We start from the raw sequence: 72089 nt of genomic DNA on the forward strand, positions 1-72089 counted from the left end.
CTCCACCAAAGGGGTGCTAACTGTGCATTCTTTATGCCGCCGAGCATCATCGTCAATTTGGACACGCTGTTACCGACGTGAGTCAGGACGTCCGCGGACGCACCTTGTGGGTCGATGCCTCCCAAGGTTCCAAGTGCCTTCAAGTGCCTTCTCTTAGGGGTTCAGTCCATTCCGAGGGGGAGGAGGGCTTTTACATAATCCATCTCAGATAATGAGGAGGCTTGAAAACGGACTCCACCATTTATCCGAATGAGTCATAATTGTTTGTTTGCAGCGGGCAAAGAGGAAGCAGGGTGTGCAGAAGTTTCCTGCATCTCTGCAGGGACCTCTTTTTTTTTTTTTTTTTGAGGGACAGAGAGGGCCTGGGATTAGGGGGGAGAGAGGCAGACAGAGAGAGAGAGAGAATCGGAAGCAGGCTCCGTGCCGGGATTCCATCCCATGACCCTGGGATCATGAGCTGAGGGGAAATGAAGAGTCCGATGCTCGACTGACCCAGCCACCCAGGTGCCCATCTGCATGGAGCTTTTGTGAAGGGGTTTCTGTTTTCTGTGCCTCGGTTATTTCCTGAGAGCCGAAAACAGAAAAGCGGGGGAGGTATTATAAAAAGAAACTGACATGAAAACTCCCCCAGAAAACACCTGTTTTTGTAAGATAAGAACTCTATTCTTGCTCTGGAAACACAATCATACCCTTCATTATCCTCATTTAAATAGAGCTGGCGAGGCAGCCCGTTCTTATTGAAATTCCTGACGTCTTCATTCCTCCTTGGTGTTTGGTTGAAAACAGGCAAAGTTTATCTCCTGCTTCTCCCGGAGGATAGCCCGGGATTAAGAGCCTGGATCCGTAGCGTGCATGCATAACGAGGGCCTCTCATTCCTGGCGGGAACGTCCTGCAGTCTGACTTGATGTCATTATTTGCTGCACGTGCAGCGGACGAAGCAGACCCGGGGGCTTCCAAAGTGGAACCCGAACCGTGGTCTCAGGTGGCCAGGGCATCAAACACCTAACTGCACCCCTGTTTAAGGCTTTGCTGCGTCTTCAATTGCTCAAGGAGTTCCACTCTTCCCAAGCTCCCCCCTCCTCCTGCCCCAATTCCGCTGGCACAGACCAGAGACCTCATTTTACAAGGCTGGGTGCTGGGTGCACAGTCCTCCCGGAGTACTGATCTGAACACAAGTATGTACCTGCCATTAGGCTCTCCTGGCACCAGGAGGCGCCCTGTGCCCTTTGGGGTTCACCTGCCAGGAACAGGTGTACTTAGGGCTGAGAACTGAGCATGATTTCCCGAATGGAAAGTTCCTGGAAACCCGCTCAACGTGTGCAGCAGCATTCTTAAATGGGACGCACGGTGTTTGATGCTCGGTGGCTCCGAGGCACATTGACTCAGGGGGTTAGGGCTCAGTTTATTTGTAAATTATGGTAAAATACACATAACGTAGCATTTACTCGGTGATATTTGGAACATTCGCAATGCTGTGGAACCAGCAGCTACTTGCAAACTGTTTCCATCAGCCCAGATGGAAAGCCCGTGCCCATTAAGCAATCATTTCCACTTCTCTGCCCTGCCGGCCGCTGTCAGCCCTAATGTGCTGTCTGTATGATTTTACAGATTTATTAGATTCTATATAGCTTTTTACAGATTTAATTAGATTTTATTACATTTTATAGGTTTTCATAGACTTTTATAGGCTCGATTAGGTTACGTAGATTTTTATACATTTTATTAGATTGTATACATTTTTCTAGATTTTATTACATTTTATACATTTTTCTACATTTTATTTTTATATTTTATTAGAGTTTATAGATTGGATTACATTTTACTAGAATTTATAGATTTTTATAATTTTATTAGGTTTTATAGATTTTATTAGACTTTATATAGCTTTTTATAGATTTTATTACATTTCATTAGATTGTATAGGTTTTTATAGATTTTATTAGATTTTATAGATTTTTATAGATTTTGTTGGATTTTATAGATTTTTATGGATTTTATTAGTGTTTAAGATTTTATCAGGTTTTTATATTTTTTAGATTTTATAGATTTTATGCATTTATCAGATTTATTATTTATTAGATTTTCTGTAGATTTTTATAGATTTTTTTAGATTTTATAGACTTTTATACATTTTATTAGAGTTTAGAGATTTTAGTAGATTTTTATATTGTATTATATTTTACAGATTTTTATGCATTTTATTAGATTTTATGTAGCTTCTTATAGATTTTATTAGATTGTATAGATTTTTATAGATTTCATTAGATTTTATAGACTTTTATAGATTTTGTAGATTATTTTACATTTTGTAGATTTTTATAGATTTTATTAGATTTTATCAGATTTCATAGATTTTTATAGATTTTATTCTGGAGGCTTTCTATAAATGCGGTCACACAATATGTGACCTTTCCCGACTGCCCCATGTCGCTGGACACCATCTGGCGGGAGGTGCTGGCACCTCGTCCCTGTTACAGAACGCTTCTGGGGCGAGATTCCCTTCAATTGCACGCAGCGCCAGAGGCCCCGGGGCCTTGGCATCCCCAGGACTGGACGGTGATTTGCGTCTTTGCCGACCTGGGCAACCCTGGCTTCCTAACGGAATTGGTGGGTGCCTGGACCCCGTCCGCTGCCCATTTCCGAGGGTCTGAATCTCCAGGGCCTGACCTGAGTCTGGGGCTCCCTCCCCCAGCATCCACACTCTGTTTCTGGAAGAGTCTCTCGGTGTCTGTGTTCAGGGGCACGAACGGCTTTTCTTCCCATGTGTGTTCTAAACTGAATGTGAGGTCTCACGGTGGATGGTGTGTGTGTGTGTGTGTGTGTGTGTGTGGAGGGTTATATATACACACACCTGTAGTGACACGGAAATAAGTGGAAATTTCTGCTTCTAGTCTAATTATTCAGCGTCGATACTTTTTTCTAAGTGAAACCAGAGTTGTCCCCCAGTGACAAAGGGCTTCCTCTGTGACTCTAACCGTATCTTAGACAATGTGCAAAATGCAGCCACAGGACTGCATTTCCTCATTTGCACGGATACCCATAAACAGTGATAATGTCTCCAACGTCTGGGAATCCTGGGAACTTATGTGTACTGGGCTTGTACCCAGTGTGGGCTGTGACTACATCGTCCCCGCTGGAAGCCGGGCCTCCTGACTTTGCAATAGAAACCATCGGTGTGAGTTCAAGCCCCACATCGGGCTCTATGCTGATGGTGTTCAGCCTGCTTGGGATTCTGTCTCTCCTTCTCTCTGCCCCTCCCCTGCTTGTGCTGTCTCTCTCTGCCTCCTTCAAAATAAAGAAACATACTTAAAACAACAGACATAAAAAGCAGAAGTCAAAAAAGAAAACAGTACAACACTATATATGTATGTTATATATATTATGCAGATCAATATATATGGGTTCAGAATTTTAAATACATAAATAATATACAATACATATAGAGATTCAGAATTTTAGATATATATATATAATATATAAATGCATGTAGGGGTTCAGAATTTTAAGCATATATAATATATAAATACATACAGGAGTTCAGAATTAAAAATTTTTTTTTAATGTTTTATTATTTTTGAGAGAGAGAGAGAGACAGAGAGCAAGGAGGGAAGGGGCAGAGAAACACAGAGACACAGAATCAGAAGCAACTCCAGGCTCTGAGCTGTCAGCACAGAGCCCAATGCAGGGCTCGAACTCACAGACCACCGGATCATGACCTGAGCTGTAGTCAGCCGTCCAACTGACTGAGCCACCCAGGTGCCCCCAGAATTTTAAATATTTATAATATAAATGCATATAAGGGTTCAGAATTTTAAATATACATGTAATATGAAAATACATACGTAGATTCAGAATTTTAAATATACATATAGTATACAAATGCATATGGGGGTTCAGAATTTCAGGTATACATATAATATAAAAATACGTACATAGATTCAGAATTTTAAATATACATATAATATACAAATGCATATAGGGGTTCAGAATTTTAAGTATATATATAATATAAAAATACGTACATAGATTCAGAATTTTAAATATACATATACAAATGCATATGGGGTTTCAGATTTTCAGGTATACATATAATATAAAAATACATATGTAGATTCAGAATTGTAAATATATATGATATATAAATGCATATGGGGGTTCAGAACTTTAAGTATACATATAATATAAAAATATGTATGTAGATTCAGAATTTTAAATATACATGTAATATACAAATGCATATAGGGGTTCAGAATTTTAAGTATATATATAATATAAAAATACGTACATAGATTCAGAATTTTAAATATGCATATACAAATGCATATGGGGTTTCAGATTTTCAAGTATACATATAATATAAAAATACATAGATTCAGAATTGTAAATATATATGATATACAAATGCATATAAGGGTTCAGAATTTTAAATATACATATAATATAAAAATACGTATGAAGATTCAGAATTGTAAATATATATAATATGTCAATGCATACGGGGGTTCAGAATTTTAAGGATACATGTAATATAAAAACACGTACGTCGATTCAGAATTCTAAATATATGTGATCCACATACATACTCCCCACGGAGGGGCTCGTCCACAGCATCACCAGTGGCCCAGATGTTGCAGCTACAACGTTTACCTGGGCAAGAAACAGAAACGTAGGGTGAAAGCCCTTTCACGGTCGTAAACACCTGACTCATTCACATGGGGGCATGATTCCCGTTCTTTCCCAGGTATGGAAGGTTCTGGTTTGGAGGCATGACTCTTCTCGCCGAGCGTCATTGCAAAGCTGGTTCCGGAAACCTTTTCATCCACAGATGCAACAGGCACTTCCCTTTGCCCTGCATGCTCTCAGAGACGTTGGTCGCGGGCACATTTCGACCCTTTTAGCCGTAGTTTGGGGGTGAATCATGGAGCCACCTGGTGCATTTGGTTTGCGACGCGTTGGGACTCCGTCTTCCGAAAAGCTCCGGGGAGTTCAAGACACCTGCTCCTCCTGTGGCCACGGCCAGGTCGTCCCGCAGCCGGCCGGCCGCCCAACTCCCCAAAAATGTCTGTGTGTTGAAAACGTCCCCTTTTCTGGGTCGTCTCTGGGTTTCTACTTTTTCTTAAGCTGGGTTGATGGAAGGTTAGTAAAGTGCCCTTTTTAGGGACATGCTTGTGGGCCTTTGGACCACAGATGTCTACAGCTGTGCGCCTGGGGGGGGGCTCAGTCGGTTAAGCATCTGACTCTTGGTTTTGGCTCGGGTCATGATCTCATGGCTCGTGGGCTCGAGCCCCGCGTTGGGCTCTGTGCTGATGGCTCAGAATTTTCCTGTCTCCCCTCTCTCTCTGCCCCTCCCCCATTCACACTCCTTCTCTCTCTCAACAATTAATAAACATTAAAAAAAGAAACACAAAGAAATACAGACTGTTTCCCCTCCGTGGAAAAAAAAAAAAAATATATATATATATATATATATATATAAACATATTTTTTTTCCACTTTCTCTGCTAAGCATGTGGCTGGGCGGCCCTGTCCTATGTTGCAGAAATGGGCATGAGAGTCTGGGCTTTCTTTCCTGGATCCGTATGCTACGAGGAACGTGCCCAGTCTTTCCCCGTTAAGTATTACAGCTGACCGTTTTTGCAGATGCTCTCTGTGAGGTCGAACGAGTTTTCTCTATGCCTAGTTTGATAAAAACTATGCAGCCACCCTGGAAAGCAGTGTGGAGGTTCCTCAAAAAATTAAAAATAGACCTACCCTATGACCCAGCAATAGCACTGCTAGGAATTGACCCAAGGGATACAGGAGGGCTGATGCATAGGGGCACTTGTACCCCAATGTTTATAGCAGCACTCTCAACAAGAGCCAAATTATGGAAAGAGCCTAAATGTCCATCAACTGATGAATGGATAAAGAAGTTGTGGTTTATATACACAATGGAGTACTACGTGGCAATGAGAAAGAATGAAATATGGCCTTTTGTAGCAACATGGATGGAACTGGAGAGTGTTATGCTAAGTGAAATAAGTCCTACAGAGAAAGACAGATACCGTATGTTTTCACTCTTATGTGGATCCTGAGAAACTTAACAGAAGACCTCCCTCTGCCCCTTTCCCCCTGCCCCAGATTCCAGGGACATTTAGGAGGTCCAGACATTTAGGACATTTAGGACATCCAGAGGTTTAAACCGAGAGAGGAAAGTGTGAAATTTCTTCCATCCTCTTGGAAGATAAAGGCATTTCCCATGATTTTTACACCAAACTTACCTAGTGATATTCCCCAACTGCCTCGTGAGGACTGGGCTGGCCGCGAGGCACAGCCCTTTGTTGGGGGGTCAGTCGCCGTGGGAAACAGTGTTCAAGATGGCCCGTAGAGCACAGAATGAGGCAGTCCCAAATGTCACTTGTGTGGGGGACCAGAAACTGAGTGAGGCTGTGCACGGTTTACTCAGGCTGTCCACAGGCCTTGTGGGGATTTTTCTTTTTGGGATTTGTATCAGTCTGGGGTCTACCAAAGAAAGAGAACCTATACATATTCTCTATGGAGTTATATATATACATAGTTATATACTATATATATATGTAGTGTATATATATGTGTATATATATATAGTTACATATATAGTTGTAGTATATATATAGTTATATATACATATATAATACATATAGTATATATAGTTATATACACACATATACTACATATAGTTATGTATATATAGTTTCATAGTTTTATAGGCACATATACAACATATAGTTGTATATATAGTTGTGTAGATACATCTAGTTATATATGTTACATATGGTTATATATAGTTACAGTTAAATATATGTTATATAGTTATATATAATTATATATTTATATATAGTTACATAGTTATATATATATGTTATATGGCTATATACATATACCTGTATATACTTAGATGGTTATATATAGTTATGCATTTATATATAGTTTTTTTTTTAATTTTTTAAAATGCTTATTTATTTTTGAGAGAGAGACAGAGCATGAGTCGGGGAGGGGCAGACAGAGAAGGAGACACAGAATCGGAAGCAGGCTCCAGGCTCTGAGCTGTCGGCACAGAGCCCCATGCGGGGCTTGAACCCACGAACCGTGAGATCATGACCTGGGCCAAAGTTGGGCTCTCGGCCAACTGAGCCACCCAGGCGCCCCTGTATTTATATATAGTTATATAGGGTTATATAGTTATATATATAGTTATATACTTAGGTATATACAAAGCAATATATATAGCTACATATAGTTCTATATGGTTATATATAGTTCTACACGTAGTTACATATGTTGTATATGGTTATATACAGTTGTAGTTAAATATATGTTACATATAGTGCTCTATTGTTACATGTATATGCTATATACAGTGACGGTCATTTGCTACAGCAGCAGCAGCAGCAGAATATAACACACGCCCCTCCTGGACCTCACACTTCTGGTCCCCAGAGCCGGGAGAGAATAATCTCCTTTGGCCTAAGCCATCGGTTCCCGGTCACTGCTATGGCTGTTCCAGGACACTGATACAAGCCCCAAGCCCTTCCCTGAGCAGAATCAGCAGTGGGAATGAATCTCAGCTTCGGGTGTCTGCTGGGGTGGGCCCATCTCTCGGGGTCGCCAACCATCATCTTCCCCATCCTCCCTGCTGCTCCCTGAACCTCGAGGAAGAATTTCTTATCCCTCAGGCCACGGTCGCTTCCCAGGTCTACTGCACAAGCAGGGGAGGGGCAGAGAGAGAGGAGGGAAAGGCTGGGGGTGGGGGGCTGATGCATAGCTTGCTGCTCAGTTTTAAAGGGAAACGTTTTCTGTATCAGGGTTTCTCAGCCTCAGGACCATGGGCGTCTGGGATTGGGGCGTGCTGTGCACTGTAGGGTGATGATCAACATCTCTGGTCTCCACCCACCAGAGGCCAGAAGCCTGCCTTACCCTGGTTCCCAGTTGCATCAATGTCTCCAGGTATGACCAAAAGTCCTTTAGGGAATAAAATCTCCAACGTCCGAGACGTTCTGGTCTGTAGCAAGGCCCCGGAGCCAGCTGCCTGCTACGACACTCAGACCAGATTGTCTGAATCAAACAGAGCAGATGCCTCGGGGCCCAGGCAGTAACCCTCTCTTGCCTGGAAATCTGGTGCAGCTCCCGGGTATGAGCCACGGCCTTAGAACATTCCCGAGTAAGGTTACATTGTTTCATTACACCCACTAACTTCACCCTCAGGGCTTGGAAAAGGCTTTGTGTGATTGTTTTATAGCTGATACATTTAAACCTAGAGATGTTTCCAGGTTAATGGGAGCCCCGCGGAGGTTTTGACACATTTTTGTTTCTCTGTAGACGCCGCTCTCTGGGTTATGTGGGCTCTTAGCGTTCGTGACCACATCTCAGTCAGGAGGTCTTGTGTGCACATTAGGGCAGAGGTTCCCGAAGTCCTTGGTACCCTTTCTGCCTTGGTCATTCTTTCACGGCCTCCAGAGCCCAAGAGAAACACCCCAATTTCTGTGGATGAGTTTCAAAGGCCCCACACGGCATACGAGTGCTTGACAGATTTTGGTCTGTTTGTCTTGGAAATTAAAACTTTTTCATTTTCGATTTTTTTAATTAATTTTTTTAACTCTTACTTATTTTTGAGAGACAGAGAGAGAGCAGGGGAGGGACAGCGAGAGAGGGAGACACAGAATCGGAAGCAGGCTCCAGCCTCCAAGCTGTCAGCACAGAGCCCGACGCGGGGCTCAGACTCACAAACTGTGAGATCATGACCTGAGCTGAAGTCATACGCTTAACCGACTGAGCTACCCAGGCGCCCCTGTCTTGGAAATTTAAAACAACGTGAGGCAGCCTTATGGGTTCACCTGGCACCTGACTTTACGTTGGTGCAGGGTTTGAGGACAGCAGGATTTGGACTCTGCTGTTTGTTTCACGACAGGGCGTGTGGACAGCTGTGATGTATTTTCCACCCTCGTTTGTGATGGGCCTGCTGGGCCTGGTTGGGACCCCACATGAACTGAAAGGTGTGGTTGACCGGGCATCTGATTTACATGAGGACAGACTCGTCCCTGTCTGAGAACTGTGCCCCAAGATCTTGGGACCCATCCCGGTGCTGGTGCTGAAGGGTCTTTACTTCAAAGTTTGCCAGGTTCCCGAGTCAGGCGTGTTGGGGGGAGCGATGCCCACCGCGGAGGGCGGTGCTTCTGGCGGAGAGAGCCATCTGGGTGCACAGCTGGGGATTGTTCCAGAAGCACAGGGACTCCAATCTCTCATACATGCACTGATGTTTGCTGTTTGCCATTAGGGAACTAAAACAGTGCTGCGAACGGGAGCCTGGGTGGCCCTGTCGGTTTAGCGACCGATTTCGGCTCACGTCATGATCTCACGGTTCGTGGATTTGAGCCCCACATCAGGATCTGCACTGACGGCCTGGAACCTACTTGGGATTCTCTCTCTGTGTCTCTGTCTGCCCCTACGCTTCTCTCTCTCTCTCTGTCTTGCAAAATAAACATTAAAAACAAACAAAGAGTGCAGTGAAAATGCCACAGAAACAGATTGTGGGGTCCAAGGAGGCCAGCTTTCAGCATGCAGCCTGACCACCCCTTTCTCACCCTGTGCAGACATTACTAATCAATCACAGAAGTGCCCTCCTCTGGAGCCCAGACGCGGCTTTAAACTCTCCCCCACTTGTGGATGCAGGTGTATTTCCTCCGTGGACCAGGCTGGCCAGGCAGTGGGAACCGATTTAAGATTTGGGGTCCAGATGGAAACGCTGCAAATCGGCAGTGTGTGAGTGCCGTGGGCATCCTGGGGAGGAGAGGTCTGGGATTTGACGGTGGGAGTCTTCCTGGGGTGCACCGTGAGGGAGGCTGGGCAGACCCACGGGGACCCGGGAATCCTTGGGGCTGGCCGCCCCCCTCCCAGAGCCACATGCCTCTGAGCCCCTTGAAACTGATCACTTCCCATAGAGCTCCAGCCAGCACCACCTCCGAATGGTCCCGTTCCAACAAGCCAAGGGGGCAGGTGGATGGAGGCTGCACAGATGAGAGAGAGAGAGAGAGAGAGAGAGAGAGAGAGAGACAGCACTCTTTCTGAGCAACAGTGGTGAGCCCCTGAGCCTGGCATTTGCCGTCAGGCTCATTTGCATTTTTTCAATTATGGGGAAACCCATCAGGGAAACCCAAAGGGATTTAAATAATTAACAATCCGAGACTCAGGCAGAGCCAGGCCTGGCAGGAATCATAATGCTTGGATGGATTGTACAATTAATACATTTCTCATCGGGCTGCGGTGTGCCAGGGAAAGACAATGTCACTTGTCTGTCCCGGGCTTGGCCAAAATGGCTGATTTGCATATCAGATGGCATTGCTGGAAAATTAAATTAGGGAAGTTCGTCCTGACTTTGGGTGATGAAACAGCCCTTGTGGATGGCCCCATATTGATGAACACAGGTTAAAAAAAAAGTAAGATGGAAATAATTGAAAGCAGGGACTTGAACAGATACTTGCACTCCTGGGTTCAAAACAGCTAAGAGGTGGAAGCATGTGCGTGTCTGTGGATGGACGGATGGATGGATGGATGGGTGGATGGGTGGGTGGATGGGTGGAGGGACAGACGGATGGGTGGGTGCATGGATGGGTTGATGGAAGATATAGATGGAAAGATGGATGGGTAATTGAATAGGTAGGTGGATGGATGGATGGATGTATAAATGGGTGGGCTGCTGGACAGATGGATGGATACCTGAATGTGTAGATGAAAGAAATGATGGATGGATGGATGGATGGATGGATGGACAGGTGGATGGGTGGGTGCATGGATGGGTCGATGGAAGATATAGATGGAAAGATGGATGGATAATTGGATAGGTAGGTGGATGGATGGATGGATGGATGGATGGATAAATGGATGAATAGATGGATGGATGGACAGATGGATGGGTGGGTGCATGGATGGGTCGATGGAAGATATAGATGGAAAGATGGATGGATAATTGGATAGGTAGGTGGATGGATGGATGGATGGATGGATGGACAGGTGGGTGGGTGGGTGTATAAATGGGTAGGCTGTTGGACAGATGGATGGATACATGAATCTGTAGACGAAAGAAATGATGGATGGATGGATGCATGGATGGATGGATGGATGGAAGGATGGATGGATGGGTTGATGGAAGGTATAGATGGAAGGATGGATAGATAATTGGATAGGTAGGTGGACTGATGGATGGGTGGGTGCATGGACGGACAGATGGATGGATAGATGGACTGATGGATGGATGGGTGCATGGATGGGTTGATGGAAGATATAGATGGAAAGACGGATGGATAATTGAATAGGTAGGTGGACTGATGGATGGATGGATGGATAAATGGGTGGGCTGCTGGACAGATGGATGCATACCTGAATGTGTAGATGAAAGAAATGATGGATGGGTGGATGGGTGGATGGATGGATGGATGGACAGGTGGGTGGGTGGATGGATGGATGGATGGGTGAGTGGGTGGGTGTATAAATGGGTAGGCTGTTGGACAGATGGATGGACACATGAATGTGTAGATGAAAGAAATGACGGATGGATGGACGGATGGATGGATGGATGGATGGTTGAGTGGATGGATGGATGGTTGCACAGCTGGGTGGGTGAGTGGATGGATGGATGGATGAATGAATAGCTAAATAGCATGTGGTCCATGCACACAGTATAATATGGCTCAGCCTTGAAAAGGAAGGATGTTCTGCACCTGCTACAATGTGAATGGACTTTGAGGACGTGATGCTCAGTGGCATAAACCAGCCACAGAAGGACGGATCCTGTGTGATTCCATGTATATGGGGTCCCTAAAGGAGTCACATCCATTTGGACAGAGAGTAGATGGTGGAGCCACAGGTTGGAGATGGGGACAGCGAGTCAGTGTTTCATGGGGACACAGCTTTCAGAAGATGGAAAGTTCTACAGGGGATGGTGGGGATGGCCACCCCACAATGTGAATGGTCCCTGGGAGGATGTGCTTGGCCATCTAAATAAAACTTCCATGGGGTGGTGGGCATAAGCAGGCTCTGTGCCCGGTCCCCGTGATAAGGAGGTTATTCACTTATGGGACTTTATCTGCAGGAGCAGTGTAGACAGGTTTGAGGCAGTGGGGACCTCCCGACATTACCAGATGTCAGGAAGTGCGTGATACTGGGTCTGAATTTTGTGTCTCCTGCACCAACACGCCAGCGGCCCCCAATCACAGCCTGGGATTTGGGGGGCCGTGGATGACGTGGAAACTGGAAACTATACGAGCGACAGTGCATCCGTCACTTGCGGCCTGAACGCACCGTCCGCTATTCTCGATCGAATGGCTTTCAGACGTGAGGGCTGGTCAGCTGGCAGCTGGTATGTTTGCCGAGACACTTTCTTGCTGATTCATCGCACATGAATCTGTCAGCTCATCCTGGTGGCTCCTTGTTGCTGTGGCACAGAATGCTCCACGTTCTCCTAGACTCGCGCCCACTGTGGATTCTCTCCTGGAGAGCCGACAGCTTGGAAAAGAGCACGGGTGCCAATGTTCATGGAAGCCAGGGGAGGTAATGGACGGAGAAGTCTGTGCAGACATTTCTGTTTTCGATGGGTGAAGTATGAGATGTTTAAGAGACATCCAGACTGGACGGTCTGCTAGGTCAGCCCCTGGGACATTGCATTTAATTGTTTTTAATGTTTATTTATTTATTTTTGAGAGAGAGAGAGAGCACGTGAGCAGGGGAGGGGCAGAGAGAAAGGCAGACACAGAATCGGAAGCAGGCTCCGGGCTCTGAGCTGTCAGCGCAGAGCCTGATGCAGGGGTTCAAGTCACGAACCGTGAGATCGTGACTGGAACCGAAGTGGGACGCTGAACCGACTGAGCCACCCAAGCGCCCCTGCATTCAAAAGCGGTTGCTAAACTGAGGGTTGAATCAGAGATTTTCATGGGGATCTCCCATGAACAGCATACGGAGGGAGAAACATTTTAATGGAGAAATGAAATCCATACGATGGAAAACACAGCCGAAAGCTCGGGCAAAGGGAAAGGAAGCAAAATTCAATATTTTTAAAGCTAAAAATGGCAGCTAACAGTCCCAAGGCATCTAGGAGTTCTACTGGAACGAGTACATTTCCCAGGGGCACGGTGGATAAAACGAGTCCCCCCTTTCTTGTGACTTACCGCACCCAGGGCAACAGCCAGTTATTTGCCTACGTTACAGACAGAATCAGCTCAAAAGTGACTCGTCATTTGTGCTCATAACCCGTTGAGGATGTGTGCCATGACTCTGTCCAATGGGTGGGGGCGGACAATCCTTCTGCACGCCCAGATGAAGGGACAGCATGTGTCTTCCCCAAGCGCCATTACACCAACAAGATGAGATGAAAACTATCTGTGCCTGCCCCACGGGAACTATTTATAATAGCTGCGATCAATGCCGTCGTGATCACTGTTTCATTTGTTTGTTTTTGAACCAGGGACCGATGTCGACTACCTTGAATCATTAAAAATTCTAGTAAGCCAGGGGCGCCTGCGTGGCTCAGTCGCTTAAACATCCAACTCTTAATCTCAGCTCACGGTGTGTGAGTTCAGGCCCCGCGTCGGGCTCTGCACTGACAGATTCTCACTCTCTCTCTCCCTTTCTCCCTGCCCCGCGCTTTCTCTCTCCCTCAAAACAACTACATAAACTTAAAACGGTTACAGGAAGCCGAAGGTGTTAGCTATTTGAGAAAGATTTCTGCCAGAAAGCCCTGTGGTTAAAATATGTGATCGGGATTGGGCGATCTCCGAAAGATTAATCTCACAACGTTGAAATAGTCCGTTTTATCCAAAGGTTGGGGACAGTCACCCCGTATACTCTAAATACTTTTCTAGAATTATCTTCCGTGTGGGCGTCCTCTAATTCCTCCACAGATTGAGTTGCTTAGGGTCTTACACACAAGCTCTTAAAATACCTGTAAACCCTCATTATCCACAAGTGTAATGACATCACCAGGCCCGGGGTTGGCTCCTTGCCGAGCGGGCGCGAGAATCTGTGGTTATTAAATGGATGGGTTGGGGACAAAAAAACAAAAACCAAAAAACAAAACCTTATGAAACACCCTCAGCCCTGTGAGTGGCCGCCGTGGATCTGTGCTATTTTGAGGCGTTTTGGGCAGTGCGGTGGGTCTGTCCACAAGTTTCAGTGCACGCACTGAGTTAACCGGGGGGTTTTCCATTTAAGAGACAGAGGCCCTGGGCTGCCCTGAGGTTTCTCTATAGGAGGACGGGAGGAAAACAGAGACCCTCCCAGAGAGACGGCCATGACTGGACACGGGAAGAGGACGGTCTCCAGGGCAAAGGACAGAGACCTCAGGAAAAACGGGCCTCAGCCTCTCCTGGATCTCAGACCCCCAGCCTCGGCCCTGCTTGGATTTCAGACTCCCAACCTCGGCCCTGCCTGGATCTCAGACTCCCAGCCTCAGCCCTGCCTGGATCTCAGCTACCCAGCCTCAGCCCTGCCGGGATCTCAGCCTCCCAGCCTCGGCCCTTCCTGGATCTCACAGTCCCAGCCTCGGCCCTGCCTGTGTCTCAGACCCCCAGCCTCGGCCCTGCCTGGATCTCAGACCCCCAGCCTCGGCCCTGCCTGGATCTCACAGTCCCAGCCTCGGCCCTGCCTGTGTCTCAGATCCCCAGCCTCGGCCCTGCCTGCATGTCAGGCCCCCAGCCTCAGCCCTGCCTGGACCTCAGACTCCCAGCCTCAGCCCTGCCTGGATCTCAGACTCCCAGCCTCAGCCCTGCCTGGATCTCAGCTACCCAGCCTCAGCCCTGCCTGTATGTCAGACCCCCAGCCTCAGCCCTGCCTGGATCTCAGCTACCCAGCCTCAGCCCTGCCTGTATGTCAGACCCCCAGCCTCAGCCCTGCCTGGATCTCAGATTCCCAGACTCAGACCTCCCTGGATCTCAGACCCCCAGACTCGGCCCCGCCTGGATCTCAGACCCCCAGCCTCAGCTCTGCTTGGATCTCAGACCCCCAGCCTCAGCCCTGCCTGGATGTCAGACCCCCAGCTTCAGCCCTTCCTGGACCTCAGACTCCTAGCCTCAGCCCCTCCTGGATCTCAGCCTCCCAGCCTCAGCCCTGCCTGAATCTCAGACCCCCATCCTCAGCCCTGCCTGGACCTCAGACTCCCAGCGTCCACCCTGCCTGGACCTCAGACTCCCAGCTTCAGCCGCTTCTTGTTTTCTGACTCCCAGCCTCCAGGAGGGAGATAAGAAATGTCTGTTGTTGAAGCCACCGGGTCTCAGGTGTTTTGTTACAGCAGCCTTAACACAAGGAGCTCCGGAAAGCAGTTGACGGGGACTCTTCTCTCCCCTCCCGTTTGGGGTCTGTTCCCTGTTGGAGCACAGCACACGTTGGCCACCTGCTACGGGCTTCCTGTCAAATCCGCACTCTCCGACCCAGCAGGTGCTGAGGGAGCTGTGGCCTCACCTTTCCAGCCCGGTGTGTATCTCAAAGCTGGATAAACCTCTAATTAGAAGAGCCCCAGGCTGTGCTCCCTGGGCCCCAGAGCTGGGGGAACCTAATGACATTTAGACGCTGTGCTGCACTGAACACACTGAGCTTATTTATTGGCCTGGACACACTGTGTGGATCTTTGCCATATCGTGACATACGGCCACGCCGAGGTCCACGCCGAGGTCCACGCCGAAGCCGGCCGTCCACAGGAGGCAGGCAGGAGCTGCATGGCACATCCTGGGGGGCTCCCCGTGCATCTCGGACAAAACGAGCCAGGCTCACGGCGGGCAGAGGTGTGATTGCTCTTTGTCAAGTGGATCCGGGTCCTTTCCAGAAGTCTCCACATTTCCCACATCCCTCCAGGAGTTGGCCTCCGCAGGTGTTTGTATCAGTGCCTTTGCAAAGGGCTGGATTGTGCACATTACCTCCTTTCCCTTGGGGCTTACCCGTCGCGGGTTCTCGGCCTTGTGTGTGCAGGAGCTCCGGGCTGCCTCCAGGAACCCCCAGAAGTACGAGGCTCTGTTGCCCCGAGTGTTACTGGAGAGGCTGTGGGAGGGGGGATGGGCTAAACGGGTAAGGGGCACGACGGAATCTACTGCTGAAATCCTTGTTGCACTAGATGCTAACTAACTTGGATGCAAGTTAAAAAAAAAATAGCACCCAGGTCTGGGGTCTCTGCATCGAGCTGCGCTGGGCACGGGGCGCGGGCCGGGGGGTGGAACGCGGGCACACGATCGGTGGGGGACTCTGGTCCCCACCAGTGACTCTCCGAACGCACAGGGACGTGTGGCCATCAACACAAAGTGTGAACGACTCCCGGGAGGATTTTCTCCAAGTATCAGAGAGGTTTCTACGCGGGGAACAGAGGGAGGGACCATGTGGATGAGGCAGCCTGGCCCCGATGTATTTTCAAACGAGATTAGGACGCCGGCTGGGCACGGAAATGGAAAAACCCGGGAAAGAAATACGGTAACGCCAAGCAGGAAAATCGAGCCTCTGTTGTGTAAATACGTGCTCGGTTCAGCACAAGTTTCCGGGGGCCGTTGTAACCCAAAGCCACAAACCACGTGGCTGCAACCCCCACAGATTTATTCTCCCAGCTTCCGGGGCCGCTGGCGATCCTTGGGGCCACCTGCCTTGTAGAGACACCGCCCTCTCTCTGCCTCTCGTCATGTGGTCTTGTCCCCGTGTCTCTGTACCTCAATTTCCCTCTTCTTGGAACGACACCTGTCTGGTGATTTAGGACCCAGCCTAATGCAATATGACCTCATCTTAATTAATGAATTAATGTCCTCTGCAAAGACCCTGTTTGCAAATCAGGTCCCATCCTTACTGTTTGGATCAGTTCCGCGTGCAAGGGACACCATCGGACCCCTCTGCACGTATCTGAACATCATATTTCTGGGTGACTTTAACACAAACGGGAAGTCTCATTGTCAGAAGACGCCTCGACGTTCAGTGTCACAAAGCTGGGGTGATAGAGGCCATGAGATCATGACCTGAGCCGAAGTTGGACGCTCAACCGACTGAGCCACCCAGGTGCCCTACAGTGTTACTTTTAGTTCCTTCCTTTTGGGATTCAGGGCTTGAGAGAGAGAGAGAGAGACAGACAGACAGACTCAGGATCCTGGAAACATCTGGAGCTGGATAAGTGAGCTGGATGGTGAAGCTCAAATGGTCACGGGCATGATCCTCCTGAGGCAAGAGATCCCACAGGTGTGTCTCCCAGTTTAATTCCAGTATCACTGGTGGGCTGAGATCCAGGCAGGTCTGAGGATGAAAGTCTGAGATCCAGGCAGGGTCAAGGCTTGGAGTCTCAGATCCAGGTAGGGCTGAGGCTGGGGGTCTGAGATCCAGGCAGGGCTGAGGATGAAAGTCTGAGATCCAGGCAGGGTCGAGGCTTGGAGTCTCAGATCCAGGTAGGGCTGAGGCTGGGGGTCTGAGGTCCAGGCAGGGCTGAGGATGAAAGTCTGAGATCCAGGCAGGGTCGAGGCTTGGAGTCTGAGATCCAGGCAGGGCTGAGGCTGGGGGTCTGAGGTCCAGGCAGGGCTGAGGATGAAAGCCTGAGATCCAGGCAGGGTCGAGGCTTGGAGTCTCAGATCCAGGTAGGGCTGAGGCTGGGGGTCTGAGATCCAGGCAGGGCTGAGGATGAAAGTCTGAGATCCAGGCAGGGTCGAGGCTTGGAGTCTCAGATCCAGGTAGGGCTGAGGCTGGGGGTCTGAGATCCAGGCAGGGCTGAGGAGGAAAGTCTGAGATCCAGGCAGGGTCGAGGCTTGGAGTCTGAGATCCAGGTAGGGCTGAGGCTGCGGGTCTGAGATCCAGGCAGGGCTGAGGCTGGCATACTGAGATCCAGGCAGGGTGAGGTGGGATGGGGAAGGAACCACCTGCCTGCATCACTTAGGTGCTAATATGCGATGCTATTCATCTTGTACCTTGCAAAGTTGCTGGGAATGTGCCGTTTTCCTCATGCGGTACAAACGGAGGTGACGGGCAAAGAAATTCACCAAACGACGGACTCTTCGAACTTTTGCCGACGCTTTCAAAGTCAGGAATGAACTGCCTTCACATATGGATTTTCTTTTCTTTTTTTTTTTTTTCCCCAATTACAACCATTTCTGTGAGAGGCTGCACAGGATGGAGAAGATCGCAGAAATGCACTCGTGAAAACAAAAGTCAGCACACGCAAATCATGCAATCACAAGGGGCAGATGTGGATCTAAGCTGAGACACTGGGTCCAGCCTAGCCTGCAGGGCCCAGCCTACATCAGCCCAACACACCCACAGACCCACAGGTGTGAAAAATCCGCATTTATTATTGCAGAGAACTAAGATTGAGAATTGTTTGTTACACAGCCTGATTTATAGCTGACTGATACAGAAAACAAGCATCTTCTAGTGTGCCGGAAGGTCCTCAGCACAATCTGTATGGCTCAAGAAAATTTCCAAAACTTTGTGTAGATTTTTTTGTGTTTTCAAAAAGGGATATGTGTGGCAGGGGGTGTGTGGGAAAAATCAGGGAACTGGTTGCTATCTTTTAATTGTCTTTGTAAATTTGCAAATGGTGATATATTATGTCACCCCGAAATTTCTAACCTACTGTATCATGGTGCCTCCTGGATAATTAAATTTTTAATTTTTTTTTTGATGTTTATGTGACAGAGAGAGACAGGCAGGGGGAGGGGCAGAGAGAGAGAGGGAGACACAGAATCTGAAGCAGGCTCCAGGCTCTGAGCTGTCCACACAGAGCCCAACACGGGCTCGAACCCACAAACCATGAGATCATGACCTGAGCCAAAGTCGGACGCTCCGCCCACTGAGCCCTCCAGGGGCCCCGTGGATAATTAAATTTTAACATTCGGTGATGAAAGATATTTTGATGGATGGGATGGGGGTTGGGGCATGTGTATTTAGAGCTCCGAACCACTCTTACCCGACTTGTCACCAGACATCATTACTGTAAAGTTGGGGTGCATCCCTTGTCATTCACACATGAGCTATTTGTGTATATATGTGTGTGTGTACCTATAAACACAATCTAAAATACATTTCACAGGGAATCCACCCATACGGCAATCCGTTCTTGTATCTATCGACTTGTTGTCACAAATAATAATTCTTGCCTTCCGTGAACCTCTGCCTGCGATCCCCACACTCTCTAAAATGCGTACTTGATAAATTACGTTTTTATCTGCTGAAAGAAAACGTAGACTAAATTTACCATAACATCCATTTTCATGTGGCAGATTTGGAGGCACTTATTTCTGCGCAACGGATGACAATTTTCCAGCCCTAGAACTAACTTCTTTTTCCAAAATGATGTTTTTCCTACGAAAGCCAAACTTGCACTAATTAAAACCAAACAAGCGGCTTGATTTAGATGCTGTGTTGATACCACTGGCTGGATATCTGGACGGGCTGGGGGGGGGGGAGAAAAATGAGGTGCTTCAAGTGTAAATCCTGTCGTAATTAGGCTCTGAAGAAATGCTTTTGTAAATCAGATTCATACGTAAATGCCTCGAAAGGATCCAATTAGATGGGCATTTGGAAACAGTTTAGTATATCCAGACGTCTGTGTTTTGCGGTGGATGGGTAAGGGGAAAACAGCTTCCCCATGGGGCATTATTACGGTGTCACTATTTGCTTTATGCATGAATAAGTACTTTCTCCAAAGAGGGGGCATTGATGGTTGTGTTTTAAAGCTACCGCGGTGTCCACAGGTCATACTTAAGGTTTGACTTCCTCTCCCACCCTTTGTAAGCAGAAAGCTTCCTTTTTTAAAAAATTATTTTTTTAAGGCTTATTTAGTTATTTTGAGAGAGAGAGAGAGAGAGAGAGAGAGAGAGAAAGTTCATGGATGAGTAGGGAAGGGGCAAAGAGAGAGGGAGAGAGAGAATCCCAAGCAGGCTCTGAGTTGTCGGCACAGAGCCCGAGGCGGGACTCAAACTCACAGACCACGAGATCATGACCTGAGCAGAAGTCGGATGCTTAACCGACTGAGCCACCCAGGCGCCCCTACAGTGGCATACTTCTAAATAACGATGGGCCAGAAATACATTCTCAAAGGAAATTAGAAAATATTTTCAACTCACTAGGAAAAAGAATAAACATTTTTTTTGGGGGGGGGGGTTCTGGGGAGGCTAAAGCAGAACTTTGAGAGAAATGGTCAGGACTAAATGCTTCTATTAGAAGAAAAACAAAGGTTTCAAGATTCTACCTTAAGTAATCAGAAAAAGGAGGGTCCCTCCCTCCCTCCCTCCCTCCCTCCCTTTCTTCCTTCCCTCCCCCCTCCCTTTCCCTTCCCTGTTCCTTCCTTCCTTCCTTCCTTCCTTCCTTCCTTCCTTCCTTCCTTCCTTCCTTCCTTCTCTTCCTTTCCATCTTTCCCTTATTCCTTCCTTCCCTCCTTGTCTCCCTCCCTCCCTCTCTTCCTTCCTTCCTTCTCTTCTCCTCCCTCCCTCCCTCCCTCGCTCCCTCCCTCCCTCCCTTCTCTCCCTCCCTCCTTCCCTCTCTTCCTTCATTCCTTCTCTTCTGCTACCTTCCTTCCATCCTTCCTTTCTTCTTTCCTTCCTTCCTCCCTCTTTCCTTCCTTCCAATAACTGACATTTAAGACATACAGACCAACACAGCTTTTCTGCCCAAAGCAAACCAAACCTTCACAATGTCGTCACGGTGGGCAGATTCTGGAAACACAGAGCTGTCATTGGTGGTCGCCATGGAGAAAAAGTCTGCAAGGATGATACCAGGGATTTAAAAAGTCCCAGGGATTTAAAAAATACAATCCACTGTCTCCTAGCTCCTGCCGCGCCCCATCCCTACACGTCTTGACCGGTTTCCGTCGGTCACAAGGTCAGCCAGTACCCTGTTCAGCAGTGCACAACTCTGTCAACAGCCAATGTCGGCTGCCTGATGGGTTTTGCCCATGAGTAATGCCGGCCTCAGACATGTCCGACAGAGCGTGTGCACAGAACAGTGGCTCCCCGCCCCCCACATCTGAACTGTATTATCCAAGAGTCCTTGAAAATTCATCGTGTTGTTAGCACACATAAACCAACAGGAAAACGCGTGGCCTTCAGTTTGTCTGGAGGGTGATCGGCTTGTCAGGCAGAGCCCCTGCCCAGTGAGTACTGCTTGTGGTGCAAGTGCATTCAGTTTGTTCCGAATGTTTTCCGTCAAATACAGGGTCGTGCTCACCCCACAGCACCTCCCATCCGCCTGTATTCTCATAGAAAATTATCGATCGGGGGCATGAGCCCTCTCCTTTACGACGAGCCCAGGGATGCAATTAGGAGATTTTACGAGCGGGGCATAAAGCGATCTGTGCATTTGTCCGATTCATTACAACCTTCACGGGGTTTGGGAAAAGCAGACTGGATGCTTCCAGAGGCAATAAAAAAGAGAGAGTAATTCGTGTTTCTTTTTTATATCCACACCCGTAGTATCTTCCTGGGGGTGGTCAGCGTGGCAACAGACATCACTTTCTGTGTCCAGCACTGAGAATCAGATCACACGGTGCATGCGAAAGAGAGGAAATGGGAACGGGCCGCCATCAACGCATGGCCCCAGAAACCATTAAAGTACCTTAGCGCTGAGTTGAGCCTTGAGCACAGGACTCACCTGCCCCCGACGCGGTGCTCTGGGCTCCCTCTTTGACGCACACGCTGCGAGGCCCTATTTCTTCCCCGATGGGCAGACTCCCCTGTGCACACACCTGTTGGGGCTGGAGGGGCGGCCACACCCCTGCAAAGCGATCCTGGTTGCGACGGGCTGACTGATGGGGATGTCCGGGGCAGGTGCGGGGCCTCGGAACCTGAATTTGGAACCGCAGGAAGGCTTTTCCGCACAAAGTAGGGTCTGTGAAATAACCCAGAAGCCAGAGCCCAGGGGTTTTGCTGCAGAGCAGGATGTGGTTTTGAGGTCTCTGGGCTCCAAGCGTAATGACAGAGGGGAGAAGCTTGGGGGGGGGTTTGGAGGCAGACATGGGCACTGTGTCTAGAAGCCAGGGGGCACCAAGGGTGTCTGGAAGCCTCTGGAGCTGGGAGAAAACACACTTCTGTCGCCCTGAGCCCCCCAGCTCGTTGTCATTTGCTGTGGCCACCCCAGGCACCCGAACAGGTGCAATGCACTGAGGTGTCACCATCACCCAGCACAGCCTGGCCTCGTCTGTGATCAGGGCAGCCTGATCCACGAAGAAATATCCAACGCTCTAGAGGTGCCATGGAATGGCCTTGGATCCCTCCGGACACTGAGCTCCATGACTCTATGGCCTCGCGGATGCCTCGCCAGCACTGTGGGGCCATGTCCAGCCGGAGGGCAGCCAGAGGAATCGGGGTGCCTGTGTTCTCTGCAGGGGAGTCACTGCCAGGGTCTCCCAGACACGGGCGTGTGATATGTGATGGCCCCTGTTGAGACGGCGCTGCACACAGACTAGTTGCATGAGCCGTGAGGCCCACAGTCCATCTTGGGGCTGCCCGCACGGGCTGAGTCCCCCCACGATGATGCGTGCACATCGGTTCGCACACCGTGAGCCCACCTGGCTGGACCAGAGACCGCAGGATGACGAGTTTTCATCACGCCGTTGTGCGAGCTCCTGGGTCATCAATGGGACGCTATGCAAAGCATGTGTTGGGATTTGGATGCTCAGCCGGGATTTTCCGCCGAGTTCTTCCACGCCCACATTCCACGCCTCTCAGCCTCTTGGAGGAAAAGGATGCATTCGTGTTGTGCAGTTCAAATAGGGTCACCTGGGGAAAAAGAGACCGCAGTGAGTACCACACTCATAGTTGTGCCTGATTCTTGCCTAAATTGCATATGGCGCCCAGCTAGACAGAAGGCGGAAATCGGGCCCTCCTGGACCCACCCTGCCCTGTCCTTTTATCCACGTCCAGGCTGCTGTCACTCACGGACTTGGTTACAAGGAGTAAATAGGCTGGATTCCTAATCGATTGCACAGTAATCGTCCAACCAATGTGGGGAATTCGTGCCATGTATTGTCTAGAGATTAAGGCAGAGGGTCTCATTACTGGAATCATATGTCTTCCAACCTCTAGGTGACAGGGCAATCCATGACTTTTTAGCTCAGTCACTGGCCCAATTCTCTTGTTTTGGAATTCATTTTATTATTATTATTTTTATTTTTAGGGAGACAGAGACAGCAGGGTAGAGGGCCAGAGGGAGAGACAAGAGAGAGAATTAAACAGGCCCCACACCCAACACAGAGGCCCATGTGGGGCTCAATCCCACGACCCTGGGATCATGACCCAAGCCAAAACCGACAAATGGACTGAGATGAGCCACCCACGTACCCAGGGAATAAATTATCTTAAAAAAAAAGGAGTGTATATTCCCAACAGAGTAGTTGGAATTCATAGTTCTCTGTGTGTACATAATCTCTGTGTGTTACACATTTTTAGACCAATGGTTCCCCCCCCCACCCCGCCCTTCCTGGCTTCCCCCTTGGAAAAACATTCTGGTTGATTGCCCAGGTAACGAGGGTGGAAGGCACAGACTCCCTTTCTCCTCTGTGACTTAAACTCTTTTTATTTTATTTCATTTTAGTTTAGTTTATGTTATTTTATTATTTCTTAAGTTTACTTATTTATTTGGAGAGAGAGAGAGAGAGAGCACAAGTGGGGGGCAGGGGGCAGAGAGAGAGAGAATGTCCTCATACTCCAGAGGCGTCTCTGGAGAGATGGTTTCCTGCTGCTGAGCTCCCCAAGCCCGCCCGCCATCTTGTTTTTCCTGTTTCACCAATACTAACCTGGAGTCTCCATTCCATTGCTCGTTTTGCCTGTTGCCACTTTAGCCCCTGGATCCGCCCTTGGCTCCTTAGCTCAGCGACATTCTTCCCCGATGGCAGGGTCTCGGATCTCCCTGGTTCCCATTTGCATTTGTGCTGTGTTGGGTGCAACTCTCAAGGTTTGGATCAGCTGCCCCCTCCTCTGTGTTCAGGTCTCTTCGGTCCTCGATATCCTTTTCCTCGGCAGGTTGGCCTTGCAGAGAAGGAAGCGTGTGGTACGGGATAAGGGAGCTAAACCATGGCACACAGGGCTTCGTGAGGCTTGACCGCCTTTTACATCTCGTTTTATAACCAATGTAACTGGTGAGAAGGAAAGGGGAGGAAAAAACTCGTCATCATGATGCTGATGGACGTCTGGGCTGTTTACCACTAATCTGCAATGGAAATAAGGCACGCAAAACCTCAATGAACATATTCCTACAGTTTTTCTAAAGATTCTTTTTTTTTTTTTTAAATAGGCTTCACGGCCAGGACGGAGCCCAACATGGGACTTGAACTCATGACGTCAAGACTTGGGCGGAGATGAAAAGTTGGATGCTTAACCAACTGAGCCACCCAGGCACCCCTCTTTTTTTTTTTTTTTTTTTTTTTAAGCAGGCTTCATGTCAAGGATGGAACGCAACATGAGGCTTGAACTCACAACAGTGAGATCAAGACTTGGGCTGAGATGCACTTGGATGCTTTACCAACGGAGCCACCCAGGCGCCCCAACTTTTACTAAAGATTCGGATTCAACCTTTTTCTTACAACTTGGGCAGCAAAGCGGGAGCTGGCGATACTCCTGACCTCTGGCCACGCGTACAGACAAGCGGGTGACTGGAATTTGCACAATTTGGGGAAGGTGGCTTTGTCACCAGGGCCCCTTGGGTCCTGTGTCCAGTCGGTTACCAATGCTGCTGTGGTTAATCTCACCTTTTGGCTGTAGACCAGCAGCTGGCTTCACTTCACCATTAGGCCTTTACTTTGCTACGTGGTATCTGGTCAGCCGTGTTCAAACTTGTGCATATTGGTATTGGCATTTTTGGGTCAAAGGATATAAATGCTTTTCCACTCGAATACATCTCACAAACATGTGACCTTCCCGTAGGATTTCCTTGCAGGGGGTATACTTGTCCAAACGCATTACGGTGTATCTGATGCTATGCTGCATTCAACTTTTCATCACACGAATTCAACTTTTCAAAACTTAAATATCGTTTTGATGTCTATTGGCCATACACTGAGATTTACTGGTAACTTACACACATGGCTATTCAGGCCCTGTGGTTTAGTGATTGTTATAATTTGTGAACCCGTTTCCTTGTAACACTGTAATGGATTAGTTGGCTTGGGCGGCCATGATACAGCACCAAGACTAGGTGGCTGAAACAATAGATACTTATGGTCTTGTGGCTCTGAAGGCTGGGGTCTGAGATCCAGGCAGGGCTGAGGCTGGGGGTCTGAGATCCAGGCAGGGCCGAGGTGGGGGTCTGAGATCCATGCAGGGGTGAGGTTAGGAGTCTGAGATCCAGGCAGGGCTGAGCTTGGGGGTCTGAGATCCAGGCAGGGCTGAGGCTGGGGGTCTGAGATCCATGCAGGGGTGAGGCTAGGAGTCTGAGGTCCAGGCAGGGCTGAGGCTGGGAGTCTGAGATCCAGGAGGGGCTGAGGCTGGGGGTCTGAGATCCAGGCAGGGCCGAGGCTGGGAGTCTGATGTCCAGGCAGGGCTGAGGCTAGGGTCTGACTTCCAGGCAGGGCTGCGGCCGGGAACCTGAGGTCCAGGCAGGGCCGAAACTGGGAGGCTGAGATCCAGGAGGGGTGGAGGCTGGGGGTCTGAGGTCCAAGCAGGGCTGAGGTTGGGGGTCTGAGATCCAGGCAGGGCTGAGGCTGGGGGTCTGAGATCCAGGCAGGGCTGAGGCTGAGGGTCTGAGGTCCAGGCAGGGCTGGGGCTGGGGGTCTGAGGTCCAGGCAGGGTGGAGGCTGGGGGTCTGAGATCCACGCAGGGCTGAGCCTGGGGGTCTGAGATCCAGGCAGGGCTGAGGCTGTGCTGGCCGCTCAGAGCCTGGATCCTGCTTCAGATTCTGTGTCTCCCTCTCTCTGTCCCTCCCCTTCTCACTCTCTGTCTTTCTCTCAAGAATAAATAAACATTAAAACAATAAAAATAAAGTATTTCATGACTACTCATGACAACGTGCTTTTGTGGAGTTCGTACATCAAGTTCGTACGGAATGACGTGCCCACACCCCGATGTTTTCACTCCACAAAACACTCGTCATTGAAGCGTGTGGATAAATGTCGCCCTGTTGCGTTTTCCTCTTCTGTTGTTCTTTCTCACGTTTCGATTTCGTGCAGCTGCTCCATCCATGCGTGAATGTCTTCTCTCTCCCTTCTCAGGTTTACTTTTCTCAATTTAAACTTGCTTTCCGGATCAACTGTGCCGTAAATTAATGGTGCCTCCCCAGCAGGATTTTGATTCATCCTGGCCTGATGTTTGTATATGTCTAGCCTTTTGTTTTTAATCACTTTGTGTAATTCGGTATTACCTAAATAAAATATAGTCAGATTAATATATATATACACACACGCACACACACACACATATATATATACATATATATATACATATATATATGTATAAAGACGTCAATTAGTCGACATGAATTAAAAGAAGAAGTTATAGCAAAGACTGAAACCTATAGAAAAAAAAAAGTACCAGTGTAGTCACAATCATATTTAATTTGAGGGTTTTCCCTTAATTAAGTGGTTTAACTGAATTTCTATTAGGTCTGATACACTGGTACTTTTTTTTTTTTCTATAGGTTTCAGTGTTTGTTATAATTTCTTCTTTTAATTCATGTCCGACTAATTGACATCTTTATTCTGGTTTTCTGCCATTCTGGTTTGGAATCTGTACATCTCCATTTTTTTTTTAATTCTTTGCAAAAATACCTATTCATGTGCTTTGCTCCCTTTAAAACATTAGATTAGGGACACTGGGTGACTCAGTTGGTTAAACATCTGACTCTTGGTTTCAGCTCAGGGCATGATCTCGCGGTTCGTGGGTTCAAGCCCCGCGTGGGGGCTCTGTGCCGACAGCTCGCAGCCTGGAGCCTGCTTCGGATTCTGTGTCTCCCTCCCTCTGCCCTTCCCCTGCTCTCTCTCTCTCCCTCTCTCTCAAATAAATAAACATTAGAAAAAAATAAAACGTAGGAAAAAAATTAAAAAGGTAGATTAGGGACGCCTGAATTAAAAACTTAAAAAAGTTAGGTCCGGCGTCTGAGTCTTGATTTGGACTCGGGTCATGATCTCATGGTTCGTGAGTTCGAGCCCTGTGTCGGGCTCTGTGCTGACAGCTCAGATTCTGTGTCTCCCTCTTTCTCTGTCAAAATAAATAAAGTTGAAAAAATGTTAGATTAGTTTTTTGTTGTTCTTAAGGAACTTTTTTTTTTTTTTTTTTTTTTTTTTGCATCAGGGAAAGAAACATAGATGTGTGAGCTTCTCGGTGGCCTCTCAAGTCCTGTGGACCCCCAACCACGTTCGGAAGGCAGGTAACCCAGGGAACTGGGCAGGAGTGGAGTGTGTCTATGGGGCCTGGGCAGTCGGGACAGAGACTGGACCCCGACGGGACGTTCGCCCGGGCAAAGTGGGACCACCTGTCAGCATCTTCCCCCTGGGGCTGTTTTCCTCCGTGCGAATGTCCCACGGGGTATCTGTGAGCCTTCCAGAGGCAGCCATGAACCTTGTGTAAGTACCATCAGGCAAGAGAGTTCACGGCAGTACTCGACAACCAGCTGCATGTTGCTGGGGCTGGACTGTGAACCGGGAACCAGAGAGATGTATGTGACTCTGGAGGGCGTTATGTCCTTTGGGTTTTCGCCTTTAGAACAGGGCCGTGCTTATGCTTCCCCGCGTCTGCCTGTGCTGGGTTTAAGGCTGATGTAACATGACCGCACTTTTCAGCGTGGTCCTCTAGCCACGCCCTGCAGGTGCCTTCGAAGCAATCTCGACGAGGAGCCCTATTTCCGGGGCACCAGGGGACACCATCCAGGCCACCGTGGTGAGTCTCAGGTGCAAGGAAGCCACACTATCAGGGCTACAGGTGGGCGAGAGTTGACAAATGTGGACACATGGATGACCAGCACCATGGCTGAGTTACATTTCCATCCCTTGTGTCCCTTTGTGGCTGATTTTATTCCTCCACACTTGGCCACTTCGTACACATAGTATAGTCACGTATCCATCTATCTAATGTATCTATGTGTGTATGTATCTATCCATCCATCCATCTATCCATCCATCCATCCATCCATCCATCCATATGTATGTATGTATGTATCATTGATCTATCCATCCATCCATCCATCCATCTATCCATCAGCTATCTCTCTATCCATCAGCTATGTATGTATGTATCATCTATATCTATCATTTATATCCATGTATCTATCTGTCCATCCATCCATCCATTTATCCATCAGCTGTCTATGCATCAGCTATGTACGTATGTATGTATGTATCTATATCTATCATCTATCTATCTATCTATCTATCTATCCATCCATTATATGTATGCATGTACGTATGTATCTATCCATCCATCCTTCCATCCATCCATCATATCTATGTATCTATGTATCTATCCATCATATCTATCTATCTATCTATCTATCTACCTATTCATCTATCTACCTACCCTATTATTGTATCTATGTATTCTTCTTATCTATCTATCTATCTATCTATCTATTATGTTGTATTTATCTATGTATCTATACATACCCATACTTGAGTATATATTTTATATAAATATAGTTGGGATAGTTGTGTGTGTGTGTGTATATACACAACTATCCCAAATACATAAAAATAAATAAATAAATAAATAAATAAATAAATAAAATGGGGTATACATTTTATATCTATCTATATATATATCTCTACACACACATGTATATTTGGGTATGTATATAGGATATACATACATACATAGGATAGCTATAACCTACTATAGTCAGAAAACACCACATATGGGTTGGCTCAAACAACAGACATTTATTGTCTCCTGGTCCTGGAGTCTGGGAGTCTGAGATCCACGTGTGGCCAAGGCTCGTTCCTCCCACTGCCTCTCTCCTTGGCATGTAGAGGCCGTGCTCTCCCTGTGTCCTCACCTGGCCGTCCCTCTGTGCATGTCTGTGTCCTGATATCCTGTTCTTATAAGGACCCCAGTCGTATGCGATCAGGGCCCACCCTACTGACCTCATCGTATCTTAATCCCTTCTTTGAAGACCCGACGTCCAAATACAGTCCCCTTCTTCTGAGGTCCTGGGAGAAAGGATTTCAACACATGAATTTTGGGGAGTACACAATTCAGCTCCTGGCACATCTTCAAGAGAAAAAAAGGAACATCAAAGTTTCGTAGGAGACGCATCACTTGCACATGGGCACACAGTGGTGCCCAGAAGCAGCACTGACCAGCTCCAAGGTCAGTGGTGTTTCTCTTGGGCTGGCCAGGCTCCCGGCTGAGCTACTTCTCCCGTGACCGCAGAGACTTGAATGTCAGATGTGGAAATTGCATTCATATTCTAGAAACTCTGCAAGGATATAGATGTTCAGCTGGGATTTTTTTTTTTTTTTTAAAGCATTGCCTGGGCTCATCATGAATGCAGTCTTGGCTGCCTTGGAATTCACACAGCACTACTTTGGCATGCATTGCCTCATCTATCCAGCAATTATTTACCGAGTGCTTGGCTGGGTAGATGAAGGAGAGCCAAAGGTGACCAGAAGAGGCAGTTCGGGAAGCTGCTATACTCAGGATGAAAGAGCTGTACCTGGTGTATCACCCGCGGAAATGAAGTTAAACCACACTCTGAGTGTTTAGGCTCACGCACCTGCGTTATGGGCACAAAGGGGCGGTGGATCCAACCGTGTTAGACGATCATCGATACATAGGCGGCTTTTCATGTCCCTGGAAATGGGACCAGCATGCATCAGGGTCCGTGCATCCTGGGACGCCGTGCTGCTGGCAATGGGAGGGGAACGTGACACAGGCACGGATTCCCAGCTGACCTGACATTTCCACCTCCCGCCAGGAGGCTTTCACAGAGCACCTGATCACGCCGGAGGGAGGGGTGGGGGGCCAAGAGGTGGACGTAAGAAGGTGCACAAATAGACTTGAGTCCTGCCTTCAGGGAGCTGACAGTCTCCTGTGCAGGTGCACCCAGAGGAGTCATGCAAATTAAAATATCAAAAAACTACATAGGTTCCCCCGAAAGCTTCCTCTCCTTCTAATCTGTCCCGTTCATCAAATCTCCAGAAGGGGTCATTTCAGTTAGGGTGCAGCCAACCCCCCTCCTCAGCACCCTGGGGCTCCCTATGAATTTTCAATGGGTTGAAAATTCACAATGGGTTCAATTCACAATTTACCACCAGCCTCGTGGCCAGAAATGACACAAATCTACCACGTGGCAAGGACGAGGCCATCCGCAAGCCCGGAAGGAAACCAAAGGTGCCAAGTGCTTGATCTCAGATTTTCAGGCTCCAGGACCGCGATAAGTCAATTCCTGCTGTTTGAGCAGGAGTGTGTTGTTGACAGGCCAAGGGCCACTGACCGGTGATAGAGCGGTGATGTTAAATAGTGAGATTATATTTAAAGTGATATTTCATGAGTTGCATACGTTTTCTTGGACTCGGGGCAGAGAGACAGAGCATGAGCAGGGGAGGGGCAGAGAGAGAGGGAGACACAGAATCTGAAGCAGGCTCCAGGCTGCGAGCTGTCAGCACAGAGCCCAACACGGGGCGCGAACCCACGAACCACGAGATCATGACCTGCGCGAAGTCGGACGCTTAACCGACCGAGCCCCCTGGGGGGCCCCCGGCCTTCTGGAATTTTTCAGTGTCCTCTTATGAAATACTTCGCCCTGTTCCCATTTTCTTTGAACTGGATTAAATCCTTGCTCTTTGCAAGAATAAAGTAAATGTTGGCCATGAAAAGACCAGATGTTTCTTGGTGAATGCTGAGCCCCTTTTTGCTCACGGCAGTGTTAGAAACCAGGTCACGGCCAGGCGTTAGTGCTTTTCCAAGATGTATGTCCTGGCCCATTGGCTGGCCCCGCATATTTTCCCAGATGGCTTGTGTAGAAACCTCGTACTGCTGAGGGTCTCAGTTACCCAGGATCAGCCCCGTCCTTTCCCAGAACTCCTGGGATTTATTCTGAGCCCTCAGTAGTGGGCACAACAGCTTACTGGCAGTCAAGAATCCCCTCCCTCAAGCCCCAAACCTCACTGCCTGCGGCCACTGGTGTTTTGTTGGGTCAGAAAAACACCCCACGACATTGATCTCCTTCCTAGGATGGGCTGTGCCCCATGCAATCACCACGCAATGGCACCAGGGCAAGGCTGAGATGCCAAAATGTCCCTCTGGGCTCTGAGCTGACCGCTCCTTCACCAGGAGGGCTGGGATGGTGGGTTGACATCCCTTTACCACAGAGCTTCGCAGGGTGATGGTCTGAATGCCTTTATAACTCATTTAGCGGCGATGCTCATCGAATGCAATACGGTGAGGGGTAAGGTACCACAAGCCAAAGATCTCTTTTCTTTGCCGGCTCTACCCAGACCTAAGTGTCTTCATTCAGATGTGTCCTTGAAGGTCACTGTGCTTATCCCCTCCAATGTGGAGGGAAAGCAAATCAGATTATGGAAATGGCCGAGCTGCCTTCGGAGTCGTTTGGATGGAGGGTTTAACATGTGTGCAAGGATGGGGGGGGGGGGTGAGGGGTGGTCTGCAGGGAACGTAGAGCTTCAATGGCGACACCAGAATTAGCTTTTCCAGGCACAGAAACCCTAAAACAGCACTGCTTAAAAATGGTGGGAAAGCAAACTGGTGCAGCCGCTCTGGAAAACAGTGTGGAGGTTCCTCACAAAATTAAAAATAGACCTACCCTATGACCCAGCAATAGCACTGCTAGGAAGTGACCCAAGGGACACAGGAGTGCTGATGCATAGAGGCACTTGTACCCCAATATTTACAGCAGCACTTTCAACAACAGCCAAATTATGTAAAGAGCCTAAATGCCCATCAACTGATGAATGGATAAAGCAATTGTGGTTTATACACACAATGGAGTACTACGTGGCAATGAGAAAGAACGAAATATGGCCCTTTGTAGCAACGTGGATGGAAATGGAGAGTGTGATGCTGAGTGAAATAAGTCAGTCAGAGAAAGACAGATACATATGCTTTCACTCATATGTGGATCGTTAGAAACTTAACAGAACTCCATGGGGGAGGGGAAGGAAAAAAAAGGTTAGAGAGGGAGGGAGGCAACCATAAGTGAGACTCTTAAAAACTGAGAACAATCCGAGGGTTGATGGGGCGTAGGAGGGAGGGGAGGGTGGGAGGTGGTCATTGAGGAGGGCACCTGTTGGGATGAGCACTGGCTGTTGTATGGAAGCCAATTTGACCATAAATTTCATATTAAAAACAGTGACCTAAATTTGATTCTCTCTCCAGTAAAGGTGACCCTGAGGCACATGGTCCGGGGCTGGTATGCTGGCTATGCGATGGATTCCTCGCAAACTAGGCTTTTCGCATCTCCCTGTTTCCCCCCGTCTGGTGATGGTCCCCGTCCTCATGGTCCAGGATGATGCTCCCTGATTCCAGGATGCAAATGGGAGGAAGGGAAGGAGGACAGGGAAGAAAGGGCCAGCTGTGCATGTCTTTGAAGGAAGGCTTGTGACATGTTGTACGACCAGTAGGCAAGAAGAGAAGAGCTTTGTATTGGGATGTACTGGGCACGAATGATGGTGGCATTAATGATTAGTTCTGTGACCCTGGGTGATGCCGGACTCCTGCGAGCCTCAGTTTCCTGTCTTGCAACACGGCAATGATGATGATGCTAATCTTGACGGTGATGGTTGCCATATTAGTGACGGCCATGATGGGCTTACGTTGGAAGATAGGACAGTATATGTCCCATTGCACAGGTGAGGAGACCTAAACTCAGACAGATTAAGGAACCAGGGCGAGGTCTCTTCCTCGAGGCACTCACGACCACGTTGTAAAACACACAGTGTGTTGTACTGAGTTATTAGCATCTTTATTCGTTCATTTTTGTCCGCTCGTCCAGATGGACACTGGGATGGCCATGTCCTGCTGGGTTGGACACTGAGCCAGAACCTCCCCTGGCTTGTGGGTTAGAACCAGAATGGTGTTCGGCCCCTTAAAGCACCGGATTGGTCAACGCTTGCTGAGTTAACTCACAAAGAGGCGGAACGAGGGAAGGGGAGAAGAGAAGGCATGGGGCTCCTCAGGAGTCACGGAGTGCATTCTGCCGTGTGCCCTCTTTGATGTCCAGGCAGATGGGCTCAGACTCTTCATTCTCGGACCCCTGTCGCCAGGTGAATGCATAAGGTGACTGTGGCCTCCTTCTGGTAGGAGAAGCCGTATCTGCAACCCGCCCAGGGGCCTCGACCTGATTGCCTACTTACCGTCATGTTTCTATAATCTTGCCTGTTCCGCTGCTCACCCGTGACCTTGTCTGTGACGTAGTACAGGGAGGGGGCCGGGAGACATGTTTTCTCACATCTTCTCTCAAAGGACACCCGAGGGGCGCCTGGGTGGCTCAGTCGGTTAAGCGTCTGACTTCGGCTCACGTTATGATCTCACAGTCCGTGAGTTCGAGCCCCGCGTCGGGCTCTGGGCTGACAGCCCGGAGCCTGGAGCCTGCTTTGGATTCTGTGTCTCCCTTTCTCTCTGAGCCTCCCCCGTTCATGCTCTGTCTCTCTCTGTCTCAAAAATAAATAAACGTTAAAAAAAATTTAAAAGGAGCACCGAGTGGACACCAACCAGGGGACACACACACAGCAAGCAGGAGAGGAGGGCCCTTCCGTTTGCTTTCAGCGTGAACAGTGCATAGCCAGTGTGGGTATTGGCCCAGCTGGCACCAGCCTGATCCTGTCCCTTTCCCCAGCTTCCTAGCAGTTAACAGCTAAAAAGTCAGGCGGCTCTGGAGACCCCAGAAGTCCTGGTGTAATCTCCCGCCTGCTGTGGGGAGGTCCTGGGGTGCTTGCCATTAGCTGCTTCAAACCAGTCAGAAACGCTTCCAAAGCAACCTTGCCCTGATAGGCCCATCCTCCCGTGCCTCCCGCAGAGGCGGCCCTTAGTGCACACAGACATGCTCTGGCCAGTATTTTTTTTTTTATGCTCATTTATCTATTTATTTCTTTATTTGGAGAGAGTGCATGTGGGGGAGGGGCAGAGAGAGAGGGAGACACAGAATCGGAAGCAGGCTCCAGGCTCTGAGCCATCAGCCCAGAGCCCGACGCGGGGCTCGGTCCCACGGACCGTGAGATCATGACCTGAGCCGAAGTCGGACGCTTAACCCACTGAGCCACCCAGGCGCCCCTCAGCTATGCCACTCTTTACTTGATATTTCCATCTTTGAAGACAGGATGTATACAGACGGATGGATGGATGTACATACACTTATGTATAAATGTGTGCATTATGGTATAGATTATACACTTATGTAATGTAATATATACTTTCACATACATTTGTATTTATATAATGTATAACAAATTTATATAATATATAGTGTATATGTGTATATTTAATATATAACGTATACACTATATGATATATACAATGCACATACAATTATATATTAATATGTATGTAGTATATATAATGTATAATGTATACAATGCATGTATTATATATAATGTATATATGATTATATATAATGTATATACGATTATATATATTTATATGTGTATGTATATTATATAGCATCTAATTATACATTTGCATGCATGTTTATCCCTGTATATATTCTATGATATGTATATAACTACATATATTTGTATGTACATATAAATGTGTATATATGCAAATATATTATGTAGCATATATAATTCTATATATTTATTTACATATTTATAATTATATTATATTTATATAATATTATATAATTATATAATTATACATATTTAAATATAAATATAGGGGCGCCTGGGTGGCGCAGTCGGTTAAGCGTCCGACTTCAGCCAGGTCACGATCTCGCGGTCCGTGAGTTCGAGCCCTGCGTCAGGCTCTGGGCTGATGGCTCAGAGCCTGGAGCCTGTTTCCGATTCTGTGTCTCCCTCTCTCTCTGCCCCTCCCCCGTTCATGCTCTGTCTCTCTGTCCCAAAAATAAATAAACGTTGAAAAAAATATATATATAAATATAATATTATGTAATTATATATTTATATTTAAATATATATATAAATTATATACTTATATATAAATTTATATTTAAATATATGTACAAATTATATATTTATATATAATTACATAATTATATTATAATTTATTTATAATTTATAATTATTTAAATAAATTATATTATTAATATAATATAAATAAATTAAATTATATATAATTATAATTATATAATTATATTTATAATTAAATATAATTTATAATTGTATATAATTATTTGTATATTTATAATTATAATTATATCTATTTATATATAATTATATTTATATATTTATAATTATAATTATATATTTATAATATATATTTATAATTATAATAATTTATATATTTATAATTATATATTTATAATTTATAATTATAATCATATTTTGTACGTATATGTATGTGTATATATGTATATTTATGTATCTATATTGTATATATATATTTGTATATAATTGTGCATATGATACTACATGTTATATATAGTATAGAGATGAAAGTATATGTTAGACAATGCATATATAACTTTATAAAGTTTACATTATATATTCTATATATAATATGCATATTCTATATCTTATATTGTGCGTAATATATGAAAATATACAATATACCTAAATAATAGCTAATATACGTATCATGTGCATTATTATATTATATGATATTATACTTATCATGTGCAATCTCCATAAATGGAAATTGGGACAAACTTTAGGGATCTTCAGGTCCTTGGTACCAGGTATGTGGGCTCAGAGCTGGGTGACTGGCCATAGCCATAGCCATAGCACCAAGGTACCTTTCCACACAGGACACCCAATTCCGATTTTCTCACTTGGCCTTCTTTAAATGTGATCACGGGCCCGTGCAACCAACCACACTCTCAGTTTCTGTCTTCCCGCCCTCGTCCAGACTAACGTGTTGAAATAGTTCTGCACAGGCAGAAATATAAGGCAGACGTGCACAGCACGGGCCGTTTGGTTGATGAGCCACGCTTCCCGCCTGGGTTAACAAAACTACCCAGGAGACGTGCTGGGTGGCCGCATCCTGCCGCACAGCTGGCTCCCAGGTTTGGGGCAACACCTTGCTTGGACGATACCGAAGGACTCACAGAAACTCAGGAAAGGAGACCCCATAGAGAGCAGGCACCAAGAAACGTATTCAAGCCCAGTTCTGTGTCCTCCTGGACTTTGGAGGGTGAAGGTCTGTCCACTGATGCCCCGAATGTGTCCCACGCACCTGCAGCACTGACCTCACCTGGGAGCTTGTGAGCGATGCTGCTGTTTCTGCCAAAGCAATTCACAGAGGAAAAAAAATAAATTCTTTGCCACAAAAGACACCAAGGCATCATTGTATTTTTCAGACTCTCTGGGGAAGGCTGTGGATGTGTCCATGGGGATAAAGAACGGTGAAGTTTGTACCTTTGAAGTTTGTACCTTTGAGTTTGTGTCTCTGAGCCAGGCCCACGAGGCAGGAAGATGTGGGAGTTTTGTGAATTCACGTATTTTGCTTGGCGAGTAATATTTGGTTAATGGGGCGTAGCCCCTGCTTCTGTGCAAGCACTGCCATACATTTTCTGTTTGGGACTTTATGGAGCCTGCTCCCGCTCTGGACACGTTTCATGTGTCAACTTGGTGCCCGGAGATGTGGCCAAATATGATCTGGAGGTTTCTGCGAAGGTTGGTTTTTTTTCATTGTTGTTGTCTGTTTTTGTTTGGTTTTGCATGAGATTAACATTTCTGTATACATATACCCATCCTGTCCGTTCTGTTTCTCTGCAGCGCCCTGACGAATGCAAGGGCTGAGCCTCCTTAGGGTCGGGCTCAGGACAACCGAGAGAGTGATAGGTATTCGAGGTCGGGGTGTCTCCGAGAAACTGTACAACTGTGACTCTGTGTGATCAGTGCTTGCCATGGGTAGTTAGCTACCTGGAGAATGCCCGCTCCGTACCTCCCACCTGCCACCTGTGCCCCTCCCCTGCCTCTGCCTTTGTCAGTCCCTACAGAGTGTCACCTGGGCTGCACGTGCACCTTCCTGGACCTGGGCTGCGGGTGGACGCCGTGCCCCCTCCACTTCCCTGCGCCACCCCCGGAGCTGGACCCTTTCTGCTCGTCCTGAGCCGTGTGCTTGGCCATCTTGTCTCCATCGGGAAAGCACCTCCTGGCCCCTGGATCCCAGTCAGAGCCTTCGACAGGGTTCAAAACACCTTGAATTTAATTCTGACTACGATTGAAAACTTAAGCATCCATTCGTGGGGAATTCTCTTGTGCAAAATTAAAGCACACACACAGACACACACATATGAGAGCAGAAGAAATCCTGGCACGATTCACGAGCCCATGCAGGTAGGGAAAAAATACATAGAAGTGTAATAAAACATGTGTCTCACAACTCAGGTGGATGTGGGCAGGTGGCCGGAGGTAAAGGAAGAGAAGGGGTACGTTCAAAATGCATCTGAAGGCAAGAATCTACCTCTTTGGGGGATTTGCAACCATAAGTGACTATTATATATATATATATATATATATATAATATACAATGTATTTATTATGGATTTATTATTATATATGTATATATTTATTACATGCATAATCATACATATAATTACATATGATAAACAGATTTATTATATACAATTATTATATCTAACATTATATAAGTATATAATAGATTTGTTATATATAATTAAAATGTTAAATAAGTATTATAGAAGTATTATAGAAGTATATAATAGATTTATTATATATAATTGTAATGTTATATATAATAATTATATATAATAAATCTATTTATTATATACTTATATATTATATACATGATATCTATTTTAAGATTTGTTTATTATATGCATAATCATACATATAATCATATTTATATATATAAATATATAATCATACATATAATTATATATATAATGTATACATATAAATATATATATAATTAAATATTTTATATATAAGATATATAAAATATTTGCATATATAAAATATAAATAGGGGCCCCTGGGTGGCTCGGTCGGTTAAGCGTCCGACTTCGGCTCAGGTCATGATCTCACAGTCTGTGAGTTCGAGCCCCGTGTCGGGCTCTGTGCTGACAGCTCGGAGCCTGGAGCCTGTTTCCGATTCTGTGTCTCCCTCTCTCTCTGCCCCTCCCCTGTTCATGCTCTGTCTCTCTCTGTCTCAAAAATAAATAAACATTAAAAAAAAAAGATTAAAAAAAATAAAAATAAAATATAAATAATAAAAATATAAAAAATATATAAAATATAAAATTTATATATATAAAATAAAATATATATAAGATATATAATATATAAAATATATATATAAAATATATAAAATATATATATAAAATATATTATATATATAAGTATATGTATGTATAATTATATATACAATAAATTATATATAATTTATTATGTGCATAATCATACATATAATTATATATAACACATTTATTACATATAATTGTACATATATAATTATATACTATTTTTTATATGTGATATATATTTACTTTACTATGCATTTATTACATACGATAATGTATAATATATAGTAAATATATAATAAATATCGTGATATATATAATAACATATATAATAAGTAAATAAGAAAGCATTTGACATAATAAGAAAACAAAGTGCTCACTGCCGCTATGTTTGACCAAAAGAGAACAACCTTTCTGATGGCACCTGTCCGGGGGAGATATTCCAAACTACGTTGTCGTGGGTTATGTGTGTTTAGCAGTTTGTAAAGTACGTAGGGGTGTGCGTGTGTGTGTGTGTGTGTCTGGGCCGAGCACACGTGTGAGCGGAGGACTCCAGGCTGAGGCAGGTGCATGCGTGCAAGGCCCGCAGTCGTGGAGACACAATTGGAGGCGCGAGAGCTCAGACGCGCTCCGGTTCCCCAAACACGTCCCCGCGCCGTCCAGACTTTGGTTTCTCAGCCTGAGCGCGGAGGTCCCCGCAGAGCCTCCCAGGTCAGACCAGCTGCCTGCACGCGTCACACGTCTTCCTGATGCAGAGAGGTCCCTGCTCGGCTGCGAAGGGGGGTCGGACGTGAGCAGCAGCCCGGTCCCCACCGCTCATCCCAGGTTGCACGCGTGCCCGGGGTCCCCTCCCCGCGCTCGCCAGGCCCGTCCAGGTTTGAAGAAGGGAAACTCGAAGGTGCACGGAGGTCCCGTCTGGACGACAGTCTGCGTCAGATGAGCTTTCGAACGAGTCTGTCTTTGCCTCTGGAGAGGGCGTGGGGCGGCCACATGCCTCCTGTTCTCCACGGTTCCTGACAACCGTTGCTGCAAAGATCTTTCACAGCGAACAAAAACTCCGGGCGAGTTTCCTGCAGCAGGTGCCCATGTACAAACAGACCTTATCCCTAATTGTGAGGGTGCTTTTGTTTGTTTCCTGTATCATGTCCCCTGGGACATGCACGGACCTCACGGTCAAACATCCACGTGGGAGACCCCTTTGAGGACAAGAAGAATGCCACCAGTTTGCTTTTTTTTTTTTTTTTTTTTTTTGGAAAGTGCCTTTTTATTCTTTATATGTCCTCTGCCTGTCAATGCACAGAGGATACGGAGATTCGAATGCGGAGCCTGCCATGTGACCACCTGCTATCTCTGAGGGGGCTGAGGGCAGCCCTGCGGGGGTGGGGGACACAGTGCATAACATTAGCACAGTGCGTAAAGTTAGCACAGCCAACCCCTAGGGGACTTCTGCTGTGATGTGCTGTAATGACCAAGCCCTAGACTCTGAGTTCTCGGGGGAAATCTGGGACGCAGACACCAGGGCTGTGAGAGCCACAGCCACTTGCAGGGAGAAGCCGACCACAATTCCGGGCAAAGCACTTTCCTGCCTGGAAGGAAGGTTCTTCCGATTCCACAATTCTGAGCCGTGTGGGTTTTCCGACAGCTCACGAGCATGTTGTGAATACCAGTTCTGTCTTCTGCCCGCCTCTGCCGCTGTCTGTACGCGTATCCAAGCCCTAGCACATGAGGTCATGCGTAATACGTGAAAATATACAATATATGTAAATAATAGCTAATATACTTATCATGTGCCTCGATGTTGTCGTTAAAAAAACAATGGCCATGAAAGCATCTTCCTGGCCAGGGCTCTGGTGGAGACGGAGAGAGTCGGTGCACACGTTTTATTTGATTTGTGATTCATTGATGGTGCATGGCGAGCACACAGAGGCCACGGGCACACTCACCTGCACTCCGCCCACACTTACCAGGTTCTCCAGGTCTCCTTGAGCACAGAGGGCACGGGGATTGTTCTGTGCGGGTTTGGTTCGCGCCAACTCACGTCCAAGGCGTTAGACGGGATCCTCCCTCAATTGAAAGGAGCATCTTGAGTTTCTGAAATCATAAAAAAGACCCATATCAGCCCAGTCATGGGTGCCCAGGTTCTTAAAATACCCTGCCTGGTACGGGTGTCTTTCCCAAACAAATGTGACGTGTTTTTTTTTTGTTGTTGTTGTTAGCATATGACCTGTGAGGGGATTGTAGAAAATACTTAAATTCTTAAAAAGGTTTTCAATTCTAAATATTAATGTGGGAGGATGTTCCCCCTTCTTTAAGGGGCATTAATCTACGGAGAAAAGTACTGAACCAATGAAAATCAGCCAATTCTGGTTTTGTCCCTTGGAGAGGAAAATGCAAATTATGTGGTCATAGTCCAAAAAAATCCTATTAAGGGTACTTTGTTCCTGTTCCTTGGCTTGAGAGATGTGAGGGCACGGATACGTTCTCTGCACCCTGATTTTAGCAAGGCATTTGCACATCATAATCTGTTTTGCCTTAGGTTTTTGATGGTTTTATTTTATTTTATTTTATTTTTGAAGTGCGGATTAAGAATGGAACCCTCTTTCCATGTTCTGAGTGCTCCTGATGCAAATAGTCAACCGTGACAAAAATTGTTTGATTTAGGGAATAGACAGTTTCACTGCAGGATTCCCTAGAGCGGTTCCCTGTACAGAGCATGACTGGAACACTGCAGAATTACTGAGTGAAAAGCCGTGGTCTGAGTGGACTGTATTTGAAATTATTGCCATGGTATTTGGGGGACAAAGAGCTCATTCCCCTATGGTCTTCCCCATGGAATTCTTTTTTCTAATTTATTTTTAATGTTTATTTATTTTTGACAGGGACAGGGACAGAGTGTGAGCAGGGGAGAGGCAGAGAGAGAGGGAGACACAGAATGGGAAGCAGGCTCCAGGCTCCGAGCTGTCAGCACAGAGCCCGACACGGGGTTGGGACCCATGAACCGTGAGATCGTGACTTGAGCCGAAGTCGGATGTTTAACCACTGAGCCGGTCGGTGCCCCAACCTGTGGAATTCTTTTTTTTTTTTTTTTTAATGTTTTTATTTATTTTTGAAGGAGAGAGCGAGACAGAACATGAACGGGGGAGGAACAGAGAGAGAGGGAGACCCAGACTCCGAAGCAGGCTGCAGGCTCTGAGCTGTCAGCACAGAGCCCGATGTGGGGCTCGAACCCACCAACTGTGAGATTATGACCTGAGCCGAAGTTGGATGCTTAACTGACTGAGCCCCCCAGGCGCTCCCCTGTGGAATTCTTAATAACGATTTCCCCCCCATTACTGCCGGGCAAATCCAATAGCAGTCTGCCATTTCTTATGTCCAAGATGAAATGAAACGAGACCAGCTGGACCCTTCTGTTATTTCCATTCCCCGTAAACCCTTGGAGAGTTTTCTTTATTTTATCTGGTTTGACACATCTGCCCGTGTCTAGGATCGGGTCTGTTTTACGTTTTCAGTGAGACCTCCGACGTCACCATTTTTTCCCCCCACGATTCCTTCGGCTGACAACGTTTGTCTTCTATCATTTCTATAATTATTTCTTCTGCTCCATCTATGGGAGGGCAGGAAGGACTGAGTGGGTTCAGAGACCTGGGGGAAGGTTGGTGTGCCTGACGTGGGGAGGGCAGGTGGGATGGGAGAGAGAAATGGAGAGGTTGAGGCATGAGAGCACGTGGTCTTGGAGGAGGTGCTGGGGTGCCAGGCAGTCGTCGACAGCCCGTGGCATGTGAGTGGCTCTGGATGGATGGTGTCATGGCGGCTGCCTCTGCACCAATGCTTGGAGAATGATAGGAAAGGGCAAGTGAGCGCATGTAGTCAAGTGTGACCATGGTCCAAGATGGTGGTGGTTGTTCGGTCCTGGCTGGTGGCCGCCATGATGGAGAAAATGGGCAGACTGGAAGTACGTGCCTTGGAGAGAATGGACAAAGCTTGAAAGTGTTCCGAATGTGGGGGAGAAGGGGGTGTAAGAGTCAGGCATGCACTCGGGATTCTGGTTTGAGCATCTGGATGATGCTGTTTATAACAACGGGGAAGGCTGAGTACATGGAGTGAATTGTGTCCCCCAGAGTTCACATGGGGAAGCCTTACTCCCCCAGTGGGATGAGGTTCAGAGGTGGGGTCTTTGGGAGGTGATTAGGGTCAGACGAGGGTGGGTTTACTGTCCTTGTAAGAAGAGGTGAACTCATTCCTTCTGCCATGTGAAAATGCACAAGATGGAGGTCATGTCCAAGCCAGGAAGACAATCTTCCCCAGAATCTGACTGTGCTGACACCGGGGTCTCATCCTTGCAGCCTCCAGAGCAGCAAGAAAATAAATTTGTGCTTAAGCCATCCCTCCCCATAACCTCCGTCTACGGTATGCTGTTACTGCAGCCTGAGCTAACATACCAAACGTGATGGACTTCTGCCTTTCTTTTAAGGTGCTCCTCTTTGTGTCTGCAGAAGCTTCCTTTGTCATCAATAATATTGGTCATGCAGGACTTACAGTGAGCTCCTCAAGCATTCAGGCCACCTTTTGTCCAATTAAGTCCATCTAAACCTATTAAAATAATTGTATTGGTGTGTTGGCAACCAGAAGGTCCTTGCTTCTCGTATGATAACCAGACTCGGGTGAGGACAAGACTTAGGACAGACGTGAGTGGAGAGGAGGATGATTCGTCACCAGCAGACCCCAGCTGGAGGGGACGTGGAGACATATGTTAAGGCATAGATTTGTTTCCGACAACTGCCATGACAAAATACCGATGGGGCTCTTTGAGCAGGAGAAATGTATTCTCTCAGTTCTGGAGGCTAGAAATCCGAGGTCGAGCTGTCAGCAGGGAGGGTTCCGTATGGATTCCCTGAAGAACAATCTGTTTCAGGACTCAGGAAACCACTTTGTGGATGGGAGGTGTTGGGAAATCTTCCCACTATCCCTCTACTCTGAAATATTCTTGCCCCAAGACGGAGATAGAGAATCTCAGTGGGGCCGGACCCTAAATCATTTTCTCCACCTCTGTGAGATTTATTCATGGTAAGGGATGGTTGAAATAATTATCTGTGGGCACTAACCTGTCGTCTTGCTATCTTGACTATTTACACTGGTCCATGCTGTGTGATTCAGAGCAATTTGCATGTTGGGTGTTACACTCACTGGCTATTTGGTCAAAATTCCCTTGAGAGGAGGAAATCATGTTTGATATCCAAATCCATTGTTAAGACGTAGATTTGTTTCCGACAACTGCCATGACAAAATACCGATGGGTGTCTTTGAGCAGCAGAAACATATTCTCTCAGTTCTGGAGGCTAGAAATCCGAGGTCGAGCTGTCAGCAGGGAGGGTTCCGTATGGATTCCCTGAAGAACAATCTGTTTCGGGACTCAGTGGTTTCCCAGGAATCTTTGGCCACTCTTGGCTTGTGGATGTATCTCTTCAACCTCCGCCTTGTGTCTTCACATGGTCTTCTTATAAGGACACTAGCCCTATTGGATCCAACCTTGTAGGATATCAACCTGACTAATTACATGCACAAAGATCCTATTTCCAAATAACACCCTCTTTCGAGGCTCTGAGTGCATGTGAATTTTGAGGGGACACTCTACAACCCGGTGTCATGCCCTTGGCTAACATGTCCTCCTTTCCCTGTTTTCTCTCCATATGGGATCTTTCTGGTTCCTGCCAAAGTGGAAACAGACTTGTAGTGTGGGCGTCAGGAAGAAATAACACATCCTGGTTTCCTTTCTCCCGGCTGGGCCACTGACTTGGAAAGTTCTACCCTGATTAGCTCTGGTGAGTTTCTACCCTACAGTTCCTGGGAAATGGGCAGTTAGAAGGGTACAGAGCCCAGGTATAAAATGCTCAGCTGCCTCATCCTTCATGCAATGGACATCTGGTCACCCTCCTCCACCTCAGCTCTGCCAATCCTGAGCTGATGTATTAGTTAGCTATTTCTGTGTAACAAAAGTCCTCCCTAACTTAGCAGCTTAGAACAATACAGATGTATTATTTCACAGTGGCGGTGGGTCAGGATTCTAGGAATGAGTCAGCTGGGTCCTTTTCTTAGGGTCTCAACAAAATGCAAATAAAGAATCGGCCAGGGCTGTGTTCTCATCTGAAGATTGAATTTCTCTTCCAGTTCATTCTTGTTGTTGGTGAAATTCACCTTCTCCTAAGGGGATCCTCTGATTACGTCAGGCACACCCCGGATAATCTCCCTCTGATGCAGTCAAAGTTACCTGATTAGTAGCATTGTCCCAAGAGTGACATCCACCATGCTCACGGGTACAGGTCATACTCCAGGGGAGGGGATTATACAGGGTGTGTGCACCAGGGGATGGAAATCTGGAGACCACCTCAGAATCCTGCCTACCATAGCTCCTTCCCATCCCGTCTGTGCCTCCGAGGTTGCAGTGTGCCTTTCAGAGAGCTCACCTGATGTCTGGCAGGTGCCTCGCCAAACGCCTGGGGTGTCCACGTCTCCTGAGAAGGGTCCCCTCCCTGCTCTGTAAAGGACGTTGATGGGCTCAAGGTGCAGGCAGCATTGCACAAACCAATTGCATTTTCTTGAAATTGGATCTCTCTGCTTTTTAAGAGGCACACATAAGCCTTGTTTTCAAGGAGGAAGTGTTCTTAAAATATCCTTTAAAACACCCCACAAATACGTGCGGGGCTTAAGAAAGCACATTCCCTCCTGTGACCCTGTCTGGGCTGTCTGAGAGATTTTTCTGCTTGCTTGACCACCTGCCCGGTCTGGCCCCTTTGCCCAGAACATTCTCTTCCAAATGATGCCACTATCCTTAATTCTCCCAAGAGAAAAGAGTGATAATCAGTCCCCTTGTGTGATGGACACATCAGAAGCCTGAATCTCCTCACCACAGCTTTGCACACTGTATGTGCCTGAGCATCAGATAGCCCCGTGCCCTTGTCTCCAGCCATGTGGCCAGGCTCAAAGGGGCTGGGACAGCAGACGGGGTCCACTCAGGGCTGCCTTGTCTAGGGAGGGATTGGGATTGTACCCCCAGGGACAAAGGGCTACATTACTAAGGGATTTGTAGTTTTATAGGACCTCCCTGATTCCTTGTAACTGAGGTAAGACATCATGTCCAGAACTTTCCATCCCCCGAAACTGAAGGCTAGGTCCCCACGAAACACTGAAGCCTGTCCCCAGCAGCATATACTTCCAAGTCTATAGATGTGACTCCTGTAGGGACACTGTAGACGTGGGATCACACAGGATTCGTCCTTCTGTGTCTGGTTTATGTCCCTCACCACGATGTCCCCAGGGTCCATTCGCATGATCGCAGGTACAGGACGTCCATGCTTCTCAGGGCTGAGCCATATTCCACTGTGTGCCTGGACCACATTCGCTCATCCGCTCATCTGTTGATGGACCCATGGGTTGTGTCCCACGGTGGACAAAGGTTCCCATCTGTCTACATCCCTTGTTATTTTCCATTCTTTTCTTGGTTGGTTTGCATGTCAGCCACCCTGATGGGTGTGCCGAATCCCATTTTATTCCTCATCGAAACTTTTTTTCCCCCTGCCTCGAATCTGCACTGATGAAGGATCTGCAGTGACACATTCTTCTGTGTCTTCACATGCGCTTGACATCTGCTGCTGCTGAGGGTACACCTGTCGGCCTGAAATTCACGCGGAACCTCCGGATGGCTCCCAGGACGAGGACAGGATGTGTGATTTATCAGCATTGGTTTTGTTGTCTGGCTGTGCCCAGGGGACCTGAGTTCTGAGGGTTTGGGGCAACGGCCAGTGCCCCCGGGTGGCCCCACGTGCTCCCCACACTTCCCAGCATGCCTTGCAGGGAAATGCCACCTGAGCCATCCACCCTAAGATCCCGGGGTTCCGATACAACCTGGGCCCCCCTGACCCATTCAGGGGGACAACAGCGAGCGTTTGGACCCCTTTGAGGATTCGAAAGTGGTGTCTTCACCTGATGAGACCCAGCGGTGGGCAAACAATGCTGGTGAGTTCACGCTGAAATTCTCCCAAATCCAACAAGGCCGGTGTTGGATGCCCTCTCTGGCTGCCACCTGATTTTGCTGAGAAGGTTAATTATTTTCATGCTCTTTGTAAAGCAGAACAAATTACAGTGAGTTTGAGAGCCAGGGGCGGTAACATTAGGTTGGGGTAGGGTTCTCTGGAGAGCAGTTACGGAGGCAGGATGGGATCACCCGAAATGAGAACACCCACCCAATTTTTGCACTGGCTTCTTCCGTGACCCGTATGGCAGGACGGTAAATCTGACTCAGTAAATGGACTCAGTCCCCAGTGGGCTCGCACCCAGGGTCATCACAGGAGGGCACAGTGCATGGCATGCTGTGGGGTTTTATACTGAGTTACAAACTACGCCAGGGAAGGAACTGCGAATCATCTCACAAAATTAATTCTGGTTATGTCAAAATCAAATCTTTCATAAAATGTGCCAGCTTGAATGGTGGCAAACTGATTCTTTCACCCACCTTTGCCTGTATCTTTAAAGTATATAAATTGAGGGGCACCCAGGCGGCTCAGTCAGTTGAGCGTTCGACTTCGGCTCAGGTCATGATCTCACGGTTTGTGGGTTCGAGCCCCGCGTCGGGCTCTGTGCTGACGGCTCGGAGCCTGGAGCCTGCTTCCGATTCTGTCTCCCTCTCTCTCTCCCCTTCCCCACTCGTGCTCTCTCTCTCTCAAAAATAAACATCAAAAAATTTTTAAAAATAAGAAAATGTATCAAGTGACTTATTTTTTTATATACACTTCCCTCCTTATCATTGGTCCTATCTTGAGGCTGGCCTCAAATGCACAATTGCGCATCTTTGAGCTCAGTTTTTTGGAAGAATGGCTTCCTGTTTCCCAAACAATATCGCACCCGTTGCACATTCTCAACATTGGCAGGCAACGCCGGGCTCGTTTGGTTAATGTTGGGAAACCGAACAGAGCCTCCGTCATACCCGGGAGTTTTGTGCGTGGATTTAATCACCCGGACACAATGCCCAGTCGCTGCTGTTAGACCCACGTGTTCACAGACTTTCCAAGGCCATGCGACGAAAGGCAACACAAGCACAGAGAGCCCACAAACTTTGGAAACAGAGAATCTCATGCTCGAGGCTCGGGGAGCCTCTCGGAGAGGCTAGGTTTGCCTCAAGAGGGCTGAGCATTATGTAGCCGACAAGGAGAGTGGGGCTCAGCCATCGGGAGCAGGGATGTGAAGGTTCCTGCAGAAAACCCACAAGACCCCACCTATCGAGCAACCCGAGAGTCCCTTTCGTTCTCTTGGGGAGCCAGAAACCACACACTCATATGATCACGGTCAATGCGGAGGGAATGTGTTTGCATCCTTAAGACAAGCTGCTTGGCTTTTACCCACAAACCAGAACGAAGAACCTTTATCCTAAAGCAAATAGTCAATCGATTTTGGGCAGTGCCTGTATTTTTCTTTAACATAGTCAGCAGGCCCCGCGTACGTGCCCTATAGGATCAGAAAGGGGCTTCTGAAATATTTCCTCCTGTTCCCTGTCTTTCCTGCGGTGATCATTCCCTTGGCTGTGCAACGTTTTTAGTTCGATGTAACATTTAAAAATCTTCAGTTATTATTTCTTTTTGAGAGAGACAGGCGGGCTGAAAGAGAGGGAGGCAGAATCCCAGGCAGGCTCAGAACGTCCGCACAGAGCCAGACATGGGGCTCGAACCCAGGACCGTGAGATCATGAGCTGAGCGTCTGACTTTGGCTCAGGTCCTGATCTCACAGTTCATGGGTTCGAGCCCCGCGTCGGGCTCTGTGCTGATGGCTCAGAGCCTGGACCCTGCTTCGGATTCTGTGTCTCCCTTTGTCTCTGCCCCTCCCCTGCTCAGGCTTTCTGTTTCTCAAAAATACATAGACACTTAAAAAAAAAATCTTGAAAGACAACCACTTCTCTCTCATTAATTCAGCTTCTAAAACTGTTTGCCCAGATAATTTCCTTCATCCCTCCCGTGTGGATTGCTAAAGAGTCAGCGTTTAAGTGGTACTTCGGGCGTGACAAGTAGAGACGAGAGGGGTGGGATCCCCATGTCAGGAGGCCGGATGCAGACGTGGAAACCGTGAGCCCCCGTGCGTCCCTGCTAATGGCAGACAAATCGATCAAACGTGCACAGTTACAAACACTTGGACAGGCGCCCACGGTTGCCCGGGGTTGAGGGCAAGGGACCTGGGGAGGGGGGAGGGACAGGCGCAGCCCAGCGGGATTTTAAACAAATACTTGATTTTATTTTCTTACTTTTATTTAAACTTTTTAAATGTTTAGTTATTCTTGAGGTGCGGGGAGGAGGGGCAGAGAGAGAGGGAGACACGGAATCTGAAGCAGGCTCCGGGTTCTGAGCTGTCAGCACAGAGCCCAACACGGGGCTCGAACCCACGAACTGTGAGATCACGACCTGAGCCGAAGTCAGATGCTTACCTGAGTGACCCCCCAGGCACCCCGTAATGTATCAATATCGGCTTATCACTTGTGACAAGGGCACCAAATGATTTTCTAAGTTCCTAGGTCTCCCCTCTCCACAATCTGCTTGGCTGTGGAAGGAGAGAGGTCTGGAGCGAAGATCCTGGTGTATCTGTGATGTCAGCCAGCATGCCTGCCCATCCCTGGGTCACCCTTGTGCCCAGGTCACCCAGTGCACCTGCTTGTCCCCATGGAGGACACTGTTGGCAGAGTATTTGGAAACTATCTCTACTGTCTGCTCAGGTTCTCTGTTAAGTCTGAAAGTCTACCAGAAAAACCTGTGTTCGCTATCCAGAAGAGTAATTCCTGAATTCTGTGAGTGCCACCAAGGGTACGAATGGGGAGCTGCCCTGGGCTGGACTCATGGGCGGAGGGACCTGAGGTCTGAAGAGGAAACAGGTGTGACCAAGGCTGGAGGTGGGGGGCGGGGAGGGTGGCTGAGCACTGAGGAGTAAGTCCTGAGAGCTCAGGTCTGTGTGGGGTGGGGGCAGGGGGCTTCCCTGGAAAGCAGGTCGGGCTGCAGAGACAGGGGTGCAAGCCACGCCCCATCCCCAAGAGGAAAATGTTCCTAAAGGAGATGTGGATGTTGAGTACAGACACAGAGGGGGACTCTGTGCTGACAGCTCAGAGCCTGGGACCTGCTTCGGATTCTGGGTCTCCCTCTCTCTCTCTGCCCCTCCTCTGCTCACTCTCTGTCTCTGTCTCTGTCTCTCTTTAAAATATAAGTAAATAAACATTGGGTCGCCTGGATGGCTCAGTTAGTTAAGCGTCCTACTTCAATAAACAAACAAATGTTGGGTCACCAGGATGGCTCAGTCGGTTAAGCGTCCGACTTCAATAAACAAACAAACGTTGGGTCGCCTGGATGGCTCAGTCGGTTAAGCGTCCAACTTCAATAAATAAACAAATGTTGGGTCGCCTGGATGGCTCAGTCGGTTAAGTGCCCGACTTCAACAAACAAACAAACGTTGGGTCGCCTGGATGGCTCAGTCGGTTAAGCGTCTGACTTCAGCCCAAGCCATGATCTCGCAGTTTGTGAGTTCAAGCCCCGTGTCAGGCTCTGTGCTGACAGCTCGGAGCGTGGAGCCTGCTTCAGGATTCTGTGTCTCCCTCTCTCCCTTCCCCTCCCCTGCTCACGCTCTGTGTCTCTCTTTCTCAAAAATAAATAAATAAACATTAAAAAAACCTTCCACCGTCTGATTTTGGCATTCATTTGTGGGTCTTGGCTGCACTATTTTTTTTTCACTGTGTTGTTTTTCTATTGTGCACATTCCTTTTACATATATTAATTGAAGTTGTTAAAAAAAAAAGATGTGTGTCTTCTCCACCATGTGTCTATTTAATCATGTAATTATGTCTGTATGGCTTTGTGGATATTTACCTAGTTCTTTGGGTTACTATGCAGTCTGCTGTGATTTATTGTGTGGTTCACGTTGCTATAGATTTGTGGGTTTCCTGCTCTGGTCCTCGACCATCAGCCTTGTCTCCAAGAAACCCTGGCCCCTTTTATTGGAGGAGGTGTGTTGTTTTTAAAGGTCTTTAAAAATGTGTAATCTTAGGGTTCCTGGGTGGCTCAGTTGGTTGAGACTCCAACTCTTCAGCTCAGCTCAGGTGTTGAACTCACAGTTGTGAGTTTGAGCCCCGTGTTGGGCTCTGTGCTGGGCGTGGACCCTACTTAAAAAAAAAATCTTAAAGTTAATTATTGAATTCCTTATTTCTGCCCCCCCTTTTTTTTAATTTGTAATTTTGAAGTAATTTCAAATTCTCAGGAAGTTGGAAAGACCAAACTGAGAAGTCCCATGGACCCTCTCAGCCAGTTTCTCTAACGATTAAGGTTATGTAAAAATAACACACTTTTTTTTTCACTTTTTTTTCTTTTTCCTTTTTTCTTTTTTGGTCCTACTGCCTGCTCGTCCTCTGTACTTTCTCATCCCCAGCATTTCACAGTAAGCTTGAATTTAATTAATTAAGTGATTGAAACACTAAGACTTTGTGGTTTTGAAGTCTGGGTCCAGAACGGCCTTATCTGAATGACTGCAGGTTTTTTTTTTTTTTTTTTTTTTTAATGTTGCCTGGGTTTTGTTTTGTTTTGCTTTGCTTTTTTCTTAGTTGAGTGTGGTATCTGCTTCTTCTGCAGTGACTGGTTTTCTGTGTACTTGTTTCTTTTTCAGACGAGCTGGTTGACTTCCTTCTTGGTGTGGCTGTGGGAATCCTTCATGCTGGGACAAAGCCAGTGTGGTGTAGACAGAAGGGATGTTTCTTGTTCCCTTTTAAAGTGAGGGTTTGGGGGCACCTGGGTGGCTCAGTTGCTTAAGACTCCTTCAGCTCAGGTCACGCTCTCCCATTTCGTGAGTTCGAGCCTCGCGTCGGGCTCTGTGCTGACAGCTCGGAGCCTGGAGCCCGCTTCGGATTCTGTGTCTCCCTCTCTCTGCCCCTCCCCTGCTCATGCTCTATTGTCTCTGTCTCTGTCTCTTTCTCAAATATAAATAAACATTTAAAAAATTTAAAGTGAGGGTTTGGCCCTCGGGGGTCCCAGGTGTATTTTGGGGAGGGTTTCCTATGAGCTGCTCACATTTGCACCGAGATTAAGGAAAACAGACGCTCACATTTGCTGGTTCTCCAACACCCTCAGGGAAACGTCCAGAGACTGGTCTGTTATAACCATTCTTGGTTTCCCCTTCAGATTATTCCTTGGTTTCCAGCCAGCTCAGTGCTTTAGAGGGATAACTTTTTTTTTTTTAACTTTGGACATTTTTTTATTATTATTATTTTTTATTTTATAGAGAGAGCATGAGCAGTAGAGGGAGACAGAGAGAGAATCTTAACCAGGATCCCAGCTCCAGATGGAGCTCGATGGGGGCTCGATCTCATGACCCTGGGATCATGACCTGAGCTGAAATCAAGAGTCAGAAGCACAACTGACTGAGCCACCCATCTGCCCCTGTTCTTTAGGGGGGATGTTTTTACCTATCAAGACCCAGCCAATGACCGCCATTACTGATGAATATGCCACCAGCCGGCCTTGAATGATTCTGCATCCGTGTGAGGCAATGGACTTAGTCTGTGAAAGCTCACACCTTTACAACAAGGTGGAGGGATCCCATTCCTTGGTATTGACCCAAATGAGCTAAAAATGTATGTCCACAGTGGAACCTGTGACTTAAGATTCCACATGCGGGGCGCCTCGGTGGCTCAGTCGGTTAAGCATCCAACCTCAGCTCAGGTCATGATCTGGCTGACCTATCTCATTAGCATATGGTCCTCCAGGTCCTTCCCTGTTGATGAAAATGGGTTTCCTTCATTTTCAGGACTGAGTAACGTTCCATTGTGTGTACGTATAGATTGGGGGTTTCAGTGGACGTTCCAGAGCTTAGAAGCCCTTGAGATCCCACTGGAGTGAGGTCTGAGCTATAATCGAGCACAAGTGCCGATCTCCAGCAAATCTTTCTGGAAGCCTGTCTCATCCTGTATTATCTTTCAACTCTCTGGCCCCACTGCCTGTTGCTTCCCCTGCAAAATGCAAACGACACAGCGAAGAAAGATAAGAAAATGCACGGATTTATAGTCAGGACGCGAGTTTCTGGAGAAGCAGGTAGAAAGTGTGGACACAGCCACCATGTCTGCTGGCCGCCTGGTGGAGAGAACACAGCCGTGACGTGAACCACACACAAAGCCACGCAGCTGGTCCCCAGCACACGCACAGCGGCCTCAGCGACAATCCCAGGACCCACAGCGACTCAGATTCAGAATCTGATATGGTGCCACATCTCGTCCACTGGCAAATGAGAAACAGTGTCTTGCTGAGACAGGAGGGGTAGGGGGTGGCTTCCGATAAGGGTGTGTATGTGCCAGGGAGGACGGTGGGAGTCTAATGCAAGTGGGTCATTATCACGGGGGGAGGTGAGGACCACGGTGGGAGTGGGGAGGGCCGGGCATACAACCAGGACAGCAGGGACCACGACAAAAGCCTGTGGCATGACAATTACAGCCTAGCTGTGTCAGCTCTGCCCTCTTCCTGCATTCGGCTGTCATGTTTTCTGACCTCAATCATCTCCATTAGGTCCTAAGCACCGCGTGGGTGTTTGGGGGCAAATAATCTGCCCTGTCTCCCATCAAACAATGGAGGGCTTTGGGGGAACAGAAAGGACAAAAATAACAGGAATATATCTTTGTACAAATGAGACAAAGCAAGATTTCACAGCAAAAAGAGCTACGTTTCACAAAGAAAGCAGTTCTATCCTTATCCAAGATCCCTATGTAAAACTTGACTTTGCTGAATGAATGAATGAATGAATGAATGAATGAATCTGAATAGATGGAACAAGAGTTTAAATAAAAGTGGTTTTCCAAATTCCGGGAGGAAAATGAGCCTCAAAATTTTCAGTCACCAACGCGGAATAACACAGCACCAGGGTCAAAAAAAAAAAAAAAAAAAAAAAAAAAAAGTCAGGATGGAACTATGGACCGGAAATCTGCGTCCTAACTAGAGAAAAGAGAAAACGTGTAGACACCAGTTTGAACGTTCATGTGGAAGCCAGGAGTAAATCAGGAGCTGACTGGGTGGGGAGCTGGTATGAAATGGAATTATGTGTTGCTGTGTGAACTCACCCAAAGCAGGAAGAGTGCATCTACCCAGAATGCTGTGTGCTGCTTTGCCTTTGACGTATATACATACCTGCACCTGCTCATAAATGTGTATTGAGGGCCCATCCTATACTACGTGTTGTTCTAGGGTCCAGAGGCAGGTGCATGAATAAAGATGATCATATCAGGGGTGCCTGGGGGCTCAGTCGGTTGGGCATCCGACTTCAACTCAAGTCATGATCTCGTGGTCCGTGAGTTCGAGCCCCGCGTCGGGCTCTGTGCTGACAGCTCAGAGCCTGGAGCTGCTTCAGATTCTGTGTCTCCCTCTCTCTCTGCCCCTCCCCTGCTCACACTCTGTCTCTCTCTCTCTCTGTCTCAAAAATAAATAAATGTAAAGAAAAAAATTTTTTTAAAAAGACTGTAGAACAAAATAAATAAAATAACAAAATAACAAAATGAAGTAAAATAAAATTAAATGAAGTTAAATTAAATTAAATTAAAATTAAAATTAAATAGGGATGCCTGGGGGGCTCAGTCGGTTGGGCATCCGACTTCAGCTCAAGTCTTGATCTCGTGGTTCATGAGTTCGAGCCCCGCGTCGGGCTCTGTGCTGACAGCTCAGAGCCTGGAGCTGCTTCGGATACTGTGTCTCCCTCTCTCTCTTCCCCTCCCTCCATCTCAAAAATAAATAAACATTAAGAAAAAGATCATATCAGCCACCTCGTTGGGGAGGCCAACATGGAAACACGCATCTTGAACGTGTTTTCAGAAAAATGCCCGTGAATGGCTTCTCTTCTGCAGGCATGGAGGACAGAGGACACAGGAACCACCTTGGGCAGTACTGGAATGATCCAAGGTGTTGGTGGCAGAGATGACAGAGGTAGTGATGAGGTGGTGGTAGCCTCACCTGTGTTGACCTGGGTGCGGAGTCTGTCATTCATGAGAAGAAACTAGTGATGCACACGAGGGAGATGTGCAGGTCTCTACTTGGAGGCAGTCAGAGGGATGGAAGGGCCATCGGCCAAGATCAGGAACACAGCACAGCATATAGATTTGGAGAATGATGTAGATTTGGAGGAGACGATCATCTCAAGGTGAACTGTGGAAATGGGAGCATAAGATGTGTCTGCCGTGGCCAGGGGAAGACACAAAAGGGTCAGTTGGTTTCGTACGCAGCGGGTTGCGAGCTTAACGTGGGCACATAGGGCTTGGGGGGTGATGGCAATAGGATCAGACCCAGGAGCTGGGGTCCAGAATGTCAGGCGGTGATCAAGAAAGAGCGTGCCAGTGCCTAAAATGTTCACAACGTAGGGGCCCCCTATGACTCACCCTTTCCACTGCTAAGGATATGCCCCATCCCCCACCCCAACTGAGAAATAGGTATTGAAATAAAACCAGCACACCCCTGGTCGCAGCTGGATGATTCACAGTAGCCAAAAGGCGGAATCAACCCAAATGTTCTCGGATGGATGAGCACAGAAGCAGAACGTGGTCCATCCCTACAGTGGAATGCTACTCACGCAGGAAAAGGAATGCCACTGTGGCACAGGCTACAACATGGCAGACCTTGGAAGCATTTCAACGTGGCATTAAGTGAGAGACAGGACACACAGAAGACCGTGCATGGTATGGTCCTATGTCTACACAATACCTAGAAGAAGTAAGTGCACACAGAGGACAAGGCAGTACTGATCTCCCAGGGGAGGAGGGGGAGGGTTGCGGAGGGATGCGTGATAGATACAGGCTTCGATTTTTGCATCTGATGCAAATTTCACACCTAGGTAGAAAGAAAGTAGACAAGAATTGGTAACCGTGGAAGGCACAGACCGTGCTTTAAAGGGAGGATCACCCACACCCCCGGGGGGGTGAAAAAGACGATGCGTTCTTTCTGTTTCCATGATGGCGACATGATTCTAGAAACGATGGAACCTGACCACGTGTATCACTAAGGAAGAGTGCATTTGGGTGACGCAGCCATCCGCCCCAGTGACGGAGAGCTAACGCTTCTCTGGGGTTGAGGAGTGAGCACCACCACCGTGAGGTTTGGCTTCCTTGGTCCTACAAGTGATTTAGCTCCAGAGAAATAGGGTCTGAATGTCGTGGGAGCACAGATGACGACATGATTCCCCTCGGAGGCTCGGAGGGAGTGTGCTACATGCGTGTGTTGGGCAGCCATTGTTGGTGGCCCTCGGTTGGGGACACAACACCTTATCTGTGTTTGCATGTCCACAGCACGTCCATGCATTCGCACGGATGTCTCCTCTCTGTGGGTCTTTAACTCTGTCTCTTCTCTTCTTGTAAGGACACCAGTCACATTGGACTTGGGCCCTCCCCAGTGATCTCGTCTTGATGCCATTGTAGGCAAACACCCTGTGTCTAAATAGGGCCCCATTCACAGGACCTTCAACATCGTTTTGGAAAGAGAGACACCCCAGGGCAGGGCAGGACGCATGTGAAGAATGTGGACAGGTGGCGAGTGGAGGAAAGGCGTGGACGAAGTCAGTCCATGGGAGGAGGTACAGATCCGCATCGGATGCTTGAGGCAACGAAGGCCAGAGGAAGCTCATGCCAGATGGACAACATAGGGCCCGTGACAGGCCAACTCCATCTGGCTTCTTGTTTTCTGGTGCATAAAGAGTCCCTCCTGCCGTGGAAACACCCGGTGTCTCTCTGCCCTGTGGCTCACAAGGATTTATTGTGGTTTTCAGCCAGCTCGCTTAATGGCTTCTGAACATCTGCTAGGAGTCACAACGCAAGTCTGGAGTTGTTATTCAAACCGGCAGGACTATTAACTGTGGTGTGGATTTGCCAGCTCCACATTGTTTACAGGTTCGGGGCCCCTAAATGGAATACCCTGCACTTGAGAAAAGAAAATCTAGGCAAAGCTCACCTTCGTGTTTCCAGACCTTCCCGGGTGACAATCTGGACCTTTTTCCTCTTTCCGCTTCCTGGTCCCCAGCATGTCAGGTCCTCAGTAGCTGAGGAATATTGACTATTATCATGGAAGTTTCCCAACAATGAAGGTTAAGCCCAGGCATCAAGAATGCTGGTAATAAAACACAACACATGAACAAACACATCTCCAAGATCTTTCAGAATACTACTGACATATCAGCTGAGTTAAAGGGAAAAAAATACTGATCATCAGGGAAATACAAGTCAAACCCACAATGAGATACCACCTCACACCTGTCAGAATGGCTCACGGTAACAACTCAGGCAACAACAGATGTTGGCGAGGATGCGGAGAGAGAGGATCTCTTTTGCATTGTTGGTTGCAATGCAAGCTGGTGCAGCCACTCTGGAAAACAGTCTGGAGGTTCCTCGGAAAACTAAAAATAGAACTACCCTAGGACCCAGCGAATGCACTACTAGGCATTTATCCATGGGATACAGGTGTGCTGTTTCGAAGGGACACAGGCACCCCCATGTTTATAGCAGCACTATCGACAATAGCCAAAGTAGGGAAAGAGCCCAAATGTCCATCGATGGATGAATGGATAAAGATGATGTGGTATATATATACAATGGAGTATTAGTCGGCCATGAAAAAGAATGAAATCTTGCCATTTGCACCTATGTGGATGGAGCTAGAGTCTATTATGCTAAGAGAAATAGATCAGTGAGTCATATGTGGAATTTAAGAAATGAAACAGATGAACAGAAAAAAAAGAGACAGAGGAAATCAAGAAACAGACTCTTAACTACAGAGAACAAACTGATGGTTACTAGAGGGAGGTGGATGGGGGGAGGGGTAAAATAGGTGATGGGGATTAAGGAGTGCACTTGTGATCGGCGCAGGGTGGGTGGGTGAGCGTTGAATCACTACATTGTACACCCGAAACTGATGTTACAGGATATGCTAACTAACTGAAATTTAATTAAGAACTTAAAAAAAAATAAGAATGAAAAATGTTATCTGAGTGTCCCAGGTAGACCAGAAGTCAAGTCCCAACTTTCGCCTGATGGCTGAATTTCCATTATTGTGCACGGAAACAGTGGCCTCGGGAGACCCCTATCCACTGGCACGTTTACCTATGAGCGCGTCACATTGTAACTGACCTTTTTACGAGCCAGGACCCATCACTCTCAGATTGGGGTTTACCACGTATGCAGATTACGGGAACTGACGGGCTTAGCATTCAGTAGAACTCTTTTTAAAAAATAAAAGTCTGCTTTTTATGAAAGGGAGGGACAACGCATTTCACGGATGTGGGTCGTCACTCTCTGTGTGTTGTACCTGGGAGAGCAGACAGACACAAAGGGTGCGGGTCATTGTGGGGACCGTGCAGAGAAGGGGTGGCTGTGCAGGGACATAGCTTCCTGGGATTCGTACAGTAGTCAAGGGCCAGGCATTCACGACTGGAGCGTCCCATTCCTGATCGGAAGTCAGAGGGTCTACAAATGGTCTCCAGAGCCTCCCCCACTCTCACGGGTCAGGTCGAATGGTGGCCCCCCCCAAAAAACACACATCCACATTCTGACCCTGTGGAACCTGGGAATGGGGTCTTACTTGGGAACATGGCCTTTGCAGATGGGAATAAGTGAAGGATCTGAGATGAGCTCATCCTGGATGCCCCTAAATCCAATGGCAGGTGTCCTGTTTATGAATTTTCCACATTTTCCAGCTTTGGTGCCACAGCCCAAAGCCCGCAGTGAGTCCTCCTGGCCACCGGAGGGGGATATGCGGACGGGATTTGCTCCCTCTCAGGAGAATTTAAGCTTATTTCCCTATTATCCATAAATGTTTTGCTATTACGTCTACTTCTTCTTTGCCTTTAGGTTTAGAATGAGTGTGTTTGCTGCTATTTCAAAGGAGTGCAGGGTGGGGGTGTTCATATATGTGCTTTCTCTTTTCCCCTTCAAAAAGTCCTTCCTCCCCCAAAGCATCAGCTTCCACAGGGTCTAATGGGTGCTCCCTAATTACATGTGCTGCACTTTCAGGCAGGGCAGGGCCAGCGAGATCCAGGAAGGGCAGGACCCCTGAGATCCAAGAGGGGCAGGGCCACTGGGATCCAGGAAGGGCAGGACCCCTGAGATCTAGGAGGGGCAGGACCCCTGAGATCCAGGTGGGGTACGAACACAGATCCAGGCAGCGCAGGGCCCCTCGGATCCAGGAGGGGCAGGACCACTGAGATCCAGGCAGGGCAGGGCCCCTCAGATCCAGGTGGTGCAGGACCACTGAGATCCAGGAGGGGCAGGACCATTGAGATCCAGGAGGGGCAGGGCCACTGAGATCCAGGAGGGGCAGGGCCACTGAGATTCAGGCAGGGCAGGACCGTTGAGATCCAGGCAGGGTCAATAAGATCCAGGCAGGGCTGGTAATATCCAGGCAGGGCTGTGGTCCCTCCAGAGCCTCCAGGGAAGGGTCCTTCCTGCCTCTTCCAGCTTCTCGGGCTCCAGGCATCTCTGGACTTTTGGTCGCATCCCTCCCATCTCTGACTCCACCTTCACGTGGCTTCTCTGCTGTGTCTGTGTCTCCTCTTGTGTCTCTTACAAGGACACCTGTCATTGGATTCAGGGTCCCCCTCATCCAGATGAGCTCATTTCAGATCCTTCACTCACTCACATCTCCAAAGGCCATATTCCCCAGTGAGACCCATTCCCAGGTTCCTCAGGGCCAGGATCTGGATCTGTGTGTTTTGGGGCCACCATGTGAGCCACTACAATGCTAAATATGTGTTGCCACTTCTTTGACATGGGCACTGGGCACTCACAACAGGCTCCGGCCATATTGCCAGAGCACCCTCGAGGGCCCTTAGCGTCGGAGGGATCCCCTGGATCACGCAGAGTCCCAGAGGGTCCGGGAGGGGTCCATGGCGGGAGTGGGCTTGGGCAGGTGACTGTCTCCACCTGTCCAGGATGCACTCCTTATTTGAACGAAGAGGAAAGATGTGGTGTCGGGCAAAATGCTTCCAAGAGACTCTTCTGGTTTTCCTGTCTTCATGTTTTCATCCACTTCATGTGTCCTGTCCTCATCCGTGGTCTCTGCTCAGCTGTGCTGGTCTTTGCTGCCTGACTCCAGAACCCTGCCTCAGTTTCCTACCTGCTCTGTGGGACTCGTAAGACCCTCCCCTCAGTGAATTGTTGACCAAATGTGTGTTTATCCCCTGGCACATGACAAATAGTAGGAGAGATGGACAAGATAGAAATTCTATGCCTGGTTAAAGAAGCTCACAGCCAGGAGGGGGTCATGCAGTTCGTTTCTCAGTTTCCAGTCAATGGGGTCGAAATCATTTTGGATGTTTCGTTCACATTGGGTGTTCGTATCCCAAGGTTTTCATCAGCTTGTGAATTCACAGTGGTCTCATTTCCCTGCACTAGACAAGTACGAAAGAAATAGCTTTATAGGATTTGAGTTTTTCAAAACAATGCTTACCTTTTTTAAAAATTGATTGATTTATGTTGAGAGACAGGGAGAGAGCAAGGGAGACGGGCAGAGAGAGAGGGAGAGAGAGGATCCCAAGCAGGCTCTATCGTGTCAGCACAGAGCCCAATGCAGGGTTCGAACCCACGAAATCATGAGATCGTGACCTGAGCCGAAACCAAGAGTCAGATGTTTAAACTGACTGAGTCACTCAGGCGTGCCCGTGACTTGACTTTTTTTGTTGACAGTGGAGCCCAAAAATAATTAGAAATGGAGACAGACATCAGTGACTTTCTCCTGGCCATTGCGTGTATAGTGATTTGGGACATATCCTAAGGCATAACGTAGTATCACGAGCAAAATCCTATGTCGACATGAATCACATAGCAGTTCCAGATATTGTCCACCCAAGACTCAGAGGACTGAGAATACACTTGTACTTTGAAAAACATTTTTTTAATGTTTATTAATTTTTGAGAGAGACAGAGCACGAGCAGGGGAGGGGCAGACAGAGAGGGAGACACGGAATCCGAAGCGGGCTCCAGGCTGCGAGCTGTCAGTGCAGAGCCTGATGCAGGGGTTGAGGTCGCGAACTGTGAGATCATGACCTGAGCCGAAGTCAGGTGCTTAACCGACTGAGCCCCCCAGGTACCCCAAGAATATGCTTGTGCTGGAAGACAGAATAGCATGAGCTCAAAACTGAGGTTGTGTGTTTGTCTCTGTTGGGGAGAACATTTATTTGATCCTGAATCGTTACCGTGGATGTCTGTTCCTCCCAAAGGGAATTCGGAAGCGAAAGGTTTACCAGGCATCACCCGGGGACTTCTCCCTCCTCTCCCCACCCCCTATCTTCACGGTTGGTTCATTTCCATCAGAAACAAGCCAAGTGGAAAACGCCTTCCCTTCCGTTGCCTTCCCCGGAGACGTGTCACGACCCGAGGCTGACATTTCCAGCTTGACTCAAGGATGTGGGGAAGAAAGGAAAGGATGAATCATTCTGTCCTGGGAGAGCGAGCTCTTGACTTCAGATCTGACCATGGGAGACAGAGGAAGTGGACGTTTGCTGAGACCCGAGACATCCCCTCTGAGCAAATTCAATCCTTCAATCCTTCTTGGGAAAAACCACCACATAGGCAACGGCCACTAAAGTAAAGTAAAGGATGGGGTGCCTGGGGGGCTCAGCTGGTTAACCATCCGACTTCAGCTCAGGTCATGACCTCACAGTTCATGAGTTTGAGCCCTGCATCGGGCTCTGCGCTGATGGCTCAGACCCTGGAGCCTGCTTCCAATTCTGTGTCTTCCTCTCTCTCTCCTCCTCCCCAGCTCACGCTCTGTCTCTCTCTCAAAAATAAATAAACGTTAAAAAAAATTACAAAATGAAGCAAAGCACGGACTTTACAACATGAACTCAGTAAACGACCTTCTAAGTGACAAACACAGACAAGGGGAAAGGGTTAGGTTTTCCGGGAGATGTGACTTTTATAGCAGCTTTGAAACTGCACAGCCAGGGGGGGCACTCTGTTCTGGACCACCCACCCCTTGCACGTGTCTGTCACTGGGGTGCAGAAAAGAGGTCGGACCCCAATACCTTGTCTTCAGTCTCTAAATTTGTGTGAACGGGGATATGGCACCAGCAACACTGACAGCTACAATAACGGGTTTTCCGCAGCCCCGGTGTCTTGCCTTATTTTTTGCTTCTTGGAAACAAGAGATAGGCGTGCATAAATTAACCCGAAGAGATATTGCAACCCATAATTAGGCACGTTCGCTGTGAAAAGTATGGGGTTGGTACCATGAGTCACAGAATATCCAATTTTCTCTTGATGGAGCACAGAAAATACATCGCATTTGAATTCCTCTTCTGTCAGTCATAATGACAACCAAACCTACCAAGAAATAAATAGATACAAAACAACACCAACAAACAAAAAAACGAAACAAAAACAAAAACAAAAACACCCCGGAACCGAAACAGCAGGTGTGAGCCACAGCGTGCACCTGAAATTCCTAAAATGAACCTCACGTCATCACGTATATTATTTTTGTGATGTAGTGACCGACGTTATTGGAACGTCCCTGCAAATTGAAAGTCTTTTGCTGCGCTTTCTAAATAGAATTTTTGATGATTCTTCTGAGGCGCTCACAAATTCTGTGGATGGATTTCTCCCTGCCCCAAGCTCTGAATCATATCAATAGCTCAAGGGACCCTAGAAGGCTTCAGAGAACCTACTTGAGAATTAATTCTCTGTGCTCGAGCATTTTTTATGCAGAGGCAGGTCATTCCAAATTTCGTCACGGAAACTGATTTCCTGACATTTGCGCTGTTTATCTAAATTTTGGTAGTGCGAGCTTTGTTTTTTCCCCCTGGAATTATCCCTTTCGTTCTGCATTTGAGATGTATTTGCTTAGACCGCTGCAAATCCCACTGGTTTTCATCAGTAGCAAACCATTTTAAAGTCACTTTTGGGTACGTGCACATTTATCTTTCTTTCTCTTGTCCTTTCCGGTGGTTTATGTGAAACAAAATATTCCCCCCAGAAAACGAAGTCTCTGCTACGTGGCACACACTCCTGAAAAATATTTATTGAGAACCTCTTGTGGCACACACAGCGTTCTAACAGGTGCACTCAGAAACAATGGACGCCATAGTGAGATCTTTCAGCTGGTGGGGCGTATGGGTGGGCAGACACGGAAAGTACATACACGTGTGTGTGTACGAACCACACGTGTCACTGCATGAGCGATGAAAGTCAAACAGGATGAAGAATTAAAAGTGATAAAGAGCCCAGGACAAGGCGACATGTGAACATAGACCAGGGAGAGCAGAAGTAGTCAGTGAAGCTTATTTGTGGGTGTTATAAGTTCTAGCAGAGGGAACAGTCAGTGCAAAGGCCCTGAGGGAGATTGCAATTCCTGAACAGCAAGGGGGTCCATGTGTCTGAAATGCACGGGACAATATAAATGCTGGGAACATTTTCTTGCTTCCTGAGATTTACATTTCTCTTTATAAATTTCTCAGTCTAGTGCTTCATTCATTATATAAAAACTAAATTCATTCCAAAAAGGTCAGTCCCCCTCTGCTTCCAAAGAGAGTAACTTGTGTCATATCCCCAAAGTTTTGAAATGGTGATTGACTTATTGTCTTGTGTTGATTTCCTTTTTTTTCCATTACCCAAAGCCATTTATTTCATTTTATTATTATTATTAATTATTATTTTAAGTTTACTTATTTATTCTGACAGAGAGACAGAGAGAGTGAGTAGGGGAGGGGCACAGAGAGAAGGAGAGAGAGAGGATCCCAAGAAGGGCCCACACTGTCAATGCAGAGTGCAATGCGGGGCTCGAACTCATGAGCTGTGACATCGTGACCTGAGCCAAAAGCAAGAGTCAGACACTGAACCGGCTGAGCCACCCAAGCGTCCTTCCCCAAACCCACTTAAAAGAGAGTTTTAAAATTCCAGTCCCTTGGTAGTGTTGTTTGTTAATATCTTGTGTTCAAATTCTAACTTCATGACATTATGGCTGAAACACTGTTTGGGTTAATGTTGTTTTCCTTTTGAGCTAACATAGGGCTTAAAAAACCTTAATGTGTATTTTACGGATGTGGGTTTGATTATGCAGCCATTAGATTTTCCTTCTACTATATAATTTATACCCGTAATATCCTTATTCTCTCCTTGTCTTCTTAAATCTGTCATGGGTGAGTGTCTTCATGTGGGTTCTATTTCTGGCCACAGGGAAGATTAGGTGATTCAACCCAACACGCCGGCTGAAACAAATTGAAGGTGCTAGATGAGTCTGTCTGTAAAACGTTTTATTGAAAGCACCACAGGGGCGCCTGGGTGGCTCAGTCGGTTAAGCGTCCAACTTCGGCTCAGGTCACGAATTTGTGGTTTGTGAGTTTGAGCCCCGCGTGCTTCCCTGCTATCCCATCAGTGTGGTGATGCTTTTAAAAATTTTTAATGTTTATTTATTTTTCACAGAGAGGTCGGGGGGGGGAGGGCAGAGAGAGCAGGAGACACAGAATCCGAAGCGGGCTCCAGGCTCTAAGCTGTCAGCACAGAGCCTGAACTGGTCAAAATTCAAAATGAATGCTCCTCTTGAAATGTCCTCTCACATTTCCTGGGCGAGAGGACAAAGGTTTTTACGTCTTTGTCCAGGCGGGGAAACTCCTGGGACATCTTTCCTGCACATAGATGCAATTCTGAAGGTATATATCAGCAGTTTTCAAAGGGAAACTTGGCGGGGGGGGGGGGGGGGTGGACCTTGAGTCAAAAGTATTTTCATAATAATATCGAGATGTGACTTATCCTTTTTGCTCTCTTATGAGCATCTAGCAGACTTTTGTTATTTATTAGAGAAGCATAGTGGGGGTAGCACAGCAGATTGAAAGCAGCTATATTCTACTGGGCATTAAAGACATTTGCCAAAATGTAAAAGAATGCTATTTTTGTCACTAATAGTATCACATGAGTGAGACTGGAATACTTAAATCATTTATGTCATATTATGTACGAATAGAATATATTCATCGTATAAGACTAAAATATTCTTAATATACTAAGAATATAAGAGAGTCATCATATAGTAAGAACACATTATTTGTGTTAACATGTAACTAACTGCTTGATGATCATTGCTTTTTAAAAAAGAATTTAAATGTTTATTTATTTCTTTATTTTTAAATGAGCAGATATTTTTAAAAAATTTTTTTAATGTTGATTTATCTTTGACAGAGAGAGAGAGAGAGAGAGAGAGAGAGAGAGAGAGAGAGACAGAGAGAGCATGAGCAGGGGAGGGGCAGACAGAGAGGGAGACACAGAATGAGAAGCAGGCTCCAGGCTCTGAGCTGTCAGCACAGAGTCCGATGTGGGGCTCGAACTCACAGACTGCGAGATCATGACCTCAGCCTCAACCTACTGAGCCACCCAGGCACCCCAACCTCTTGGTCGGTGTCTCTTCAACCCCTTAGTGTTAGGACCCCTTTACATACTAAGTAATGATTGAGGGCACCTGAATTTTGTCTATGTGATTAATACTAATCATAGTGAGAATAAAACTGAGAAGATTGGGGTACTCCTGGCTGGCTCAGTCAGGAGAGCACGTGACTCTTGAGATTGGGATCGTAAGCTTGAGCCCCATGTTGGATGTGGAGATTACTTTAAAATAAAATCTTTTTTAAAAAGGTGAGAAGATTGTTACATATCTATTGACTGACATGTTTTAAAGCAATTATCAGGGGCACCTGGGTGGCTCAGTCAGTTAAGCGTCCGACTTCAGCTTAGGTCATGATCTCACAGTTCGTGGGTTCGAGCCCAAGTTGGGCTCTGTGCTGGCAGCTCGGAGCCTGGAGCTTGCTTCAGATTCTGTGTCTCCCTCTCTCTCTGTCCCTCCACCACTCATGCTGTCTCTCTCTCTCTCTCTCTCTCTCTCTCAAAAATGAATAAACATTGATGGGGTGCTTGGGTGGCTCAGTCGGTTGGGCGTCCGACTTCGGCTCAGGTCATGATCTCTTGGTTTGTGAGTTCGAGCCCTGAGTCGGGCTCTGTGCTGACAGCTCAAGCCTGGAGCTGGCTTCAGAGTCTGTGTCTCCCCCTCTCTTCTCCTCCCCCACTCGTGTTCTGTCTCTGTGTCACAAGTAAATAAACATTAAAAAAAAATTTAAATAGGGTGGACAAGACACAAACATGAACTCCACATCTAGGAGTCTGTGGAAGAGAAGGCATGACACTAAGCTAGTGAGGCAAAGGGAGGTTCCTGAGAATTTCTAACTGTCCATCTGCCCTCTTGCAGATTAGTGGCAGAAATTCACACTACCTACCCAGTACTCCTCTCCCCAAATCCCATGCTCTGGATTTAGTTTAAAATGTTCCTGAATTGATAGTGTCCTTAGGCACAGTGATGAAATTTGAAATATCAAATACACAATAACTTCCATAGGAAAGGGCCCTAATCATTGAGAATGAATGACATCATTATATCATACATTCAGCCTGAGCTTCAATCTCTATGGGGTTGAAGCAAATAAAATATCTTCTCTGGAGGAATATTCTTTCTTCCTAGGCACAAGGAGCGTGAGTGGTTCAAATGTAAAGATGACTAAATCCATAAGCACTTACGTCACTGGGACATGGAACAAACCCAGGAACAAAGACTTCAGAGGTCTGAATGACCAGATACAGATGGCAGTGTCACCAACCCAAAGAAAGAAAAGCAAGCTTGATTGGAAAAAGACCAAATCGAGCTCCTAGAAATGAAAAAATACAAACAGTGATATTTGAACCTCAGTGGGTGGGGTTAAAAGTGGATAAGACATAACTGAAGAGAGAATTAGTGAATTGGAGGGCTCCACTATCCAGAAGCCAGCAAGGAGGGACATAGAAATGAAACAGGGGAAAGAGATATGAAGAAGTGTGGAAGGTACAAAAAGAGCTGAGAAATGTTGGAAAGACAGGAGAGAGGAAACATCAAGAGACTTGAAGAGTTGATGGCTGAGAATCAACCATCCAGAAACCAGAATCCCAAGGGCAGCAACCCACATGTACAGGAAATAACATCAGTCCCAAGAAGAACACAAATAAATACACACACACACACACACACACACACACACACACACGTCATATGAAGTTTCAGGACAACAAAGACCAAAAAAAAAAAAAATCTATCTTAAAAGCAGCCAGAGAATAAAAGAAATTTACTTTCAAAGACTTGATGGTTAAGGCTTACAACAGACATTTATTAAGCAGTGGAAGCCAGAAATATAAAAACGAAAATAAAAGAATTGATATAATGAAAGGAAACAGACCTTAGAGAAAATAGATTCCCAATGTGGAGGTGGAAATCAATACAGTTGCAAAAACAATACCCTAAGAACATTTTCATGAGTAGACCATCATCCCTAAGAACTTTTGCATGAGTAGACCATCATCCATAAGAACATTTTCATGAGCGGACCATCATCCCTAAGAACGTTTGCATGAGTGGCTCATCATCCCTAAGAACGTTTTCATGGGTGGACCATCACAGAAAGAAAACATAAAGAATGTGCATTAAGAAAACCATAATTAACCCGAGTTGGAAGCTGCAGAAATATAACAAGTGAGGAAATCAGAAAATGGCAAACATATAAGCAAACCTATATAAACAGTGAATACATAACACAGTAATACTCATGTCTTGTGGGGGTGGAACATTGGGTGATAAAATGGTCTGAAATTAGCGCTAACCAAAGAAAACTTTCTACGGAAAAAGATTGAAAGTAATTTTTGGAGTGTGCAAACTTTATACAAGGGATGTCATGCTTCATATTATCTCATGTGTTAAGTGTTGATAAAATTGATATACCCTACCTGAGGGGTCACATAAAATGTGATCTTTTATGCCTGCATAGCCCCAACTTGGTGCAGACTCTGCTGGGATACTTGTGGATTGAAATGTGGAGGGCATCTATTTAATGGATATCATCTACACTGAAATAGAACCTTGAATGGACAGGACACCCTGGTCACCAGTCATTCTGCTGTACCTGGCATGCACACACACACACACACACACACACACACACACAGATGAGACAGAGACAGAGACAGAGACAGAGACAGAGACTCAGGCAGAGTCAACTTTTCGTTGACCTAGAGATTGACTTGTTAAACCCAGCATATTTTATTTGCTTTCAGATTGACAGCAGGTTACCAATCAATGCGGAAAGTCACCAGATGGACACGTCACTGTATATGATAAAGGGGACATTTTGGTTGCAAAGAATGGGACTTTGGAAATGAATGATAGGATCCTACCTGTCACATCAGACAATTCTACATGGCAGCTTCTTTCCTTAAGTCCTTCTTCTTGGGATGAAATGTTCTATTCTGAGTCCTCCCTCTGTTGGCTCACTCACTGGTTAGTTTATTAAAAGAATTACTAGCGATGAGAGAACAATATAACAGATCCACCCTTATATATGACATGCTTATAACTCAATTACTTTTTTAAAAAATCTACATTATGCTTTTTTTTTAACTTGGGAGATACAGTCTGAATATCTGTCCAACCTCCCTTCATAACACCAACTGTATGCAACTCACATGGCCATCTGAGCAGGGAACACAAGAACCCTCATGTCACAATAGCAGGTGCTCAGACACGCGGAACCAAGTTCAAGTCTTGAGTCTCAGCATTTAACAAGGGGAAACTTATGGGAGCAATTATGCACATTCCTTGAATCACTTTCAATCACCCAGGATAATCGTCTCTGAAAAGATAAGAAATGTTCAACTTCCTTCTTTGGAAATTTAATTTTAAAGGACAATCGAGAACTTCTGCTGAACAAAGCATTTCTCAGCAGTATCTGAGAAATAGTATCTTTCCCATGGTGATTTTCACATGAATTCACATCGTCCTGTGTCATGTAAATGAATACCTTTCTGGTTAAATCATTGGGGAAGAATATGAACTGATGGAATCGTGCATAAAAGAGGAGGACTCCTGAATTTGATTTGCTTTCACTTCTTTGGACAATAATAGTTAAGTCACCACTACTTTGTATATTCAACCAATATTTACTGGATACTGACACCATGTCAGCCAAGAAGACCAGAAAGACAGGTAATATCTTTCTCTCTCACCTCCTGCCATTGGCCTGTGGTCCTTAGTGGATGCCCAGTGGTGCTCAAAAAAAGTTAGCAGTTGAATCACAATTCCACTCGTTACAAAATCCAGAGCAGAGGCTCTGGGAGAAGCATTCTGATATCTGCCTTCAACTGTGTTTATTCGGAACATTCCGGCCCCCAAAGAACTTCTCCCTCTCTACTTTATCCCAGGAAGACAGTGGTCTGACCGATGTTCCCCTTTGGGCTGTGGAGCATCCTCGGTGGCCTGGCAACAACGAAAAGCGATGACAGAACCTCCTTGTGAGACAGCGTCTAAGTGGCCTGTTGACAAATTGGTCTCGTGTGAGCATCCTAACTGATTTTCAGTCCAGTTTCAGTTCCTTGGGAATAAATTAATGAAAACTGAACTGAATGTTGTCTTTTTTCTCTCCTTTAACTTCCCTTCAACAAGTATTGGTTTTTGTCTGCGGGAACTTAGTGTCCTGAACAAGTGTAGGCACAAAAATCTTCACTTTGCTACCTCGCCCTTCGGGGAGAACTAGCAGCAGTGAGGATGAGCCATCTCTGGTTATGGCCATCTATCTGGATACTAAAATACTCGCTTGGCTCCATCAACTAATTTTGAAACAGTGGCTTTAGATGCGTGGCGTGCATCTGTGAGAGTGAACTTAGATATAAATCAAGAAGGGATCCAAAAAACCTATGCTTGGAAAATACCCTGGGGAAGAGTTGGAGGATAAAATGAAAAACAATGCTATTTACTTAGATCAGGCACGGTTGTATCCGACTGGACTGAAGGCACAAGTCTTATGGCACAGCTTATGCCACACCTGAGTCCCACGGGGGAACCACAGAAAATCAAGGGTGCCAAATTAGACATTTACTTCTGACCGTTTGTGGCTGATGGTTGCATTTTGGCCCCATTTCGTGAGACCTGGTTGTGTGTTCTCAGCAAAAGTTAGAGCTTGAGATCCAAACCTTAGTGAATCTGGGAGGACAGCCTACCTAACTGTTGTGACTCAACCAGGCCTGCCTATGACCCCACAGGTTCAAATAATGTTCAAGGAGGTCAATATCATCAGGCTTCCAAGATGAAGTGGCAAAGTGTCCAGGTGGATGGGGCCTGGTGAGGGAAAGCTACGCAGGGAAACCTTGGAAATTGAGGTAGGGAGACTCTGTTATTGGATAAGCCATCCATCCATCCATCCATCCATCCATCCATCCATCCATCCATCCATTCAGTCATCTCTGCTTCCATCCACCCACTCATCCATCCACCTACTCAGTCATCCATCCACCTATCCAACCATCCACCTATCCAACTATCAACCCATTTATACATCCTCCCACTCATCTAGCCATCTAGCATCCAACCATCCATCCATCCATCCATCCATCCATCCATTCAATCATCTCTGCTTCCATCCATCCATCCATCCATCCATCCATCCACCCACTCATCCATTCTCCTACTCAGTCATCCATCCAAATATCTATCCAACCATCCACCTATCCAACTACCAAGCCATTTATACATCCTCCCATTCATCTAGCCAGCTAGCATCCAACCATCTACCCATCCATCCATCCATCATCCATCATCCATTCCCTCATGCTTGCATGGCATGCATCCTTTCATCCATCTGTTTAACATGCACGCATGATAGGTGAAGAAATTCTCAGCCTTGAGGACACAAGGCATAAAGGCATGGTCCAGTTAACAGAACTCTGGGCTCACAATCATGATTGGGGCTCCAGGAAGAAAGAACTTGGACACAGTGGGAAGGGAGAGAATCTTGGGCTCAGTAATTCAGATGCAGCAATCCCTTACTTTACAAGAATAATTGACCACAAAGGGCACCGTGGATCATGATGTAGGGCCCATGTCAACATCCAGGAATCAGCACCAAGATGCTCCCTAATCGGGTAGCCTAGTGACAGAAGGAACATAATTCTACTCTGTCCACAAAGGTGCTGCTACCAGAAGGGGTTTCTCCGTGGTCAGGTTTAAAGCTCCTTTGCTCAAGTCCAGATTGATCTAGCAACTGACATGGAAATAAGCCTCTTAGTGGAGATGCTGGGAGAGGGGAGTGAAGGACTCTCTGGATGCAGCCAAGGGCAGGAATGAGGAAAATAAAATCCATGAGCAGAAGCTAAAGAGAAGGTGCAGAGGGGAGAAGAATCTGGAGTGGAGGCTGGAACAGAGGCAGAATTTTCACTGGTGAAGGGCACAAAAGAATATTTACGGTGGGGGAAATACCATAAACATGGGGCAACAGTTATTCATGAGGGTTTTGTTTGCAGGACAACATAGAATCTAGGGCAGCTGCAAGAAACATGGCGGTCACGGAGGATAGATGGTCTGGGGCAACTTGAACACAGGAGGAGGTGGACAGGTGACCTTGGACTTTGTATTGTTGGCACTTGAGACAGCGGTGCAAGCATGGGAAGTAGAAGGTCACTCTTCTGCATCACTGGGATTCCAGCGGGGAAGAGCAAGGAAGCTGGGAAACCAGTTAGGGCACCATTGTAATTCAGATTTGGAAAGAACTGCTCACAGTAGGAGGATGAGAACAGAGAAAGAAAGGTGCAAGAGAGATTTTGAAAAGTGAGGTAGGTGCAAGGATGCGAAATAGAATGAGCTGATAGAAGATGTAGGCAACAGGGGGGGCGTGTCAATGGTATAATGGAAAGTGTTGTGTGCACAAGAGAGGGAAGTTTTACTGACAAAATGAGGCATCTGTGAAGATATGTTTGCGGGAAATTCAGACTTTTGAAGGAAAGTGACCCCATCACAATTCAGCTTCACAGACTGATAAAACCCTTGCGGTTGGGCTGCAGAAAGCAGTCAACTATTTTTGACCAGCTTAGCTTTAATTTAGCTAAAAAGCAAAAATAATTTTTTTTTTAAAGTTTCTCTTGGGGCGCCTGGGTGGCTCACTTGGTTCAGTGTCCGACTTTGGCTCAGGTCATGATCTCACGGTTCATGGGTTCGAGCCCCGCGTTGGGCTCTCTGCTGATAGCTCAGAGCCTGCTTTGGATTCTGTGTCTCCCTCTCTCTCTGCCCCTCCCCTGCTCATGCTCTCTCTCTCTCTCTCTGTCTCTCTCTCTCTCTCTCTCTGTCTCAAAAATAAAAGAAAATAAATAATCAATAAATAATAAATAAAAAGTATCTCTCTAATACAATGTCCAAAAGCATGAGGCAGACCCAAACCAGCAGAGGAAGCCAGGGACTTCAGCAGAAACATAGGTACCGTTAGACTCAGAAAGCTGACTCGGGGCGCCTGGGCTTTCTTTGCCCATACGTGGTTATGTGGAAAGGAATGAGAAAGGTGAGTAGGTTTCTATAGACTTCAACAGTCTGCATAGGCTGAGAAAAAGAGAGAAACAGCTCCTTCAGTCTGTTCAGGATCGTGTTTCAGATGGGGGCATCCACGTGGCATCCTGCCACCAAGAACTTGATAGTCCAACAAATAAGTCTGCCTGAGATTTAAAACTGAGAGGGGCGCCTGCGTGGCTGACTCAGTTAAGGGTCCCACTCTTGGTTTCAGCTCAGGTCACGATCTCATGTGAATTCAAGCCCCACAGCGGATTCTATGCTGACAGCACAGAGCCTGCGTGGGATTCTCTCTCCCTCTCTCTCTGCCCCTCTCCTGCACACTCTGTCAAAATAAATAAACTGGAAAAAAAAAAAAAAAACGACAGCAAGAATCCACACTCACATCTCACCAAATGGATGCGACCAACCATC

The 72089-nt window shown here is 46.9% G+C and overlaps 2 protein-coding genes across 2 annotated transcripts in view; both read right to left on the bottom strand.

The window, feature by feature from the left end:
* Positions 1–5467: 5467 nt before the first annotated feature.
* Positions 5468–11847, bottom strand: LOC128311540 (uncharacterized). The gene is made up of 2 exons (XM_053202004.1): positions 11091–11847; positions 5468–10990 (listed from the first exon to the last, which is right to left on the bottom strand). Exons 1-2 carry the CDS (start codon positions 11536–11538, stop codon positions 10371–10373), a joined length of 1068 nt encoding a protein of 355 aa, XP_053057979.1. The 5' UTR covers positions 11539–11847; the 3' UTR covers positions 5468–10370.
* Positions 11848–39682: 27835 nt separating this feature from the next.
* Positions 39683–72089, bottom strand: part of DHRSX (dehydrogenase/reductase X-linked) — a 203218-nt gene continuing 170811 nt past the window's right edge. Inside the window, exon 8 of the transcript XR_008289987.1 lies at positions 39683–40362. The gene's annotated coding sequence lies outside the window, so the exon portion shown is untranslated. The remainder of the gene's footprint in view (positions 40363–72089) is intronic.

Source organism: Acinonyx jubatus, chromosome X (genome assembly GCF_027475565.1).
Source record: "Acinonyx jubatus isolate Ajub_Pintada_27869175 chromosome X, VMU_Ajub_asm_v1.0, whole genome shotgun sequence".
In the NCBI taxonomy this organism is placed as follows: domain Eukaryota; kingdom Metazoa; phylum Chordata; class Mammalia; order Carnivora; family Felidae; genus Acinonyx; species Acinonyx jubatus.

Excerpts from the sequence above, each read along its gene's own strand:
- LOC128311540 (XM_053202004.1), bottom strand. The coding sequence starts at position 11,538 with ATGTGTCCATCCATCTGTCCAACAGCCTACCCATTTATACACCCACCC. Across the intron at positions 10,991-11,090 it reads CCATCCATCATTTCTTTCGT|CTATCCAATTATCCATCCAT; the intron begins CTACAGATTCAT and ends CCATCCACCTAC.